This window comes from Brugia malayi, assembly GCF_000002995.4.
Source record: "Brugia malayi strain FR3 genome assembly, contig: Bm_v4_Chr4_scaffold_001, whole genome shotgun sequence".
NCBI classification, from domain to species: domain Eukaryota; kingdom Metazoa; phylum Nematoda; class Chromadorea; order Rhabditida; family Onchocercidae; genus Brugia; species Brugia malayi.
Genome location: NW_025062478.1, coordinates 5,345,275 through 5,399,349, shown reverse-complemented (window position 1 = coordinate 5,399,349; position 54,075 = coordinate 5,345,275). Strand labels below are relative to the sequence as shown.

The 54,075-nt window shown below is 31.5% G+C and overlaps 8 protein-coding genes across 11 annotated transcripts; 5 read left to right on the top strand and 3 right to left on the bottom strand.

Moving 5' to 3' along the window:
• Positions 1-1,260: 1,260 nt before the first annotated feature.
• Bm10001 (Uncharacterized protein) lies at positions 1,261-2,787 on the top strand (the record flags this gene model as incomplete). Its single annotated transcript, XM_043081724.1, has 3 exons — positions 1,261-1,318; positions 1,507-1,614; positions 2,606-2,787. The coding sequence occupies 3 exons, from the start codon at positions 1,261-1,263 to the stop codon at positions 2,785-2,787; spliced, it is 348 nt and encodes a 115-aa protein (XP_042937658.1).
• Positions 2,788-4,497: 1,710 nt separating this feature from the next.
• Bma-lpin-1 (Uncharacterized protein) lies at positions 4,498-9,629 on the bottom strand (the record flags this gene model as incomplete). The annotated part of the gene is made up of 16 exons (XM_001901958.2): positions 4,498-4,612; positions 4,716-4,960; positions 5,370-5,481; positions 5,726-5,872; positions 5,989-6,167; positions 6,249-6,423; positions 6,509-6,645; positions 6,799-6,937; positions 7,194-7,447; positions 7,562-7,702; positions 7,803-7,920; positions 8,305-8,460; positions 8,557-8,663; positions 8,740-8,901; positions 9,066-9,169; positions 9,557-9,629. 16 exons carry the CDS (start codon positions 9,627-9,629, stop codon positions 4,498-4,500), a joined length of 2,364 nt encoding a protein of 787 aa, XP_001901993.2.
• Positions 9,630-13,508: 3,879 nt separating this feature from the next.
• Bm7437 (Uncharacterized protein) lies at positions 13,509-15,906 on the top strand (the record flags this gene model as incomplete). Of its 2 annotated transcripts, XM_001901959.1 has the most annotated exons (6): positions 13,509-13,669; positions 14,132-14,342; positions 14,617-14,728; positions 15,034-15,178; positions 15,486-15,632; positions 15,702-15,906. In XM_001901959.1, the coding sequence occupies 6 exons, from the start codon at positions 13,509-13,511 to the stop codon at positions 15,904-15,906; spliced, it is 981 nt and encodes a 326-aa protein (XP_001901994.1). The 2 variants fall into 2 exon arrangements, with proteins under 2 accessions (XP_001901994.1, XP_042937657.1); XM_043081723.1 differs by lacking the exon at positions 13,509-13,669 and having other exon boundaries at positions 14,178-14,342.
• A 2,662-nt stretch (positions 15,907-18,568) lies between these two features.
• On the top strand, positions 18,569-20,783 carry Bm2655 (Uncharacterized protein; the record flags this gene model as incomplete). The annotated part of the gene is made up of 7 exons (XM_001901960.1): positions 18,569-18,730; positions 18,864-19,049; positions 19,277-19,417; positions 19,686-19,816; positions 19,984-20,087; positions 20,199-20,311; positions 20,619-20,783. 7 exons carry the CDS (start codon positions 18,569-18,571, stop codon positions 20,781-20,783), a joined length of 1,002 nt encoding a protein of 333 aa, XP_001901995.1.
• A 1,111-nt stretch (positions 20,784-21,894) lies between these two features.
• Positions 21,895-23,082, top strand: Bm6899 (Uncharacterized protein; the record flags this gene model as incomplete). 2 transcript variants are annotated; one of them, XM_043081722.1, is made up of 4 exons in its annotated part: positions 21,895-21,935; positions 22,241-22,398; positions 22,493-22,619; positions 22,944-23,082. In XM_043081722.1, 4 exons carry the CDS (start codon positions 21,895-21,897, stop codon positions 23,080-23,082), a joined length of 465 nt encoding a protein of 154 aa, XP_042937656.1. The 2 variants fall into 2 exon arrangements, with proteins under 2 accessions (XP_042937656.1, XP_001901996.1); XM_001901961.1 differs by lacking the exon at positions 21,895-21,935 and having other exon boundaries at positions 22,251-22,398.
• A 537-nt stretch (positions 23,083-23,619) lies between these two features.
• Bma-mdt-6 (Uncharacterized protein) lies at positions 23,620-26,185 on the top strand (the record flags this gene model as incomplete). 2 transcript variants are annotated; one of them, XM_001901962.2, is made up of 7 exons in its annotated part: positions 23,620-23,671; positions 24,339-24,570; positions 25,027-25,115; positions 25,234-25,372; positions 25,467-25,530; positions 25,605-25,718; positions 25,883-26,185. In XM_001901962.2, the coding sequence occupies 7 exons, from the start codon at positions 23,620-23,622 to the stop codon at positions 26,183-26,185; spliced, it is 993 nt and encodes a 330-aa protein (XP_001901997.2). The 2 variants fall into 2 exon arrangements, with proteins under 2 accessions (XP_001901997.2, XP_042937655.1); XM_043081721.1 differs by lacking the exon at positions 23,620-23,671 and having other exon boundaries at positions 24,347-24,570.
• Positions 26,186-26,847: 662 nt separating this feature from the next.
• On the bottom strand, positions 26,848-28,016 carry Bm10002 (Uncharacterized protein; the record flags this gene model as incomplete). The annotated part of the gene is made up of 4 exons (XM_043081720.1): positions 26,848-26,857; positions 27,196-27,339; positions 27,524-27,674; positions 27,800-28,016. The coding sequence occupies 4 exons, from the start codon at positions 28,014-28,016 to the stop codon at positions 26,848-26,850; spliced, it is 522 nt and encodes a 173-aa protein (XP_042937654.1).
• A 2,569-nt stretch (positions 28,017-30,585) lies between these two features.
• On the bottom strand, positions 30,586-38,157 carry Bm4326 (Uncharacterized protein; the record flags this gene model as incomplete). Its single annotated transcript, XM_043081719.1, has 11 exons — positions 30,586-30,742; positions 30,889-31,047; positions 31,133-31,281; positions 31,449-31,619; positions 31,903-31,992; positions 32,062-32,350; positions 32,433-32,533; positions 32,646-32,745; positions 32,822-32,915; positions 33,268-33,549; positions 37,929-38,157. 11 exons carry the CDS (start codon positions 38,155-38,157, stop codon positions 30,586-30,588), a joined length of 1,821 nt encoding a protein of 606 aa, XP_042937653.1.
• Positions 38,158-54,075: the final 15,918 nt, after the last annotated feature.

The window sequence follows — 54,075 nt, the reverse complement described above, 5'->3', positions numbered from 1 at the left end:
TATCCATAGGGATTTGTTGAAATTTTACTTGTTTAAGCAAAATGCACAATAATTATTATGCGATGTTGTCTGATATCCAGGAATTCGGGAATCCTTAAATGTTGTGGTGTCATTAGCTCGACATAAATTATGCAGGAAGTACATGTGTTTTGCTGCTGTTCACGTGCGTTGCAGCAGAGAATGTTTGTGTATGCATGAAAGGGTGGCAAGAATGTCGTCGACGACGACAGGAACAAATGCAAAAGGCTTTACAGAACTTGATTCCTGGTCTCCATATTTAAATAGGTTAAAGGTGTAGTTCACTTTCAAGCCATCAGCAAAGTGTTCGACTATGTTTTACCAATTCAGTTTGCATCAACTTATTTCTTTGTGAACTTCCTTTACAGTTTCTGTTTATCAAGTATTGGGAGAACTGTAAGATTAAAGGTTATGGCTATAGGAAAAGCTAATATCATGTATGATATATATATATATATATATATATATATATATATATATATATATATATAATACACCATAATAACCTTCTATGATTATTAATTCATTTCGCTCATTTTAATTTAATTAAAATAGTTCTTGATATATTTCAACTTCTCTCATACTAAATCATTTCCTTGTTAACTCTTTGTTTAACTAAAAACCTCTCTGACCAAAAAGATGGTATTTTAGAAACTTCAATGAGGTATCATATTCCTTAATTATAAACCTTCAAGTACCAGTATTAATTAGGAGCTTTTTAAACTTTCATAAATGCGAAGTTGCAAATTGCTTTCATTATTTTTTTGCGTATTTGAAAATTTAAACTAAATTATGGTTTACTACAACTTCTTTTAATTTTCAGTATTAAGTAATCCTCTTTCTAATCTGTTAATGCAAATAATTCTTAAATTGGAAATAAAAATAGCACTTTTGTCTGAAAATTTAACTTCCAGCACCAAATTTAAACGGATTAATTATATTGAACTGCTCATTTTTTTTTTTTTGTTCATGCAATTTCGCTCGCTATATATTATATTAATAATTACTATAATTATCCAAATATTATTCCATTCTATTTTTTTTCACTTTTTCTGACTAGGATAAAATAACAACCTTTTTTGGGAAAGTGATAATAGGTAACAATTTAAAGCTGTTTATTTTACAGAGCACAAAGTGGAACAAAAAGTGTTCGACTGCTTGGTGGTTATTCCTGTAAGCATATATCAGTTACTATTATTATTTTATTATTATTGTTATTGTTCTATTATTGTTATTGCTACCATGTATCTTCCGGATAATTCCACTTTTATCACCGGAATTCCAAGCATCGAAAGTGACCGTAAGTCTTTTTCGTTTCTTCATTTCCTGCAAGCGAAAAGCAATAATTTTTGTTGCGGTTTGTTTATTCACTTAATTCTAGAAGAATTCTTGGATGAAAATTTCAGTGGTCCTTCAGACCTTAATTTCTGAACTTTTCTGGTCCAAAAATGAAGTTCCATCTTTGATTGATTAAAAACAGTTATTCAGGTGTATCCAGGATGTATTCTAATCTCTACATATTGTTTGCATTCATGGGTTTCATTATTGGCTCTTTTGTACTATTTTTCACAATCAATGTCTCTAAAGCTCGACTTGGTAACGTTTTGTTTTTTTCGCATCATTCCATTTCCTACAAATGTTGAACATTGCCAGTGTATCAATTTATATAATTAGTTTGTGAAATTGATACAACTAATTAGCATTAAATTAAAAATGAGGGTAGAAAAATGAATCGGAATTAGCACTGAATGACAAGTGATATTAATAAATGATGGAAAAGACTTAAAAAGAGGATAAATGGCTTGTTCTAAATTAGCTTATCAAAATTTAAGCCAACGAATTATTTTTAATTGAAAAAGATCTCTGATGCTTATCTAACATTGAAATATGTTGCTCATAGAGTTAATAGAATATCCTTAAGAATGTTTCTATCGTCGGCCTTTAATAATTTTAGTGTGATCATCAAATATGATGGCTGGAAAAACAAATGAGCAACAGAATTTTTGTAATTTCTATGTATGGAATTTAAACCTAGCTGCATTGCGCTTGAGTTCCTAGCTATTTAAAAGTCTTATCACATTGCATTGTAAAACTATCACTCAAAAACTAGACACTAATAAGGCCAGAGCAGACAATATAGGAGAATGTGACCATCATTGATCGTGATATTCTTAACGGTTAACTGGTACGGAATGACATCAGGAATAACATCGACATCCTTTATAAATATGCATAACTTAGCGCGCTCCTTCTTTAATACTAGAGAATTGCACATTTTCACTTATCATCTGATTAAATTTCTTCAGGGAAAGTACAGATAAATAATATTAATATCGATAATTTGGGAAATGCTTTTTCGTGTTTTCTGAAATTTCTAAATTTTAATTTGAACGCCAACACTGCTTATAATAATCAAATACTTCATGTACGATAGTACGACCTAAGCTATTGCTTTTTTTTTTCAGCTGTTTTTTTAGCAGTTATATACATGCAATTTAACTTTTAAACCTTTTCAAGTCTCTAAGTTGTTTCAAGCCTATTTAAGAATTAAATTCTATGAATATGATTTCAATATCAATCTTTGCAGGAACACGAAACAATACGAAAGTATATGTAATCGATTTGCCACCAAGATATTCAGAAGTGGAACCACCACCATATGACTGGGTTTTGAAGCATCGTTATCTTGAAGATTATTCATCTAAAATGCATATGACATTAAATTTGTCAACGGTGATGGTTATCTGCAGCTGTTTAGTACTTTCATAGTACCAACTTGTTATTTGTTGTTGTTGCTGCTAATCAGATGTATTGATTGAGACTTGGTCACGTCACGGCAACTATTTTGTTTTTTGTAAAAGTGGAAGGAAATATTTCGCATGAATTAGTGACTTTCATTTGTTTTATTTGATCCAAACAGTTACGCTCTATAGAGCACTGTATTGCTCTATTATATCAGGATCTGATAACGCAAGTTCATGCTTATCCAATTAATATGAACGAACACCAGCATGTCCGGCACCTTAGGCATTAATGTTTTCATGTTTCAAGTCACTTTAAGAAACAGCTGCCTTCTTTATAAGCTTAGCCTCAAATCATTTTACCAGTTCAATATTGACAACACTAGATCTCTTCCTAGCAATAATCTAATACTTTGGAAAATTTTCATTCCAAACATCGACCAAAGCTCATCGCCTTCTTCCTTTGTTTTTACTCTATGTTATTGCTTACAGTCTTTTGTTTTCACATTGATCAGTGTTATGTATCTACAAAACGGGTATTCCTACATCTCGTCAATAAACAAGTTATCAGCTCGAACACTTTTACTTGTTTTTCCTTCAATTAACAACGCACTTTTCTTCACAGTTATTTCACTACTACAAACCAAAATTCTCCCGAAATACGTCCTCGTCGACTACTTGCTTCGTAGACTTAAAAAGCATGCTTAAAAAAAAAACAACTGATCTTGGACTTAGACTTAAAAACAATTGCCTGATCCTAGACTTATCTGACCCTAGCAATAGTTTACCCGTCCTTAATGCTGGAATCTGAAGTTACTGTTTACGTTACCCCATATTTTCTAGTGGTCCACACAACAATGGATATAACAATCCTCGAATCAGATTTCACATATTTCAACATGCACTGATCTATCACACCATTATAATTCTTTACCACGGAAATAACCGAATAGAGTATTGTCACCAGTGTTACTCATTACTTACAGTTAATTTTAAATGTAAATACTAAGTGAATAGAGCAATACGTAAAATAATTGTAAATGGAATATATACAAAAGAACTTAACCTCGAAATTGTGGTCACTGGCAAAATGATTGAAAGGAACAATGAAAGCCAGGCTAATTTGAGTAAATTAATAAGATTAACATGAATGACGAGAAGCGCAAAACGGAACACTGATACTAGTATTCCTAATTTCATGACGATTAACAAACAAAATCTTTTTAAAAAAAACTTCAGAAATAAAGACCGAAAGAGACAGCAATTTATTGACTGAGGAGCATTACTCGGATATTAGATAACTGAAAGGTAATTTGCGAGAACCAGTTAGAGATCATCAACAAAATTAGCAGTAGAAAGTGACATTACTCAAACATGTTGATATACATCCTTCTTCATATGAAGTGTTGGTCATGATGCTGTGCAAAAATTTTATGGAGAGCTTAACGAAAAAAATTAGTATACAAATTATTCAAACTAATTAAACTCTCAAATCATTCGTATTAAGTCACGCTTGAAACTCAGAAGCTCATTATGAAAGATTTATTATAAAACGAATTTTCAGTGAAAAATAACAAATATTCAGACCAGAAGAATGAAAGTCTTCTTGAAAAGATTGAGATGACAAGTACCGCTGCGATTCTACTTAAAGCAGTAAAAGTATACAATTTGTAAAAACTGTTGCTTTTAAACATTTCCATTTCGAACAAGCTTAAAAGTAACTAAGTACATTTATAGCTCATTTCTTCTTGTGCTTTCCACGAAAACTTTTCCTCTTCGCTTCGTAACTTTCTAATGTACTGTCATTTAAGCGAACAGCACAACCCGGTTTTGACTGCCAGTGAGTAAAATCACTTAAAAAATGAAATGATATCTGATAAATGTACAGCAACTGAAAATATTTGGAGTTTTGGAAAAAAAAAAAAGAAATCGTGAAGTGTATCGAGATAAATAAACCTGTAACTCTGCGCTTTATAAAATGATGGCGCCAAAAGAAATGAATTTTCCATTGGCTCGTTCAGTTTTTGGCGATCGTTTCGACGACGGGTGAGTGGAGGAAACATGTAATCAACCGTGTCCATTGCCAATGACATAAATGATGTTTCAAAACCAATGGAATCAGCACGTCTAACACGACCCTGTTTATCAATAATCAGTATTCTATCTGCAGGTATATCCACTGCTCGATAACTTACCACGTCCTGAGAAAGACTTCATAAAGTAAAAACTACTTCAGCTTTTTATTAATCATAAAACAAGACCTCGAAAAACTAAGTTGTGCCGGAAGTGAAACCGAATCTGCAAGCATATAAAGTGTACCCATATCCTATCATCTATGCTCTTTCCATTATTTGTATTATCTTATACAATGTTGTTGGGACGTAACAGAATACGAAGCAAAAACAAAAGTAAGCTCAGACAAAAGATTAGAACCATATTTCTAAAAACAATGGATACCGAACTGACACATTAAAACAAGAACTAATGAGTCTACAATTTCAATTAAAAAAATCTACAATTACTATGAAGTTAGACTTCACAGATTTTATATTGTATCCAGTAATATAGTTTTTGTATCTTGAACAAACTAAACAACACTTGGAACCTTACTGTTTCACGATTTCCAAAACCAGCGTAAAATGGGCGTTTTACCGGGAAGCATTCCTTCAAATCTGTCAAAGCAGCTATTTTAAATTCTTCTGGTTTGCGATCTATAACTTCTCTGAAAAAACAAACCATCATTATAAAGTGACACCAATAAAGAGAACATCTGACCATTAAAGAACATCTGACCATATTTATGAAAACCTACACTGGATCAGCAACATTATATATACAACACAAACAGCAGAAACTCATTTGCAAAAATAAGGACAGAAGCCCGGAAAAAACCCAATGAAGAGTGCTTATTGATTTGTACGTCAAAGTTAAATACTGGAATTTACCAATAAATAAATACGTGATACCTTCTAAAAGCCATAAGTACAGATGTAGGCGATAATAATAATGGTCCATCAGGTAAAAATTTTGCGTTCTGAGCAATACTTTGCAAGTATTTTTTTGTAGAATAACTTTGTCCTATAGCTCGAGAAGACAAATAGACCAACTGATAACTAAAAACCTGCATTGCAAATTTGATGACATGTTCTTCAAGATGATTATACGCTTTCAATTTTTTCTTGGCTGATGAGTTTCAGCATTCCTCATTTAACAATGAAAAAAATTTCACCCATTTTCTTTGATCCTAGTATACAGTTCTGCGACACCAGCATGAGCCCATTGACCACCAATTGCTGGTATAACATGTCCCAATACATCACTTTTCGTTATGGTTCCATCTATATCGGAGATAACTAAACGTTCAGTCCATTTATATAGATAGATATGACAACTGCACCATGTGGTACCCTAAAATGTGCAACACAATACACAATAAACTAGATTATGCATGTGACTATAAAGGACGTCAAGATGAGAAATTTTGCAAACCTGAAATTTTGTAGTAATCGAAAATCTTGCTTCGTTCGCTCCCTTGCGTAAGCCCAACTTTTTTAATTTATCACTAGAAAGTCGCAAAGAACGAATGTATTTTGGGAATTCCACAGTAGTTTCTGGATTCGAGGACACAGGTGCTGCACTTTCCATTTCGTCATCACTCATAGGACTATAAAAACACACGTGCATGAATTCATAATTTCTGAAAAATATCACGAAAGGTATGGCAATAAAATTAATTTGATAATACGAACAAGATATCGCTGGAGGGAGTTACGCTGCGAGCATGATTTCTTGTTTCATAACCGTGTGCTTCGGTTGTCGACTCATGTGTTTCGGAAAACCGAAAAGAATGCTGACTGTCCGATAAATTTACATTAACTGTATGTTTCTGCAATTCTCTTGAATATTCTCTAGCTAGTAGTGACATGGAAAGAACAACAGTTGGTTACTGCAAAATTAGCAGAAAGCATTAAATTCCAAATGCTTTCTACGAATGAATTAAATTCCAAATGCTTTCTACGAATGACACTAAAAAATAAACCTTGCCCTCGGATGTTGGTGTCGAAGTTCGTTCTTGTTTCCGTACTTCGCTATTCGCTTCATTTTCATTGTCACTTACCTTAGTAGGAGAATTCAGTCCTGTTATAGAACCATTCCCACTGTCACTGGGTGGTGAAGGACTGCAACAAAATCAAAATAAGTGATTGTGAAATTCCAGTTTCTCACAATTCGTTGTTTATCAATAAAGCACTGGATAAGAAAATCCCATTTCACTGTTACAAATTTAGCTTGCAGTAATGTCTGATTTTTAGCATCCAGCCATATCTAATTATAAACTTGATTGTATGACCAAAAATGAAAAGCAGCCCAAATTAATAAAGAGACCTGCTTTGATTGTTGAAACAGTGAAAACGGCAATTCGCTAACATCACTCACCACACAGTAGGAGGCGACATTCCTAGATATTTTTCGATTTTACTGGGATCATTGGCATTCTGTACAAGATCATCCAAATAGACACCCTGATCTTCTGTCGGTTTGGTACGTGACCACCGAAACCATCCACCCCATGTAGATCCCTTCTTTTCTTGTTCAGTTTTTGTATCATCTTGTTTCTTGTTTGCTTTTTCCGTTTCTTCAAGTGTTCTTGGCAGCTCACCCCACTTCCATACCACTACTTCATTTTCGGGCTGAAATTCGTAATAACGCTTAAGTTCAAGAAGTGAAGCAATGTTACAAATTTCATAAAAAAGATTATGGAAGATCAGCATTTAGATAACAGAGATGCAGGAAGCAAAGTTAACTGGTTCGGGAATGTCTCGATGTCGTTCAAGTTCAGAATCCGAAAATGCACCATCAGCAATCATTCTCAAGCCAGGAACTTGCAAATGATCCGTTCCACTATCAATGGAAACTGTTGATGCTGCATCGTCTACATCACTTTCCTAAAATCTGTATTTTTGTTCACTTATTATGTATATGAATAATCAAGAGGCCAGGGGAAAATATTAAATATTACATGGCTGAGGTATTGAAATAAAGCACCTCATTTGTTGAGTTTGATGATTTACGCATTGGCTTGGTACAAGCGTTTGTATATTTCTTGCGAAAGTTGCAAGCTGGAGTGTGTCCTGCAGCGAATGCGTGAGAGTACATTAACTGCCTACAAATCATAACTATCAAATCTAGTTTACAAAATCTAAAAATACAAAACAGATTACCCACTATCTGATTATTAGCCGAAAAAAAAATCACTAGAGAATTACCGATTTTTGTAAATCATAGTGAAAATGAATTTCAAGTAATTTACTTGAGTGCAACAAGATTTTTCGAATTTAAAACAAGAGAAAGACGACCAAAAAACATCCAGAAGTATAATCAATCGTTATTGTGCAAAGAAATTGAACCAGAAAAACGATAAAGTTGATCTGACACAACTGTGATGACTTTTGTATCCTCAGCCCATTTCGTAAATACATCACTACGATTGTAATGTGGAATTATTGTGTTCTTAAACAAAAATAACTTTTTCAAATTTTAATACTACCTCTTATTTCCCGTAATTCTGTTAGTTTGTTCTTGCTGTCGGTCGTCAACAAATTCAGTAAGATTCGGTAAAGATCGATTTCTACGTTGATTAAACAGTGATGCATTGAATGGAAGTGTTTTTCTACGTTGAATGTCTAATTCACAGGAATGTTCGCTATAAATAAAAACGTCTGAAAAAGAAATATATGTCTACTTACTTTAGCTTAAGGAGACTCGACATATGAATATACAGAAAATTTAAAAATAAAACCGTGAATGCGAAGAATGTGAACGGGAACTGGAACATTCTGAAAGTGCTCTTTTATATCTTGAACGCGACAGCTCTCGTCGGATTTTTTCTATCCTATCAGCAAGATCCTTAAAATAAAATCTCAATCTCAAATATATAAATATATTTTGCACAAATATAACAATAACAGCGTTGCTGTGATACCTTCCCGTCAACTGGAGCATAGCTACTTCCTGGGACTGGGCTCGTCACCAGATATTCAGGAATATCAGCATCCGTAGTCAGTTCGGCAAAAAATGCGACACCATTTTCACCCAATTTCATTTTTAAATCTATTTCTTTCCCATTTATTGTTATATCCACATACTGAAACAAATTCCATTGAACAAATTGCCAAACTTTTCTTACTCTTTGACCTCTCGAGAAACAAATACAGCAGCATATAAAATAAAAAACGAAGATTGTGCTTAAATAAATATTTAAAATAGGAATATAAATAAAGATTCATAAAGATTAAAGAACGAACTAACTTTTTCGTCGCTATTTAAAACGCCATATTTTCCGAACCTTACATGAAATGGTGTTGATAAATATGATCCATCCGGCTGCTCCACAACAATCAAATCAATTGCCCCTTGAAATATTTGAAAAATTCAAAGCAAAAATTCATCCAAAGTGAAAATCATAAATCCTCTTAAAAAACAAAAAAGCTAAAAGCTAACGAAAATTATTATTATTTTTTTTTTTTTTATAAAAACTAAGTAAACCCAACAAGCATGTATTTTTAGAGACAAATTTTTAAAAATAAGAACAGTAAATAAGTTTCTGGTTGCAAAGATCAAACGCTTTAAAAATTTTAAGAGTTCCTTTCGCAAAAAATAATAAACGTATAATTATTCTATTATAGAAGCGCCTGTTTTGCATCTGCTCGTACTTCTAAAGAAACTACTGAAGAACAGCTATCTTATTCTACATTTGAGTTATCTCCAAAAAAAAATACAAAGACAACAGTGAAACATACCAGAAAGTGAAGCTGGATTGAGTGTTTTATAAAAGTATTTAACATTGTCCAAAAGACGATAAGCGTAATTCATCGTTCCTTGCTCCAAAAATGTTCTATTCTTTCTCCAGCCCGCAACACCAGCGCCTCACTAATATCCAGTAGTTGTGTTCCGTATAAACTATTATTTCCAACACTAAAAGTACTGTAAAAGTAATAAACTGGACAAAATTTTAGACATATGTTAGATAATACAAGTTTTAAAAAAGAAATATTACAAATTTAATTCAAAAATTAAATAAAGAAGGAAAGAAGTGCATTCTGGTATAAATAATGCATAAACACAAGTTTCGCCCGAAAAAATGCACAAATAACGTGCAGTTATTAGCAAATGTCACAGTGGTAAATATTTTATCCTTTGAAATAAGTTTCTATAGAAATTTTTTGCTTGTATAAGTGTCCGAATAATGAGGTCAAAGTGATAACTTTAAAAAAAGAAAAAAAAGCTCAAATGAGATAGATTCAACAGTGGGATGGATCGCGAATATTAAACTGTCCTGAAGCTAAGGATGGAAAATAAATCCATCTTAATTCCTAAGCTTCGATATAAAACGAAAAGGTTAGAAGCTTTATATTCTTCACATTCCTTACGCATATTCCTAGTATAAATAAAGCATAAACAGAAACTGTTCTTTAAAAGCACAAGAATAATCCTAACTGAATCACTAACAAATTTTTATAAATCGTCCAATCTTACTGGATTACCTTAAATTATTCCGTTACTGCAAATACCAACAACTCTTATGGTATTTGTAACAGATTATAGTATTTGTAACACTTATGGTATTTGTAACAGATTAGTATTTGAAGTTTAAAAAATCATAAGATTATTTATGTTTTGACAGCCAGATCGATGGTCTTCTAATCAGTGGTGCTTGTATTTAACCAACGTTCCAAACATAAAATCATTAGTAGAATTTTAACGAAACAAGTAAACGAAAGATAATTTATCAATAACTTCACTACAAAAATAGACAAGTTTAAAATGAAGATAATAATGTCTTTAGGTTCTCTTTGTTTTTACAAACATTTGAAGATTAATATGCGAAATTCAGTTCAAAGAGAAATTCTACGGCAGTAAATTTCCAATTCCATTTTACCCCTTCAAATAACATTATGAATACAAAAACTGACCGGACAAACGTAACATGATAAAGGCATCCCTAACTCGCAATCGATACTTCTAAAATTCAGGAACACAATCCATAAGAACAATCTTTCTGTAAAAAAAATGAAAATTCTTTTTATGCGGCATCTTAATGAAATATCCATGTCCAAGTGACACAATATCTTTAATTATTTCTTGTGTTTCTTTTTAAGATCTGTTATTTAGTGGATCATTAGAAAAAATGAGTTATACAGAGGAAGTAGAAGTAGACATAGAGAATGTAAAAGTAATCCCAGTGAAGAATTAATGATGATATGATGAATATATTGATAGGAAGAGCGTGCAAGTATAGTGGAGAGTGATAAAGCTTAAAGGCAGGTAGATGATAGGATCAAACATATCTCTGAGCAAACCGAGTCATTAAACAGTAAGATTGAAAACAAATAATGAATGTTTTAGACGGAAAGATTAGTTGATGAGTAGAACAGAAGGAAGAGCAAGAGATTATTTCCACTTCAGTATTATTAAAATACGGTTATTAAAAATTATTAAAAAAAATTATTCAAAGTTTTTTCTCCTCCATTCCTTCTATATTATACCATTCTTTTTATTTAAAAACTCATCTTGAATTGAAATTTGAAATGAAAATTTGGACGATGATTTAAAATGTGTGATGAACTGCATTTCAAAATCATCATTGAAAAAAAAGCAAATGCCAAATTTTGAGCTACTGTAAGTTGCAAAGAAAAATCTTTTGCTATCGAATTTCATTTGAAAACCTAGTTGATGGTGTCCCATGACAAATGAAAGGGTGAAGTAAGCTGTGAAGTGACGTTCATTTGTAATACGAATAAGTGATAGATGATTCATATTAAGTATAACAGGCAATTACCTATTTCACTTAATTTTTTTCTTAAATTTTTAAATAATATGAGGTTTTTTTTCAAATTTAAAGTGAATAATATGAAGTAGACTTAAATTTTTTTAAAAACTTCTTTTAGCAATTTAAGAAGCAAATTTTTGCATACAGAAAGAATGGACTACTTCGTGATGTGACACTAATTTTTTTTTTGTATGAATTGACAGATACCTGACATAATAATGCTGACAAATTCTAAATTATATACAATATAGTTGGTTTAGAATTGTAGTGTTTATCAGGAAGAATCTCATAGCAGTTATCTTTGAACGTAATCATGAATTAATTATTGCTTTTCAGATTATATTTGCAATTGATGATTATGGTGCTACTATATAGTTGATAATTTGAGCAAGGTTCTTACTTTTGCAAATAATATCAAAAGTGTGATGACTGTGCTTTTTTTCTAACTAAATGTCAATTTCAAAATTCTTCCTCAAATGCGAATAAATCAACAGAAATTTGAAGCAGAAGAAAGCAATTACTGTTTTATATAATGGCCAAGTCAACCAGAATGCTCCAATTATTTACTGCGTTAGAAGATGAAGCTAAAAGTCAGAAGTTTTTGCGTGTGGCATTTTACGATTAACGTGTTACTTTATTTTACATTTTATTGTCCTTTTCTCAATCTTCCTGAAAGTAGAAAATAGATTCAAGTACATTCAAATGGAAAATATTTGTAATTTTAAATTTTACAAGTGAAATATGAACTAGTAAGGTGAATTTAAAAAATTTTCATTTTAGTAGAAAACAACTTTGTACTTACCAATTTCATTGCCAACTTACATTTCCATCTGTTCTTTTTGTGAAGTAAAATATTTTAGCTTTTATATTTCCTTCTACTTTTGCTTTGCGATCTTTCATTGGAATTTTGTTAAGAAAAACTGAAAATTTTGTGATTCATATTAAAAAAAAGCTGATTATTTAAATTTCCTAAAATAAAAAAGTACAAACAATGGAAGGAAAAAACTAACTTCCGTATGCTTTTCATGTAATATTCATCTTTTTAATTTATTCCTATCAAACAGAAGTGAATTCATGTGACTGACCAAATATTCTTTTGCTTCTATTCCTTTCATTTTCAATTGTTATTCGGAAATTGTCGAGCGATAATCTATATTGTTAAAAATTGAATACTTGTCACATTGTCACATGCCATTGCATTTAGAATGACAATTCCCAACATGTTAGCATAGTGCTTCAAATTGCAAAATTTTATAGCCCACTATTAAGCATTGTTCATTACTTTTCCTACATGTGATTTGCAAAATATGGTAATTGTATTTTGAGTTGAGCAAAGTACTGTTTTTTATTTTTTTTTTTTTTTTTGAATCATAACCAAGTTTTTTACTGAGAAATTGACCCATGCACATTTAGTAAGTCTTGGAATGATTACCAGACAGATAATAATCTGTATTCTATTGGCATCCTCGAAAAGAGAACCTGTTCTCCCTAAAATAAAAAAAATAAATTTTAATGGTATTTCCTTTTCCACAGCAACTCATTCATTATTTTCTCTTTTCGAATCCATAATTGCTACGTTTGTATGAAGCAAGTTAATTTGTTCCCACCTCACTAATGCGCCATTCTAATTAAATTTGTATCACTAAAAGTGTGAGAGTTAAAGAAGAATGTAATTTTTACATTTTGCAGTGGCACACATTTATCATATTAGTATTAGAATTCCTTTATTTGAATGAAATTTAAGTAATGATGAATAAGATGACAGAAGCTGATCTTCACTTAATACAATTACAATTATATTGTCGGTCATCTGAGAATGTAGTGGTTAACGAGAAATTACTGATTGTGGTAATAAGCAGCAAACCAGTCCTTTTCTGATACTTCCAGGCATTCATGTGCATGAATTACTGGCTTGGAATAGTATGATTACTAGACTTATAGTGACATATTTTTTGATAGTATACAGCCGAGCAGTTTATGCTCTAGTACCACTTGTTTCTCGATATAATGAAACAGAGGCTAAGATTCTGCTCAATCTTACTGCTGGTGCTTATTCCACTGATCCGGAGAAATGTGTCAACAAGTAAGTTTCGTTAACTTAAAGCATTGTGTGGAAAAGGAATTATTTTTCTTAGTGATTTCATAAATTTATTCGGAAAATCATTCCTGAGATTTCTTTCGTTTGGAGGAAATGTGGTTGTGATATGATATGACAAGAGATGAAATAAATCTCATGAGTCAACTGGGCTGTGAAAATTAACTGTTTTCTTAAAACGTTAAACATTTTTTGAATGATATCGTAATTTTACTAGTGATAATAGTAAGAAGACGTTTGGCTTATTTATTAAGCATCATTTTGTTTTTGTTTACATATGTATAAACCAGTAGTATTAAAAATACTACTGGTTTATTTTTAATTAAAATTGATGTTTAAAAATATAAGTTTTACAAGAAATGGAAACGTTATCGTTATCGAATAGCTCATTTATAATCAATTTCAAATCTTTGGTGGCTTATAAAGGTGTGATTTAAAAATTTGCTACAGCACATTACCCAAATGGCAGAAATGGTTGATATCCAATACAGAGAGCATGATATGCGATGCATTCCAGAATTTCTGTTCACTGTATATAATAAGATCGGATGTTATGAAAGAAATAATAATTGTGTTTCGAGGTACGACGACAACTAAGCAATTAATTGTCGAAGGATGGCAGTCGATGAGATCCAAAAAAAATTTCTTTAATATTGGGATGGTAGTTTCCTCCTAGAATTTAGTTTTTTAAAACTTAAATGACTTTTTTAACATTTTTTACTCACAACTGGTTAAAGAAAATTGCAATTCTAGCGAACTTTCGCAATTTTAAATCCAAAATATAATAATTTTGAACTTTGATTGCAGTGTCATTATATTAGTTTCTTTTTAAAAATCTTAATTTTATAACTTTTAATGAGATATCGAGATGAGTTTCAGCTAATTTTAATAAGTCCAATTTCTACTAAATTTTTCGTAATAAACAATTACCTAAGGTCAATCGATATTTCTTACAAGCACTTGACAAAACCTGGCCAAATATAGAGCCAGTTCTCATGAATCCTCTGTTCAAGTCATATGAAGTTAAATTCACTGGTCATTCTCTAGGTAAGTTTACATTTTGTAAAATGCGCGGCAATAGCAAATGCTCAATTCATCCATTAAATGAATTTATACTATACTGATCGAGTTGAAATAATCTGAAGGTTATCAACAGATGATCTTGATATAAGTAAAAACCTCAAATTATTATTCATCAAGATAGACGAATGACAGTTTATCAAGGTCCCTTACTATTACGATAGAAATTTGTAAAATTGTCGATGCACACAAAATAACTAGTGAGAAGTAACTCAGTAAATTTAGCATTCAAATTTTTAATAAAAAGAGCAAAATAAGATAGTTTAATGCAGGAGGAGCAATAGCATCATTGGCAGCAACTCGTACTGTAATCCAAAGATTACGAACTGGCAATAAAATTAAACTTATTACATTTGGTGAACCACGAACTGGCGACTATCAATTTGCAGTGTATCACAACGCTCATATCTCGTTCAGGTGAAAATTTTTTGAGCTTAGAATAGATTTATAAATAAACGATAGTTAGGATGAAATTGGTAAATGATGTGATTCAAAGTTCCAAATTTAGAATGAAGGTTATTTCTAGTCTAGTTTTGAATTAATAAGAAATCTGTGAAGATTGAAATGATTTCGCTTGAGAAAACTAAGAGAAGTAGTTAATGATATACATATACAATAATGCTTGCAGTGATACTTACTAGTTTTCATCCCTTTACATCGTTTTGTAAAAATAGCTATTTCAAAATGTGCAAATGATGTTACTTTAATAAAAGCAATGTTTTAGCTTTCGGATCGTCCATCACTTAGATTTAGTACCACATTTACCACCGTGTGAGAAAGATGCAAACTATCGGGATAAAAAAAACGGCAAAAGTAAACCTTGTTTAACTGGAAAGATTGGCTCGCCATACCATCATGGAATTGAAATCTGGTACTTTTTTTCAAAATTATTGAAAAATTGAGTTTTTTTAAAGGTTTTTAAATTCTACAATACCTGTAGGTACCCATACGGAATGGCTAAAGATGCGATGTTCTACGAATGCTTAGGTTATCCGAAAAGTGAAGACTTCCGTTGTAGCAATAGTTTAACATATGACTTCAAGAATTACAATGCCTATGTCAATGATCATCGGCATTACTTCGATGTTGATGTTAGTTCTCCATTTCATGGATCATTCTTCGAAGAAAACTTACTTTTCATTTAGATCTTTTAACTCTAGCTTTTGAAACATTTAGACTTTTCGAAAAAAAAAAAAAAAACATTTTCTCGTACAATTCCTAAATAAACTCATAGTTTGGATTAAATCATCATATTACACTTCTTGATGCTCTCGAAATGGAATCATCAAAAGTATAGTCATCGTTGACACGAACATTTAAAAAATATAAAACTAAAAATGTTATCAAAATTTGTTTCTTCTATCTAACAATTAGTCAAATGTTTCAAATCTGTATAATTATAATTCAATAAGACTTATTTAGTTATCCAATTATGGTAATCGTGGATGTAAACAGATTCAGACAAATTCCTTGTTATCAAAACCATCAAGATTTGCTCCTTACATCAATGCAGCGTCCCAGAAATTCCAAAAGATTAAGCAGAGTTTCCTAAATTTCTTCAAAAAAGACAAAATTTCTTAATTCTATCAATCGAAATAGTTTTTAAATATGCTTTGTTGCAAATTTGTTTCAGCATTTAATTTTGTCTCAATTTTAATAAAATTGTTTGAGATGGTATGCAATTATTAAATGAAGTTATGAGATTTTGTTTATGGTGTAGGAAGAGTTGTTGATTTGCTCCTTACATCAATGCAGCGTCCCAGAAATTCCAAAAGATTAAGCAGAGTTTCCTAAATTTCTTCAAAAAAGACAAAATTTCTTAATCCTATCAATCGAAGAATTGTTGTTGATTTTGCCATCTCCAAAGTGAGAACTCTCATTCTTTCCATTTCTTTACAACAAAAAAAAAGAAAAAAAAAACGAAATTTGGTGAAATTTCATCTTTTATTAGTTGATAGTTGACAAAGAGATTTGTATATATTTCAAGACTGAAAATTATGGTTCATTAAAATCGAAAACACAGAAGATATTACCTAACAGTAATCCTGGGAAGTAATCAGCAGCGAATAATCCTCAAAGTGTCATATGATAACTGTCAATATATAATTCACACAAATTTAATAAATCCAACAATAATACTTCCAAAAAGCCTATCTCAGTATGAGGATGAGATAGAGTAAATTATTAGAGAAAATAAGCAAGAGAGGGATAAATTGTTCTCTCGATCCACTTTAGCAATTTCACCTTGGTAAAGTCGGGAAGTGGTATCAAGGAAGAGAAGTTAGTGGCATGAGGAATGGAGAAAGGCAGCAAGTTGTGCGAATTCTTTGATATAGCTGTTAAGCTGTCTCATAGTTGTTTTATTTATTGCTTGAGTTCAAGCGATCTCTTTCTCACACGTACTTCTTGCCTATTCATTTCAATCCGGTTATTTTTGTTTTTCCACTTTCTTTGCCAGAAAACGGAACGAAATATTTGGTCGAAAATATTGCTGTCATCGAATTAAAATAGAAAAAATTGTTGTGTTAACTCATTTGTCAGTGAAATTTTCTAAAGCAATCATGTGCGAACAAATTATGGTTGATATTAGCATCAATCTATCGAGAATTTTTGTAGTTGTCCCAAATCGTAGCTACAATGCTATTCATTTAATTTTTATTTTGCCAATTGTAGTGGTATAATTTGTGCTTTTTAACTTTGCCATTCTATCACTTATATTTTGATCGAAATTTCATCTCTACGATGATCGAGAATCAGCAGTTTTTGACAGTTTCATTAGCAGTATCAATGATGAGTAGTAAGAAGTAAACTAGTTTTTAATTTAAATAGCTTATACGAAATATCGCACAATCGATTGGGCAAATAAATATCAAAAAGTTGATGGATGGGTGAGAGAAATGAGTTGATGATCGATCGATTGGATTATTCCCCTTATCATATACTTTTTCTTTGTGCGGAAGTGATTTCTTTTGTTATCTTATGATCAAATCATTAAATCTAACTGGAAAAGAAAGTGGAGTAAATGACTCAGAAATCGCAGAAGTATATAGAATGAGTCATTACAAATAGAGAGATAATACCAATATGCTTCTTTCTTTTTTAATTTAGCAGGAAAAAAGGAATTATATTTGAACTTTCAGAATGATAATTATTTGAAAATGTATATTTTAAATGTATACAAGTATAAATGATACAAGTTTAAATGTATACAAATTTAAATGTGTACAAGTTTAAATGTGTACAAGTTTAAATGTGTACAAGTTTAAATGTGTACAAGTAAAAAATGTATACAAGTATAAAGAGAATTTTTAAAGAAAAAAGATGAATTACACATTAACTTTTACAGATATGTATAGGTCATGGAAATCGAAGCATAATTTATTTGCATGGTATCCAGTCATTTCGAGCCATTTTAACTTTTAATTTGGCTATTTGTCTCTGCATGACAAATTTTAGGAAATATTTTCCAAAATTTTGTGTCTTATTTTTTTTTTGAAGTTCTGTTAGTTTCACAAGCAGGCGCTGAAGGCAGTTTATAAGAAGAATAAGTTTCCAAAAGAATAATTTCGTTTTCAAGAAAATATGATTTGTTTTGTTAGTAATTTTTTTAGCAATATCAGGCATTAAAAAAACATTTTAGACTGACATCTATGTTAAACTTTTAATCTAAATTCTGAAATCGTTGTCATTCTGAAGTTATTTACTAGGCCTTTACGGTATTTTCTGATGTTTTTTTTTTTGTACAGGTTTTTAAGGCCATTCTCGCAATACCTGCTTTCACTAATTTGCTATAACAGTTATTGTAGGATGGATTCGATGAATGATAATTCACGTGAAGGAAGTTGTGATAAGGACCAGAATTTTATTACAAATCGATTACCTAACAAAAATGTTCTAATTAAAGGGAGAAATTTTGAATTCGCCATTGGCCGATTAATTTCCCATGGACGATTTGGTGCTGTATACGAGGTGAATAATGACAGAGTTTTATAATTTATAATGTTTATTTCAATCACTGAGTTTTCAAAGTCTCAAAATCATGAATTAGTTACTAATTTTATGAAAATTCCATGAAAATATATCAAATAAACACATGTTATAGGTACTAAGGCGTACAGATGGAAGACGTTTTGCAGTAAAGTTAGAAATATGTGACACACATTCTCATGGCTTAAATATGGATTACATTGTATTGTCACAAGCTACAAAAGTCTCATGTGAACATATTGCAAGTCTAATCGATCAGGGTAAAATCGAGGGGCATTTCAAATTCATCGTTATGAAAATGGTCACTTGCTAATGACGTTATGTTTATTCAATATCTATTGTTTGGGTGAGATGAAACCCACAAACACTCGATTTGTATGAAATAATTAAGTAAATTTAGTCGATTTTAAACTAGTATTCTCTAATTTTCGTCTTTTTTTTTGAAGAAATAACCGCAAAGGTGAATTGTGAGCCATATTAACACATTCATTGCTGCATAGCAATACTCTTTTTAAATCTACCTTTTAGCTTGGTGACAATCTGCATAAACTGAGACATGCATTTGTTGAATGTCACTTTTCGTTATCAACTTCACTTCGACTTGGAATTCAGACACTAGCTGCTTTGGAAGAATTGCATTCAATGGGATTTGTCCACAGGGATGTTAAAGTTCATCTTTATCTTTTATTTGTTTATCATCTTCAATTACAAAAGTTACTGCTGCATAGCATGACTCCTTAGAATTTAAAATTTCAATAAATATATTGCATTTTCATTGAGGGAAGTTGAAGGTATTTTTACGTTTCTCAAACAAAAGCTTCATCACTTAATTTCTAGAAGAAATTATGAGGTGGATTTAAGATAACATACTGGACAATTTTAAACAAAAAAACTGAAATCATTTGGAGCAAAGGCAAGTTAATTTCAAAAATTGTAGGCATCAAATTTTGCAATAAGCGATCCTGCTGAATCAAAAATGAATGTGTATTTAATTGATTTCGGACTCTGTCGAATGTATCGAAATCTCAAGGATGGAATTAAACCACCTAGGAATAAAACTTCATTTAGGTCTCTTTGTAGCAATATGATTTTTTGAATTTTGAAAGTTATTTTATAATTCACTAAAATACCGGCAGAAAAGTACTTAACTTAAGAGAAACTCTTTTACTGATTAAAGTTACCCTTATTTTGCTTAACTGAAAACAGTAATTTTTAAAAACTTGGAAAGATTACAGAGGGACTGCACGTTACGCATCACTGGCAGCACATCGAGAGGAGGAAATATCGCCGAAAGACGATCTCGAGTCGTGGTTCTATATGCTTATCGAAATGCTTTCTGGTATAACCATTAGTACAATAAGTACAGAACTCGCAATGACTCTTTCCTGGACATAAGTTTTGTTCCAAACTAGAGATTGAAGATTTGCTCCGTTAAACTACAGTATTTCAGGAGAACTTCCATGGGGTAATATTCATCGAACAGATCGTAAACAAATTGAGCGTAAAAAGGAGCAGTGTCGATCATCCGATGCACTTAAAACACTCCTCAAAGACTGCCCAAAGGTTACTTTTCTTGAAATTTTCGTTGCTGAAAATTTAACTAAAAATTTAACGAAAATTAATCATTTTTTTTATTTTCACAACACCTTCGTTTATCTTTTTTTTCAAGCTCATTCACTTCTTTTCCTTTTCTTGTTTGCTAGTCATTTATCTACGCTTCCAATAACTGTGACTAGTTCAGCGATGAAAAGTAGATGTTTAATATATTTATATTTTTTCTTAGACTTCAAAATTAAAGAAAAAACACTTAAAATCCTCGGGAATTATGTTATTAAAAATGGAGAAAAGTAACAGCAAGATACAGTTATAGGTTGAATTTCGACGTATTCTGAATTACATTGATTCCTTGACATATCATAGTCAGCCGGATCACAAGTTTTTAACACAAATGCTACAACTAACAATGAAAAATTACGGTGTGAAAATGGATGAACCGTACGACTGGGACGATGAATTACAGACACATCTCAATTGAAAACAAATTTGAAACATACTACTATATATGTTATATATTGTTTTCCAAGGGTGCTGGGCTGCTGTGATCCATAGTTCGATATCTTACGTTTATGATGAAAGATCATTTCTCCGCTACATGGATTACGATGCAGTAATTTAAATTTGATCTACAAGTAGGAAACATACATGGCATCATATCAGCTTGAATTTATTTTGAAGTTCACACTGTTGCTTTCACTTAATAATTGTAATATAGTTTGGTTCCATTTCAGATTAAAATACTTCTTGCTTTTTGATTTGAGGAATTATAAAAAATGAAGATGATTGGGTTGAATCAAACAACATCCAGTCGAGTCTCTTTTCGGCTAGCCAAGCACTACACATTTCCAAGCACTGATTTTCCAATGTATTATGCAAAAATGAGAAATACACTGAATAGATTTCAAAATGCATTGATCAAAAAGTACTACTTGTGATTACTGAAACAGTTTCGTTCAACTATGAGAAGTAAGCTCTGTTGCTGAATAACGAAATCGAGATTTCCAACTTTGATTCGTAATGATCTTTGCTCGAGAAATTTTATAGTCGCTAGCAATACTACAGAACCAGACAACAACAAGGCCAGTTCCTTCTACTGAAACGAAACATACGAGAACAAACAAACGTCCTATATTTTAACGACTTCATGGATTGGACCATCATTTTCATAATCAACCAATCGCCCCTTGGCATCATTATTAGCTATGAAAATCTAGATCTCGCCGCCTGGTTGCAGTGAAAACGGGCGTCTCTGTTTTGTTTGTTTCAGCTTTTAACATGGCCAATCTTTTGAGTACATGTTGGAATAAATATCCGTAGTTGAACGATAGGATTTAATCCATTTAGCTTCAAAAAATCTCATTATCGTGTTCATCATGAAAACGTTTAATTGGACAGCGTGTTTTCTTCATTATTTCAGTTTTTCTCTCACATGGTTTCATATTTACGTTTCCTTACTAACTTGTTTGACTTCTCTGCCTTCTGCAGAAGATCAGTGCAATATTGTTTTACTTATTTATGGCTGATTTACAAATAACTTTGTTTCTATAAAGAATTTTTTCTTGCTCTCATAAGATTTCTTGCTGTACGTAATGTTTAGCGATTATTCATTGCTTTGTTGTGGCATGTATAGGTTAGTTTTTACCTGGTCAGCTGGTTGTTTGATTATTGTAATAGTATTTAAGGAGTTCATAGTGAATATATCATTCAGATTACTTCTGCTGTAAAAATGCATTTTAGTATTCACTGTTTACTTTTCTAATTTTTTGTATACTTTACAATTTTTTAATTCTCACTAGTGGCTTGTTCGCGTTTTCTTTTTTTTGAAGGTGTGTCTTTCCATATACTAATCATTTCATAGTGTAAAAAAATTTTTGCTGAGCAATAAGTAAAATATTTATTACTCAAAAAACATATAAGTGAAGTCAACTTTTTCAGGTTAAGGGAGATGTCAGCAGATTCTTTATCAAAAGTTCAACCAGATCTACTTTTGCTTGATAGTTCAAAACAAATGTCACATTTGATTCCACTTGACGATACGAAATCACTGAATCGATCTGCAGCCGTGTATAAAAAGGATCTGGAAGCACCCAAACGTTAGTTCTGGAAAATCTCAATTTTTTAAGTGTCAAAAGGTGTTTGTTTGTTTGATGTTTTCGTGAAAAATAAATTATATATATTATTTTACAGATTTGGTGACAAATCAGAACGATCATGAATTGTTAAGCAAGCATTCTCGAATGCGTAGAACTGTTGCAAATGTTATCGATGAATGTCGTACAATTGGTGGAAATGCATATGCTGAACATTTTTTGAAGTAAGTGATACGCATATCTTCATTCATATGATACCGTTATCGACATCTGTAGAATATAGCTGGAGAGTAATTTGATAAGCATCGCGGTAGTTAAGTTGACGTATATCATCTAGTGACCTACAAAACACGAAGGATAATTGTCTCAAACAATTTTTGATTTTATTGAGGAGTGTACCCATATTTTTGAAAGAGAAATTAAAATTATTGTTTCACCCCTAATTTTTCTACTTGGAGATGAAAATTAGTTCAGAATTTATTCCTAAAGTTTCAATGTGCGTTACTGTTTGTTGAAAATTCCTTCAAAAGTGCATCATTCTTTTTTAGAGAATTGAAAACAGCGTCTCAGATAAACCGTGGACCTCCGGGAATATCGCATAGTTCACATTTACACTGGGATTTGTTGCTTGGGAAAGATGAGACAATCGAGCCATGTGATTACTTGAATTTTGATTATACTGTTTAACTGGATGATACTGGATTGTTGTCACTACAAAATCAGTTGTACCAGAATTAAAGAAAACTGAGATTTACTTCAATTTAGTGCGGAATTTTGACTACATGCTACTAAAAAATTTCAATCATCAGAAATCAATCGTCTGCAATGTAACAAGTGATTTTTGATTTCATTTGCCTCATCATTTCCTTGTATCTGATTTTCCGAAACACTAAAATTGTTGGAATATTGAGCAAAAGAACAATTTAATAATGTGAAAGATATCAAATTTAGGATTATTTGTAATTAATTAACGTTGGAAAATGCTACAGTAATGAAGCCAAGGAGTGACGTATCTAACAGATAAACGAAGTTTGAAGCTTCATTTGTTTTACGTAATTGTGATGATAATTATTTAAATAAACTTTTTGTTGTCGGGTTCGCTATTTATTTATGCCATATTATTGGGTACTGTACTTATATAAGCTCATGCATTCAGTGGAAGGACAAAATGAGGTATATTTTGTTTCTGTAATTTGCGGTGGTAATGTTGCAGGAGAGAGAAGAATGATGCAGGCTGGTGGACCGAGTCGGTCAGTCATGATGGGACAGACACAAGGTATATCATACTTGTTACTGCTTCATTTTTGTTTTACTGACTAATTCTCGGTCGTTTTCTTTTTTTTTTTTAATATTGATCCAAAGATTTTTCCCCCAGCTGCAATAATTCATAATAAAAGGATTTTTTAATTGAGATCAAATAGGCATAGATTTCATTATCTCATTGCACTTTTTACAAAATCGAGTATTCCTCAGAGTGGAACATTGTGGTGAGTGCTGTGTAATCTGAATTTAACTGTTTGTGAATGTACTGCTGAAATTTTGTTCGGACCGTCTAGCATTATAAACTTTAAAAGACTATGAATTCAATTTTAATGCTTTCTGCAAATATTAATGGAGTTACTTATGAATTAGATCAGTATTTATTTTTATCTGATTTGGTACACATTGCTAGGAAATCATCTGAAAAATAGAACTTCCAATAACCATTTTAAGGAGTAAAAGCTGAGTTTCCTACTGTCTGATGATTTTTAACAGGTATAGCCTTTTTGTTATTCATAAATTATAAGAGATTAAATCTCAACGAACATAATTTCCCGATTATGATAGTTATTTTTAGTAACCAAGAAATGGGAGTTTACATCTTGCTTTTCACATGACTCAATTTCATTAAAGTTCTGTTTAATATCAGCGTCATATCACAACAAGAATAATTTTATTAACAGGTTCCTACATGGGTGTACCAAATGTCGTTTCCCAGTCTGGTTCTTCATATCAACAGATTGTTTCCTTGCTTCATCAGTCATTCAAAAATCCGAACTGGCCTCCAAATTTCATAACTCCCGATAACGTTTTGGATTATTTTTGCGATCCAGGAAATGTTTTTTACGATGTTTCTTCGTGCAATCAGCATATCAGAATGCAAAATCTTAATCGACCTTTGCACGAATGCCTACAGTACGTTTTATTTTTAGCTCAGCTTGCTTTCTAACCCCATTTCATTTTTCTGGCTTGGTAAGGAAGAATCATGTACCAAATCCTTATTTCTTTAAGTGTGCGCCAGAGTATTCATGGCATATATTGGCGCAAAAGAAGCTGCACCAACAAAAAAACTCGCTAGGGAGCTATTTTAAAAATAGAACTTTTATGAACTCGGTGTTTTAAAACGACCAATAATTCAGGAAAGCGTTGTTGAATATTATTTGTTGATAATCCTAAATGTCAAAGCCTGAAAAACTACCAAAAAGCCTGGACAAACTTGAACGATGAGACTCGATTGCTGGTTTTACAAACTTTTGTTTAAAACGGCGTAAACTGTGATGATCCTGGCTACTGATTTTCTTTAAATGACCAATTATTAGATTTGAACACAAATTGGTCAGTAAAGAAATTGAATTTTAGTGTATTCTTCAGGTCTATGCAAGGTATCCAATATACGGTTGTTGGCACTTTCCCTCCATTGTATGTTATAATGAAACAGCGTCGGAATAGTCCTACAAATGGTAATCACGCATTGATTTACCCTGTATTCCATAAAATTATGCATGTACAGCTTCCTCAAATGTACAATAAATTGTTAACAAAAAATATATTGTAATAAGTACACAGTAATTCTTTAAGTTACACCTCTGGCCTATTACTACATAGTAAATGGAACAGTGTATCAATGTCCGGATATTTATACATATATTCAATCAAAATTGATTAGTATTGTTGATCCACTTCGACAAGCTCTTGAACAAGCTCGGAATTTTAATAGGTATTCTTATCTATTTCGTAGCAGCAATTTTCCCGATTTCTGATTTTCAGGTATTTTCGCTATTTTTATAGATTATATTTCGGGATGTTTTCAGATTCAATATTGCTAAAGGATATTATTGGGAATTCAAAGATTCGGATGGTGAAACTGTTAAAAAAGTAAGTTAAAATGCCAAAGATTTATTCTTTTTGCTTAACTCTTTAAAATTTCTTATTTCAAATGATTATTTCAGGCAACAGAAGAGGAAGAAAAGCCACAGCTTGCCCGAAGTACTTTTTATCAACGAACTCGGACGGATCAGATATTGCGGGAACTTTTTGCTAAATTTCCACCTCCTGACGACGTTGTATGTATCTTTGTGAAGTCTTTACATTATTGATTTTCCGAAATATTTCCAGCTTCAGAATAGACTGAAGTTTCTGGGAATTTGGGAAACATAAATTAAGATCAAAATTTAGTATTTTTAAAATATCGAATATAACTTCACGCCATTACGCTAAATATTTTTAGCAGTTTAATTTTGGTGGAAATGAAATATCTGTAGAAAACGACACTAGTGGTGTAGTTGAGAAATCTGTACAGAGTTCGTCTGTAAACAATCAGAATTTGACGGCAACGGAAGATCCAACATCGGGAATTAGCCAACAGACTGCTTTTACATCACCATCAAGTGTCCCTCTAATTCCTGCTCATCGGAGTACTGCAGAGTCTTCTAGTGGCCCTCTAAGTTTTCCTGGAACTATACCAGTTTTGGGAGTATCATCGACGGATTCGCAACACGAAACTGACACTAAACGTTTCAAAACAAATTGATATATATTTCTTGTGCATTTAAATGTTCTGTTGGAAACATTTCATTATGGCATGACTGTGTAGGAATATAGGGAGCTGACTTTACTTTCAATTTCATTGTTTTTGGAATGAGGAATTTTAGGACTGCATGAGTAGGAGACATGTAAAGGCACCAGTTTTTCACGGAAGATATAGCTGGAAAAGTTAAATATTGCATTCATTAGCTTCATTGGATTTTAGACCAGTAATACTCGAAAATCTCCTCGGTTTCAGACTGTTTGATATCACCAGTATGGAATATTCAATTACTTTTGAATGAATCATTAAAATTTTTGCCAAGATTGTTCCATGCCAATCATTGCCATCTGTTAAATTTTTCACATTTCTCCCAATTGGTGCAGAAAAAAATTTCTTGGATGTTTTTTTCTAGCTTAACTCAGGTAGATAGGAAATCTTGGAACTCTTCTAAATTAATATTTTATCTTGTCAGGTTTTCCGAAGAAAATAGAAAATTTTTATCTAGATAGGTTACAAAACACTAACGACAGATATATGCAAATTTAAAACTTAGTGAAAGTGAACTATTGCAACATTTCTAACTCACATGAATGAACCTTTTGATGTAAATACAGAAAGAAATTTGATAGTTTCCTGATGTTGGGTAATTGTTTTCCTCGAGCAGTTCAAAATGCCCTGCAAGTGGTTTTTGTATTGCACAATTCCAGAATTTATCAACGGCAACAACCACGTTGCCTTCTGCACAAAGGAAATTTGGAGGGAATGAAAAATTTACGAAACTGCGGCGTAACCTGATTGATGTTTAATACTGTCATGACTGTGTCTCAAAGAATTGAAATCTAGGTCAAATGGATTTAGGAAAAAAAAGGAATGGTGACTAAACTGAATTGTCAAAAGCAAAACTCAACTTCGAAAATAAGTGGAACAATCAGTAGGATTGATGGTCTACTTAAGTGTTTTTTTTTTTTTGAAATTTAGACTTTTTTACAGATGAAAATATTGAAAGTACTTACCTATGTTCTTTTTTTGAAATACGATGACAAGCGGAACATTCGCCAAAGTAAATCACACGAGTGCATAGGAAAAAACAACATAAAAATGAAAGCGGTGGGAAGAGTATACTCACAAGTAAAATTGCTGTAACCCTCAGCCAGTCCCTGTAAAATAAAAATAATCACAAGCAGAACACTGACAAAAGAATGAAGAATTTACATATATAATAAATGTACAAAAAAAATTTTCGCAAAACTTGCTCAGGGACAAAAATTCCAGACATACAAAGGTACCAATAAGTATAGCCAAATAAAACATCAAATTAAATAAAGCGAAAGTGAGACGTACTTCTTCTTTTTCATAATTCCACGTTTGCAGAAATTACATATCCTGTAATCTCTTCCTAAACTGTTTTCTTCAGTTCTACTATTAGCATTAACAACAACGTTTACTGGCTTATCCGACATTTGTTGTTGGTAGGGATATGGTGCTACATTTGCTAAAAAATTAATGAAACTAATTAGAAGAGGGAAAAGACTAAACTAATACATGCTTCTTGCATGTTATTTTAAGGAAGTAATTCTTGAAAGAGAGACTTTTTAATTTAGCAGAGAAAAATATCACGTTGTGTCACCACAACTGGCATGATGATTGGTTCTGCTGGCGCTTGTGTCAACGAGGATGAAAAGGTGCATTTTTGCAAACACGGTGGTAACGAATGTTGTGGTTGATACAGCAATTGCACTGAATCCGGTTGCGATGTCGGGAACATTGCTGATTTCGTTTCATTACCTGACGTAGGAGTGTATGGTGGTGGAGCCGATGAAATGTCGCCTGTCATTCTCTATAATTATTTTATTGATTCCGTATCATCATCTTATCATACAATCCAGTATATTTCTACAATCATTTTTATGAATATTAGTACAGCGGTGTCAGCTATCCATAGCACCAGCTCAGCAATTTCAGGTAACATAAGGTTGGCATCAACTGCGGTCTGAGAAATAAATCAGACAGCATTACACTCTTCTCTATTTTACAAAATTTGAATAATTAATTTCTCATTAAGGACAAACTTGAATAAATGTTTGTAATTTATATAGAATCGAAATCACAGAACAATTCCCTTGGAATAGTGTTCTTTTTTTTTGAAGAACTAACTTAGAGAGAAAACCTGGGATCACCGTAAAGAAAGCGAAGGAACTTATAAATGATGGTCAATGATTATTATGCGATGGCACAATGTAGTGGGGTCAGAGGTAGCAACCTTCGATCATTTTCTGCGGAATATAAATTTCTTCGGTACCAAAACCAAAATGCAGTCTATCAGTTATCAGTAAATGTAATGAAATGTATCATGTGTCGTAATGCAACAATGAATTACGTCCTGGAACATAATATGAAGTTCCTGATTTCAACAACATGTTACTAACTGTATAAACATTACACTTCCCTTTCATCGACTCCTTTTCAGGCCTCCATAGATTTTTAATTTTCTAAATAAGAAAACCCCGACCTTGAAATATCTACTTACTGACCATCGAGCACTTCACAATAATTTCAGTTCAGATCAAAAGTAAATTCGACTCAGACATATACGCAGTATTATTCAAAACGTCTTTTTATAAATTTCGAAACCATTTGAGAGTGGCTTCAACTGACCATTGAAATCTTATGTAAAAGAACAGATAATAAATGATCTTTTATGCCTTTTTCATATCCTAGTGCGCAAGCTTTTTTGATAGACAGAAGAGAATCTTTCAAACAATTTGAATAATGAAGGAGGAAAAAATTTTGAAACAGTTATGATTTTGTTGCTAGAAGTGAAAATACTACAATGGATAAATCGAACACATTCTGAAAAACACGTGGATTTTGAAACGTTGGAAATTTTGCAAGAACCTCGAATTTAATAGTTTTTTGTTATTAGATTTCGAATTATATCTCAGATTACTTATTTTTGATAATTCCTTTAAAGAGATAATACTCAGAACAAAGCGAACAGTAAACATTCTGAGAAGACAAATTTGCCTTTAACAGCAACTATTTTGATGAAATTGATAAAATGATCAATGCAGAAAGTAATGGGATCACTAAGCGAAGACAAAGAGATTAATTAAAAACAAACTTTAGGAATATCAAAAATAATTCAAGAATAAAATTCCAGTAAAGTAAGATTCCAGAATCACACTGTGAAGAGATCCATTTAAAGACGTAAACTCTTGCATTAAAATTCTTTTCATTTTTCAAAAAAAAAAAAAAAAAAAATGTAGAAATTAGATCTACTCTTAAAGGAATCCACAATTATTTGCCAAGGTGCTAGATCAGAAAGGGTGGAATGTTTTATATTTAATGCCAGAATGGAAATAAAATGATGCTGAAGAAGAATAGAGATTATAACTGATTTCGAAAAAAGTTTTACAAAATCAGAAACGTATGAAAAGGAAATGGAAAGAAGTGAAAATAAATATACATGAACTGCAGTACTCGAAATATTCTATTAAGTGCCTTCAAAAGACAAATGACTTAATTATTATTCCTAAAAGAAGAACCCTTCTTTGAAGGTTACTTCTGTTCTAATTGCGCACAATCTCTTCATAATATCAATATTTCGTAACATATTAAAGAGAAAGAGAGAGAAATGGATCTACATTGAGACATAAAATCAACAGAAAAGCCTAATGACGCCAATACTGACGAACTAAGAAGATATACAGCATAACAGAAAAGTGAAGAATTTGATTATAAGTGGTATGACAGGTAGAAGTGGATTAAGGAACAGAGATAATCAGAATTGTGGAAAGATGTTGTACACTTGAAAGTGAGAAAAAAGCATAACCTAATTAAACCTAGCGAAGATAAACATAAAATTCTTTCCGGAAAAACCTAAACTCAACATTCTCACTGCAGATAACAGTTCAAAAATGAAACATAAAGCCTTAGAAAAAAATTACACTTAAACTTAATAACGTATGTAAAAATACAGCCAAAGAAATTCAGCTGAAAATACAAGAACAGAACTCTGAACGAGAGAAAAAGCAGAGAACAAAGCGAAAATGAAAAAATGTGTCGCCTAATTTCCCTAAAAATATTCACATAAAGTGAACAAATATAACGATGACAACTTGTAATTATTTCAAAAGGACCTAAACAGAATATTTGTGCAGAAAACAAAAAAAAAAAAAAAAAAAAAAAAAAGAACAGACGGAATACTCAATTAATTAAACAATGAAATTTCACACCTATAAAAAAAAAAAAAAAAAGAAAAAAATGCTTTTGAAAAAATTCGAACTTAATTTTAAGCGAATAAAACTAGAAGTTATTAAACTTTTATGAACTTATAAAAACTATTGGCAATTGAACTCTGAAACATGAAAGCTGATGCGATTGACTTAAATTCTTTTAGTTCCTCACACATTGTCACAGGAAACACCAGCGACTCCAGCAACCAGACCAGAATTACGCCAAAAATTTAATTTCGATGTCCCTGCTGAGGCTCTCTCTGGTACCCATTCCTTCTCGTCAGCACAACTTAAAATCTGACTCAACACTAATTCCATATCGCAGCTAAAATGAAATGCAAGTTTTAGTACAAACAAATCAAATAAAACTACGTCTAAAATTCAAAAAATTGAAGTACACAGGGAACTGGAAGACGAATAAATATAAACAGCAATATTGAATAATTTAATTAAAAAATGAAAAAAGCTAACAAAGCATTGTAAGCATCGATGTCCTGGTTTGGAATTCCTAACGGTGAATACAACCCTTTCATGACAGATGATGGTGTGTGAGGAGAATCCATACTGTAAACTGGTGCTGAACATGGTGTTTTCAGTGCTGCTAAATCTCTCAATATTCGATCAGTGCTACTGAAATTATTTATATGGTTTTGCCTTTTGATATATATATTTTAAAACGATTGTCTATTCCTTAAGTCTAAATAACAAAATTTACTTGAACGGAAGGTCAGCGATGAATTTATCTGCATTAAAATTAGTCAGCCCAGTTCGTTTTATGTCCTTTTCATTTGTTAATGAAGCAACATCGTTCTCTCCCGCAAAACTATGTAATTCCAATGTTTCCGGTCGTTTATAGGGACTGTCCTATAAAATTATCTATATTAATTTTAATATAGAATTTAAAAATATCGAGTTCATTGAGCTGAATTCACCCATAAAAAGTTCATTGAGATGATAGTACAAACTTAAGTCCATGTGCAATTGCTAAAAATGATAAGTGCTAAACTAAAGATCAAGAAGAAAAAACTAACCACGATCTGTTGAGGAGGAGGGCTGTTCTCAATATCATCAACATTAGCTGTTATAGTTGTATCACATGATGAAGCCACGATGTCTGCATATGAGAAAGGCTTTTGTGTATTACACTTTCCTTGGCTGTTTCCTTTTTTATCCCATTCTGTTGAGGTTTTGTCAAATAACATCTACAATAATAATGTAAAAAAGACAAAAAGCGCTAGAATCAATTTTTTGTAAAGAAATACTTTCGCTATATTTCTTTTATATTTTGTTAAATTTTCAATTCATGTCAACCAATACTAGTATGGTCGCCCAAATCATTTCTTTAACTTAGTTGGGCGAGATTCCTTAATTAAATACGAATATTATTAAATTTCGTAATCCATTGAAAATAACATAATTTGGCTAAAAATATGAATAAAAATGACACTGAATCTTCAGAACGGATATAAAAAAAAAAAAACATACTGAAGATGCAGCGCTAAAATCATCGTTCGATGAGAGTGTTGAAAACGGTAACTCAGCATTCGAAAAAGTGTCTTTCATTACTCCATTCATCTGCAAAGAAGCCTTATTTTAATACATATAGTAGGAATTAGGAAATTTGAAATGAACTTGAAAACTAACATTTTTGGAAGTACTCGTAATAGCATTATTAGTTCTCACAATGCATGGTGGTAACTGTCCTCGAGCTAAAGCAGCGCCGTAAGACGTTCGTGGTACATCTACGGCATCGGCAACTGTTGACTGTGCAGATATTGCAGGAAGGGCATTTGAATCCGTCACCATTCGACCGCTGTTGTAACTTATTAGCGATGACGTACCGGTGCTGCTAATTGAATGTGGTTGCCGCTTCTTCCAGCCATCAACGGAAGGCATTTCAAAATAGTATCCGTCAGTTTCTGGATCATAATATCTGGAAAGACCTTATGTGCGTTACCTTTACATTACAGTTTTATTTTGCTATTAATAATGGAAAATTCAAAAAAAGAGCCTACTGAATATGAGGAGAAAAGTGATTGTTATATTGATATCCATATGGATCGCCTCCACCATATGATGCAAGATTTGGATCAGCCCACAAACAGGATACTGCATCCTAGAAAACAGTATTTACAATATTTCTAAAATTAATTACATCAAACACTGTTTCTATGATGTCAAGCTTAAACCATTCGAAAAAAGATAACGATTTTAACAACAAAAGCTACTCTATGAAGTTGCTTCTTTTCATGAGCAGGATTTCGTCGACGCCAACCACGGGAACCTTTCGAGTCATAATAGAAGCCATCAGTTTTTGGATCATAGTACCTGGAATATAAAAATAAGTAAGTGAAATATTAATACATCACAAAAAAACAAAAATTAAACATGCAAATTAACCAACCAATAAGCATCCTTGAAATCACTCGGCGTTTTCATCATCTTTCCATCTGTAATAGTTGTTTCCTGTTGCACCTGTTCTTGCTGTATTACTTCGTCTGCAAAATCCATGCTCACTTTATGGATTATCAGTGTAAACCATAAGAAGAAAATTTGATCTAATTTGTAACAGAATTCAAGCTAAATTTGATAGTTTCTATTTATTAGCTCTAGTTAAAAATGTATTAAAGAATTAAAAATACAATTCCATGAAGCAGATATGGATTCAGAGTAAATGCAAACTGATAGTTATCTGAGCTGAACCTTGATTTTATTATTGCTTTCACAGCAGAAAATTTTGGCTTTCAATAAATATTTTTAGAGAAATTATCTGATCATTAACAAACAGATGATATAGAGCAATGCATACAATAATAAAAGCATGCAAAAAATAAAGAAGTAAACATGTACTATTTATATCCAACTTTCCAACCGTTCGACAAACGCTATTGACTGTAGTACTACTATTTAATCCCTTCTTGTTGACACGATGGCGGAAACGTTTTCGTCTTCGGTCATCATCCGTTGCCCCACGTATTAGCATTGCCGTACCGTCATTATTGTTGCTGCTTTGTTGTGACTGTAGATTCCGACTTGTGTTACTTCGGCTCCTAGATACCTCTTGAGCATGCATCATTTCTGCTATTTCTGTACTTCCAACTGTAGTTCGTGATGGTGACGATGGCGATGAACCTAGAACTATATGTATAACGATCAATTATTAAGTTTAATTTTCTTATATGCAATATAGAATCAGATTTCGTCATATACGACATTAACAATACGCGGCAATAAAAATACTTTCTATGCCAATTGGTAGCACAAATAAATCCGAATAACGAAAAAACATAAATAATGTGAGAAATTGAAATATCTGTTTTATTTTGCTAAATCTACATTCCGGATAGAAAATCATGAAAGATTATCATTTCTAGCAAATTTATCTGGTGATATAGCACACATTCGAGACTCAAAATGAGACTCATCATATCAACTTTAGAATTAACCTTTGCTAATCATTCATCAAGTTTTTGACAGTTAAAGTTATCGGTAAATTTTTATCGATCTGTATGAAATCGCCTAGTCGTTAATATTTCTCTTTTTCCTGAAGTATCCACATCGAATTTTCAAACACTAAAGAGAACTACCACCAGTGAACAAGTGCAGTTGGAGCAATACGAGGGACTGAGAAAAATTTACTTAAAATAGAAAAGAAAGTCTTTACACCGATCCTTTAAGGAAAAACAGAAATGTTCGAAAAGAAATAATAAGCGAAACTTAGAGAATGAATTTAATTAAATAGGAATGAAAAAAAGGATGAAAAAGTATTCTTTAAAGAAATTTACCTCGAAAACAGATCATTTATTTCTCACCAACAGAACAAAAAAAAAGAAAGAGAAAGACAATAATTTCTTATGTTTACAGTTTCAGAGGAAAGAAGCTTAGCTTCCTTACCGTTTCCTGTTTTCATCATAAAAATTCTACTTCAATTTTTAAATTTTCTATTCGCATTTGTGTTGAAGTAGGAAAAACTATTTCCCAGAAATGAATACATTCCATGAAAATGAAATTTCAACATGAATACAAATTCATCTTGATTTAAGAGATTGTTACTAAAATTTAAAGTTATTTACAAAAAAAAAAAAAAAAAACGAATTATAGAAATACAGCATTTTCTGTCTTCGGAGAAAAATATGATCAAATTTTTCTCTTGCATTTATGACACCAGTATTTGGGAAGGAATTCAAATGGAAATAATTTCACTATAGAAAATAATGTAAATGAAAATTTTCATTTTCATAATTTTTTTCTCAACAATAAAAGTGTAAAATAGATACTTTAATACATATTTGTTACATTGTTCAGGTATATTTTGGACAAGAAAATCATAGATCCAGCCGGAATGGCTTATTTCTCAAAATCTATTTTTTCAGTTGCAGGATTACTTCTAGAAAGATATGGATAAACTGCATTCAGTTGATGAACGGGGGAGAGAGAAATTGTCCACTTTAATTAAATTATATAAGCATAAGCAATCTTATAAGTATATAAGCAATCTTTTTCTTATACACCACTCGAAATTCCAATAAAGTTGGTATTTGATAAAAGATCAAAAAAAGAGACTAATTCCCTGCTATGCAAGTCATAAATACAACAAATGTCAACTTAAAAATGTTACATTTCGGGAAATTGGTGACACTGGATTAAGAGATAGGAACATCAACAGATGCTTACTGGAGAAGTGATACTAGATTTAACAGAAATCAAATGGGCTCTTTTCATATTACTTTTAGAATTATAAAGTTTAGAGTTGCATCAAAGAATTGCGATCAGCTTATAGATGGTATCGATTTTTAATGACAATTATCGGATGAATGAGAAACGAAACTTGCACAAAACTTTAATGCAATGTTTCAAACTAAGTGGAAAAAAAGAAAACAAATGTGGAATGGTGCTTATTGTGAATTAGACACATTTTCTTATAAGTGAAACATTCAATCCTTTTTAAGTTAGAAATATTTTTGAGAGAGATGGAGAGATACAGGAAAAGTGCATGAATCACCCGGTTTGAGAAGACCGTTCTCAAATGCTTATGCTTTAAGGAACACTGATGCTAATGCTATTTGTAATTCATCTGTCATCATCATCAACACGTTGACGCACAGCAAACACAAATATATAAGTTTATAAATATTATAAAATCGTCAACATCAACTACGATGATTTTAAATTAAAGGAAGGAAGAAAACAGAAATAACTTAGTAAAAAGGGAGGGATAACGACAAACTCATAGCAAGATTCATGATGGATTTTAACTCAGAAGAAGATGGATTTCAACTATTTGATTATGTTGTTTGTAAAAAATTGAAATTTATGTATATTTCATCAATTTAAATGAAAGTTTCTGCAAGACAAATTATGGTATGAATCTGTTAAAAATTGAAGTTTTGATATGAATATCTCTAAAACTGCTAATATTTTTTTTTTAAAAAAAAAGAAAAAAAGACACGTTGATAAAATAAAAAATACTGATGAATGAAATCGATTCAATCTCATCAATTAACTAACGCTTAGATCATTAAAAGAAGCACTGAACATTGTATGTGACAAAGTTTGCTCTCTGCAAGAATAAATTATGAAACATATGATAAAATTGAAAGTTTGTAATGAAATTTAAATGAAACGTTTAAATGAGATCTTTTGAAGAAATCAACTCCTCAAAATCAGGAATGGAAGGAAGGAATGAGACAAGAGACAGAGAAAAAGACCAATGAAAATGTAAATGCCTTTTCTCTTCAACAAACTGAGAACTTTCATCCATTGAAAACAAACGGACCAAGTAGAATTAAAGTGTAAAAAGAGCACCGAAATGAAAAGAAAGTGAACATCCGAGTTCATTCATTTATTTCGATAACAGAACTCCTTGTTCTATCCGTAAGTCTTCGTCCCTCTCGTCTCTTCCCGTGTGGAAGGTAATGGAACTAAGAAACAGCAAGTTTAATAGCTTCAAATAGTAGCAAAAACATTTCGAAGAAAACAGTTGAACAGGTTGGAGAGAAAGAAGAGAAAGGAGAAGATGAAAATAATGTCCAGAATGGAATGAATCATTCTTTCAAAGAAAAAGATTTAACAAAAGCAAACACAGTTAAACAAAAAAAAAAAAAAAAGAACTATGAAAGGTATGAAAATATCCAAAACATGGTAATATCTATCTTAAACTTTTTCAAGTCACAAAGTTTTCTAATTTGATTTAACCATATGAGAACTGGAAAATAGTTCTTTCCAGTCATTCCAGAACTTTTATTTTTGCAGCGAAATGAATGATGGTCTAATTTTGACAGAGATTTCTTTCCTTCAGCTTAACAAAGAAATACTCAATAATTTGATGGAAATATCGGGGATAACTAAGCTTCTTCAAAATAGAAGCAATGAACATGTCCAGAAAAACACATCAAAAGAAAAATCCCTAAAATTTAAGCGAAACCCAATGAACCTGAAAGACGCAATGATATTCATTAATTAACTAATAAACGAAAGGATAGGTAGGAATAAAAACAAAACAAGAAAAAAAATCGAAAAAAAAACCAGTTCATAAATTCCAAAAATATGTAAACAGATTTCAATACGTAAACGTACTTATTGGAGGCTTTTCGATGACAATACGCAGATTAGGTAAAAGAACAGAAAGAGGGAGAGAAAAAAAAAGTTTTTGGTCAAAAACTTTCAATAAATTACAGCTGGCAATCAAATGAATGAACTTATGGCGATGTTGCATACCACTTATCTTTAATGACTTGACCATCGCTGACCATTGACAAGGATAGTTAGAGTAATACTAAGGTGCATGCAAATAGCACGCAAATGACGGATATGTGCACAAATATGTTAAAAACAGCACATCAGTCTAATTAATGACAGTTGTCAATGTAATTAAGTTGTTCATCAAAAATGGACATGAAAATATATAACTAAATAAATGTTTTGCTTCGATGATATGTCTTTTTAAAAAACAGTAAAAAATTTCGGAACATATGGATGAAATATGAAGAGTAAAATCAAGTAAAATCAATCGCTAAAAGTCTCTGTTCATTAGTAGAGCAGTTAATTATCCCTTCATGTGACAGAAATTTTTGTGCGATTAGCTTCATTTTCTCGATAGATATCAAGTTTTCCTAGAATAATTCTAGTATGTATACATAAAAAACGACATAAAACAAATAGGATGACAGGATGATGATTAATGTTGACGTTTCAAAGCTATGATGAATTAAGAGGTTCTCCAAATCATTATGATTAAACAGATGATTTCTACATTAAGTTGAGCGTAACAGATGATCAACGGAACGGTCTTAGAATCAACAAAGTTTTTTTCATGAAAGTTCTGCTAACAGTAATGTAATCTCAAAATGTATTCTATCATTATTAAAGATAAACTTAAGGCAAAATATAAAATGAAGTTCTCAGTACTATTTGAAGGTAAGGCAAAATATAAAATGAAGTTCTCAGTACTATTTGAAGGAATGTCCAGAAAACCTCCGTCGCTTGTATATTTTAAAATTTAAATAACTTACTTCTCGATCCAGTTTCCTTCTTTTCTTTATTTTGCTGCGTATCGTTGTTTCTTAGAAACAATTCATCAGTTAAGTACCAGCCTAATGTTTTCGTGCTTCTAACCGAGAAGCCACTTTTACCAGTGGTATAATTTGGTGATGTCCTTGCACCTGCTGTCAAGCCTTTACGATTATTGATTCCAAGATGAGGAGACTCGAAACTTTGACTGTCGAGACTTCCACCTGTCATGTTAACTCCTTGTTTCGACAGTGTTTTCTGAAAGAAATAATAAATGAAATCAAATTCATTTAGTTAGAAAAAGTTTCTCTCCAGGTTTTCTTTTTTTTAATATTTTTAATTCAAAATCTAAAATGCTCTTCTGCGAATCTTTAATAATTACATATTCATATTCAATAACATAAACAAATAAAGTAAGTAAGTCTCTTTCCGACTACAGAATAGTTAGTATTTTTATGTCAGTCATCATACCACTCATCCATTTGTCTACCAAAAGAAGGATTCATCCCTCCCCTCAAGCGGAAGTGAAAAGTAATTGGGAGAGTAGCTTACTGCTTTAAGCAATACCGATATATCTCTGAATTTAAATACTCCTTGTTAACAAGGAAGGAAGAAATTCGAGACTCAAAGTACAAGGAAAGAGGAAGCAAAGCTGACATATACGTCGCAGCATGTGCATGTTTGTTTGTGTCTGTATGTGCATGTGTGTGTGTGTGTGTGTGTGTGTGTGTGTGTGTGTGTGCGCACAAGTACATTCCTAGCTCTTAAAAAGTCCAGAAAGCTGTCCTTATCAAGCTCTATGCTTTCTGTGAATGCTTTTAGCGATGTAAAGATAAAAGCTTTTGAAAATGAATCGCATGTTGAACAATTACATTTCATAGTGAGGTTAAAGTTCAACGAGGTTAAAGTTCGATATACGAGTTAAGCGTTTATAAATCATTCATTCAAATAACACTTTTATTATTTATAATGGAACATATAATCATATCTTATATGCAACACGAACAGGAAGTATCAATGATCTTTTCTCTTAGCAGAAGGATAAATGTTGAACTTTTCAATTTTAAGGAACTTACAAATCCGACAATAAAAGGATTACATTAGTACAAGAAAGTTGATATTTGTTAAAAATAAAGAATCGAAAATCGCTTGATTATGACATCTTAATATACGTTCCCAGCTCAAAGATCCATGCTGACAGTAGGACTATCAAATTTAATTTTAAAAGGATCTAAAGATTCTTGAAGGAAATTAATCGTTCACTATAGAATGCACATATTTCGCACAAAAAGCCTTTTAGAAATCAGACCGTCTCTTAGAATCTTCCACTGAACAGAGAAAAAAAAAGGCAGAAGAATAGAAAATTAAGATTTTTGAAGTAAGGAATCAAATAGGATAAGAAACTGTTTATAGATAAATAAACGTTTCTGCTAATTACGCAGATATATATGGAAATAATTATGAATTGTCCCCTCATACTGTCATCTATTCGACTAGACAATACTCCACCCTGCGTCATAAAACTGCAAGTAAAAAAAAAAAAACTGAAGAAAATGCTACTAACTCAAAAACTTCGTAAGTACTTAAAGCAATGAAAAATAATTAGATAGCTGATGATTTTTGTATCATAGTGGCAACTGATATATGATTTAACTTTGAATTTAATTCAAACTGCTTACTAAATTTGGAATATATATCACCTTTTAAAAAGGAAATTTGGGGAATAAAAAACTTATTCTTCAAATTTATTACAAAAGGACTGTTTTCAAACAGAAATGTTCAAGTACAAAAAAAGTTAAACTCATTCCTAAGTATATACTAAAACATGCATTTCAGCAGCTCATAACAAATAATCAGCAAAGAGTTGATAATAATGTTTACGAGTGTGAAACTTAAGAAGCATTACGATAATTTCAATCATCATTAATGATATTTTTATCACTACCGATAATCTATTTTAACTGACTTGCAGAAAATAATACAGATGAAAGATATATAAAGGTTGTAATAACAGTATTAGTAACTTAGCTATTAGCAAACATATTTCCTTATCAAGTAGAAATGAGAAGTAAGCAATAAACGTCCTTTACTACTGATACATTTCTGAAGTACATTATCGTCAAGCCAACTACGACAGTGTTATTGTTTGTTGTACAGATGCCAGATTGCAAATAAATCGTTCAGTTAGTAGTGAATTCATCATACAGCAGTCACTTTGCTTTTTGAACAGCAAAATTTGTTAGTAAATATTACTTTGCACAGCAATGCAAATTTTGTTTCACCTTATTCTTTCAGTGCGATAAATCTCCCCGACTCAATCGATGACACCAAAATCAATTCCCTTTCTCCCATCCTACTCGAAAAGTCCTTAAATATCGAAATTGATGATCTTTACATTACATGTAGGAACCAAATTTCTGCATATAAAATTTCGCAGAAATTTAAGGAAGTTCTGATTGATTAAATTAGGAAAAATATCGGATAAATAAACTACCATTATAACAATGAATTTCACACTTTGATATAAGATGTTTGAAATTGACTGTTTTCAAAACATTTTAAAAGGTTTCAATTTTTATATGGCAACACGATAAACCGAAACTGTCAAAATGGTAGTTCCGAAAAATTTTCATCCTTCATTTCTCTTCCATAACTGTACAGAGACCACTATTTGGCTTAATAGTCATGTAAAAAGCAAAACAATCCTATAGATAGGTTAGCAGATTCAATAATGGTAATCGGCCATCAAATAAATCCATTTAGTTCATTAGAATGGTCACGAAATTATAAAAGAGCATTTATTAAGTAATGGAAAGTTTCTTGTAGGCACATGAAAGGTATTGTTAATTAAAACATTCTCAATTGTTGTCCAACAATTAGCGGCAAACTCAAAACAGTAAATATAGAAGCTAAATCATCTATTTCTATATCTCAACTTTTTTTCAAGTCAAAAATTTATTGAAAATAATCAAAGAGAAACAATCTTTGACAAACTTAATAATCGGCTGTCAACGATTTAGAAATATCTTATGAAATGATTAAATGTACTTCTTTGATGTTTGGTTTTATTTTCCCATCATGTTAAGGTTTCAGAGGTCATCAGAAAAAAGAAAATTTCTCGTCGAAGAATAACCCTTCACGGAAATACAACTACCACCATAAATGTAAAGCTTACAGGTAGAAAACTCATAAAGATCTCATATTAATCTTGCTTAATTAGCACAACTATCATAAAATCCAAAAGAAATTTTCGATGAAAAATATAATTTCTTGATAGAAGAATCATCAAAATGATTAATACGAAACACAGCAAATGATGAAAGATTAATGGTTTATTTTGCGAATAATGAGAGAAATAAAGAAAAGTATTTGCTTAGAACAGTCCTTTTAACAATTAATTATTATCGACAAATTAACATACAGATACATTACAGCAACAGTGTATGCGAAAAAAATGCAAACAGAAACTAATCATTCTTATCTGGCAGCATTTTCTATTTTTATATTGTAATTTAAAATAATGGCATTAAGTCGGTCCACTTACTTCATCTCTTCTTTCATTAAACCTTCACAAAAACTCGGAAATCATTCGTCTTACTTTACTTTTTGGACTAAATCTAAGAAATAAGACCATAAAAACAATGAAAAATAATCATCTTACTTACTGAGAGATAATAATTATAAAAGTGGTTCCTATAATAATAAATATAGAAAAAAAGGAAGAGAGGGAGAAAGATTGATCCAATCACTTGTTTCATCGCAAAAGGACAATATTAATACCAATGTCCACTTGTCTGATTTAATAGATCAGAAATGATCACACACATACAAATACAAACACAATATATGAAATCTTAAGAAACTTTTAATCTTTCAATGATGAAAGATAGCGCAGAAAAGTGAAAAACAGTAAAACAAGTTTCGAATCTTCTGCTTTCATTTCAGTGAAGAAAAAAGCGTAGAAAGTTTGTGGATGCTTTCACCTATCTCCCATGATTAAAAGACACCACCGCCACGGGTCGCTCGATTCTTCCCTCAACATAAATTCTGGTAGAGTGGAGAGTAACGAAAAGTACTGAACTAGTTCCGTATAAATTCTCAAAACTTTCCACAAAGTACTGTTATTTAAATAATGACTGTATGCGAATCTGGTTTTCATTAACCCAACATGTCTAAAGATAAAAGAAACAAACGTTTAAAAAACTAAACCTCGTAGGTATTTACAATTTCTATCGGTGGATTTAAATGAAATCAATTTTGCTTCAACAAACAAAAGAATCCTTTTAGTACTCTCTGTGCCAAAAAAATGCTGATATATGCACCTTGTAATATAATAATCAAACAATTAATGAAGTATAAAACAACTATTCTAAAACAGACACCATGGTCTCAACTTTTATACAACTCATTCGTTGTTCAGTCTGATATCAATGAAAAATCACAATCTTATTAGATGACAATAATAAACTCACAGAGCATCTATTGGTGACAGTTATCATTCGGCATTGTAATATGTATCAACTTTGTGTCAAGCACATTCCGCTTATGGTCTAAATAGGACAAATGCGATCAATAAAAAGGTCATAGATAAATAATAGAAGAGAAAAACTTATCTCATTTGAAAAATGACAAACAATGCACTCTTAATGACAAAACGATAAAGCAAAAGATGAAAGAGTGCAGCGTCAAACAGTGCCAAACATTCCTTTGACACGGACAATTCTTCTACCTTTATCTTTCACCCATAATCATCAAATGCTTTGCTTGAAATGGTCTTTTAGATTAAAAACAGGTGTGAAAATCAAAAAAATATATTGACTCATAATGTGTCATTCAAAATTGCTCACTCATACACTAAATGATCCTTCATAACATTTTTGAAATACACAGTTCTAACTGAAATGCAGTCCAATAATCCAAATTATTAAAGCAATATATTTTACTGTTTTATTGTTAAGCTTAAGAACGATCGCTGTACACAAAACATATCTTCTCTTCAGGTAATTAAAATGATACTTATCAACATAATGACGACGATAATACTGAAATAACAATGAAGATGAAGATGATGATGAAGACCGATGACGTGGAAGCTCAAAAAGCAAATCATGCAGCTAATATGAAAACAAATAACCCTAAAGTTATATACAAATGATTAGGAAAAATTCACGATCAAACGTTTTCCTCAAAAGTTCACTGTAGCAATAATGCTGTAGCAGTGCAGAATGAAAAACAGAAACTATTCAACAAAACTAGTTTATATTTTAAGAAATGTCTCCTTGCTCCTGCGACATGGATGTTGTGCTGCTCAGTTCAGACGTGAAATGTAAATGCATCGTTTTTAATGTTCTCGAGTAATTAATAATGCAATAACAATGTTTAGCTCTAATGACAAGAGCAAATTAAGCTTGAAACTAATATGTGATACTTGCACAACTAATGATCCTGAACACTCAATTTAGATTTCATTGTGAAATAAACCACAGGGAACTCTAAATTTTTAACACCAAGATTTAAAAAACAGCAAACAAGTTGGGAGGAAATCTTAAAAAAATATATGCACATTCAGCCATATGATGCTTGCAATTTATTAGGACTTAGATTTCATAAAAAACAATGAGCTTGTATGACTGCATCAGCAAATATGTTCAGAAAGTTAGTAAATTAAATTAAATTGTGAATCGTAATTATGCGTAAATGATAAGCAAAAGGACTACTTAGTGCTTTTCACTGTAGTAAAATATATTGATGAAATGAACAGAGACCATTTTTCCCATTTTAGTAAGGAACACAAATTTGTGACAACAAAATGAAGAATGCAAAAGACTTTTTGAACTGTTATAAAAACAATCTAACTAACTGTTATTACTGTTGGCGTTGTTGTTTACATTTTCGCCTGCTAACAAAGATTTAAAAAAAAAGTGACACAATAATATATTGGAAACATTACTTGCTTCCCTCTTCTACAGACAATATTTTTATCACACTAATAATAACTAAACTTTCGTGCTTTCTGGACACAAATAATCAATACGTAATTTTCAGTCAAGAGGGAAAGGAATTTAAGAAACTGGGGAAAAAATCTTTCTAGCAAATTAATCACTGAATCAAAAATAATCTTTTTGAAACAAGTTTTTTTTTTTTAAATATGTTATAAAAAGGGAAAGAAATGCTAATATTAAACCTTTATCTCATATTTCTGGTAGTATGTCAAAAGACAGTGAAAAGTAAAAACAATGATAATGATAAGAAGGGAAAAAGCACTATCACACAGTTTTGTCCCACAGCTGCGCGCATCGGAGAGATACATGCAAAAGCAAAAATGAAAAGCTTGTCAAGGTGAGAACCACTGAACAAGACAGCTGCTAAAATTTCGCAATTGCTGAAAGTACTGCCATTTCGAAACGAATATCGATCATATAGTAAAACGTCTCCAATGTTTCGAAATGAACTAACAAACGACACAAACAGGATGCAATAGTATTAGCAGTATGTGGATAGAGCGTTTAAGGTAGAGGGAGTGAGTATATCAATCATCATGTGTGTGTCACCATGATATGGTAGTACATTTGTTATCAGTGATGGATAACTTATGCCATGCCGGTTTTGCTAACCATTGTAGAAGGAACTGACAAAAGAACCAGCTATGTTTTTATTCATGAATACTTTCGTAATCATAATCAAGTCTATTCTGTTGCTATCTGATCAATTTTAAGATTGAAATCATAAAGTCAAAAAGATTAAACAGCCGGAAGAAGATAAACGACCATTTCTCAGAGTATACTTTCAATGAACTTGAATAAATTGACAAATGAATGAAAAAAATACGGAAACCATCCCTTCCTTCCCAACACTCCCATGGCAAACTGATCCACTTAAACAGCAAACCAACATCCTCACTGACTGAGTAGGAGCTATAAAATATATGTACCGGTGAGTGCGTCTATTTCTATTTCGTCATATAATCGATATCAGAAAGAAAAGAAGCAATTCATTCAACACATACATTTCTGAAAATGATAGAACATGAGAAAGGTCGGTACAGTGATGATTCCCTGATACAAAGTGAGTAGTCTTCAACCAGTACAGCTACAGCCTCCAATACTTCAGTACATCCACTTATCCTGGACAAAAATACTAGAAACGAAAAAAGGAATTGGATATTGAATGGTTCAAAATAAGAAATGGTGGAAAAAAAGTGGAAAAGTTGAGTGCTTTTTCTGTATGGTTTTGATTAAAGTGAACCAATGGTTCATGAAGAATCATTGCAATTTTTTTGGCAAAGAATTCAATAATAGATCAATGAAAAGGGACGCCAAAGGATGCAACTTTTGGCAGTTGCTACAAACAAACGACCAATGATCAACAAATTTCGAAAAATCGAATCATCTCTTCAGACAGCTGTTTACAAAAAAATCGTTCATCCTCTAAATGTGTACAACAAGAAGTGCGATGAAAAATTACGACACAATGAAGCAGGAAGAATTTATTGAAGTTGAAAAGTCAGTCTTGCATATATCTCATCAGTTGTTAACTTATCACTACTTATTATTCTTTCTGAAAATAACCCCTAATAATTCACAGTAAAACAGTTGGTAGATTAAAAATTAAACGTATTCATTCCATGAATGATTCTTTAATGATACTGTAATGACCTAACTTTAATCGTGTTCCAAAGTCAGCAGTTGGAATGACTGAGTTAAAAGCTTTGGATATGTTTCTTAGAATCTCTTATACTCCTCAATTTAATACAATAATAAATCCAGCAACGAACGTAATTATAGAATAGTAGTACTATGATCAAAATTAATCAATCATCATAAAATCCCTTCTGGGGACAAAAGGAACACTGATCTGTCAACTGTTTCCGAAACTTTTTAAACATCTTGCCATTAGCGATAAAAAACACTAAGCAGTATTAACAGAGTTAACTGATCACTAAAGACTGATTGACAGTATAAACAATTCACTGACTCAACTGCTGCAAAACTGCTTATCATTTATTGATAAGGATAAGAGAGTTTTCCCTAGTCCTGTCTATTTGTAAGTCAATAACTCACTTGTCCTGCCTACTTCTACTTGTCTGATCTTCTGAACTACTGAAAGATGAACGAACATCTTCGTTTGTCCTTCTGCTGTTCCTGCACTTAGAGACAAAGAAAGGTGAGAAATACATTCGAGAAAGAAATCATATTTAAAGCACTTCCGGTCGTATGAAGTAGAGGAGTTTTCTAAGAAAAAATTGCAACACGAATATATTTAAAAACAGAACAATTCCCTTTGCAAATGGATCACTGTCACAAATGAAAAAAGGTGCGAGAATAGGGTAATGATATTCAGTTGAGTATTCCGCGAATAAAACTCTCAAATAGGATGGAAGGACTCCTAATATTGCAGGGAGAGAGAGAGAGAGGTTCAAAGTTACGTTAAGATGCGCCTTTCTGATTTGATACATCCGTTTTCTCCCTACCTATTCCTTCCTCTCTGATGAAAAAAATATTTCGTCTTTCCAGGTTGCCTTCCTTGAATCAAGGAAAAAGCTCTACAAATCTTTCCAAATCCTTCTTTTCCTTTCCGCTCTCTCAGTCTTTCGTTCAGTCTTATCAATGATTGGATGATTGGTGATAACAATTACTTGACAACTGTCCAACCAATGAATTCAGACTGTTAAACTTCTCTTCGAAAAGCTAAATTTTTGAACTTTACTTTTAAAAAATTTGCACAAATCAGCATAACACTGCACTTTTCCTCTTTTTAATGATAAGAGTTCAATGTGTGATTATCTCTGTCTGAAGTTGAAGTAAACTATTGTCACGAGAGTCTTATTCAATGGAGGTTTTTTTTTTTTTTTTTTTTCAATTTCACTTTTAGAGTGAATGATAGCCATAAATTTTTACCAGATAGTTAACATGCTACTGCCTGAATTTAATATTGCAATACTAGCCTTAATTTAAATCAAACTAATTTTAAATCTTAAAATATTGAAAAAAAATGTTTTTTTTTAATTTTTCCATAGTCACAAATTTGTTTACAAGGAATGAAATTAGAAGTAAAATAAAGTGGAAATGTCACATAACTGTTGAAGTTTAATGTCATACAACAACTGAACTTCACTTTCTCTCTTATCTTCGTTCCTAAACCTCCTCATTTTAAAACGGTTTTAGAGAAATTAATTCTTACCTTCCACTTTCTTTTAAACACGTTATTCAGTTGTTGTCCTTTCCTTAATATGGACACTGTATCAATTCAAAAATGTTTTAAATTTCGATAAAAGCAGAGAGTCTTGTCATACGCACAAGCATTATCCCCGGCACTCAACAGGAAATAATTCCGTTTGGCATTGTTCGCTATCTTTCTGCCCTCTTATTGCATACTGCGCTTGTTTAATCTCCTTATCAGCGAATTATGTTTGATAACAAAATTACATATCCGAAATAATCACATCCCCTCTATTCTTCCTGTCTAAGAGAATGTCTGAAGGAAATCATTCTCTAATGGTAGTGAACAATAAAAGGACAGATGCTCTCTGTAGTCTCCATTAAAGGGACCGTCATAGCAATCGTCCCGCAATCTCTCTAAATTAAAAAAACACCCGCCAAGAACTGGCACAGCTCCAGCTGATCAAATCATTGGTGACTGCGAATGCGACAAAATGCAGACGACAATAATCTAAAATCAAAATAGTAGGCGGTATTCACTGATTATTACTGAAAATAAAATTCAGACTTTTGCTTTAAGCTTCTATTTCACTTATTATTCGCTTATAAATGATTGGTGATTAGGCGGAAGATAAAAACTGGAGATAAAAGACACATCCCTTTCTCATTACTAAGCAACTTACCTGATGACATCATTGTGCACTCTTCCCTGCACTTGTTGTCTTGTGCATTCTTATGAAAAAAAGAATTCAACAGCAGTTAATAGGAAGAATAGCATTACTATTATTAACATAATTTGAGATGCTAATATTATTCGTTATGTTTTAAAATACTGAAATGATGAAATTTTGACTGTATCTATGACGAAAGAGGCAGTAGTTGACGACAAAAAAGTGGAAATTTTACAAGTTAGAAAATCAAAAGTATGATTTTAAGGAAAAGAGCACTAAAAAACTTCATATCTGGGGTTAGAATAAAGTTAGGAATATTTTCAATTATTTAAGAAAGGCATCAAAAATTCTTTCAATAAACTTTTCTAACTTTTGCACCTAAGAAGCGCAACTGAAAGAACTAAAATGAACGAGAACTTTTGCCCGAGCTGTGTCACATTTCAATTTAAGTCCGTTAAATAGCATATATATTTCGCTTTTTTTTTTTTTTTCAAATATATATAAATGAATTATTAAACTGGAGCTGAAAATAAGGAAAGATTAACTAAGAATGATAGGATAGGTGCAATGACCAAGTATCTACTTTTAATTTAATGAGATGAACTAAAGATGATATTTGCTTTTCGTTCGATTCTTTACCTTAGGCATACAATTGTTCTTACTCTTACTCGTAAGTTAAGCTGCAGATACTTCCAAGAAAGAGTTTAAGTCTCATTTTCATCAAAATATCACTGATTCTAAATTTATGACTGATTCATTTTCCAGCATTCTTCATTATTTCCAGCGTTTTCAAATTCTTAATCCATATATTCTTCATATAAGTAAGAAAAAAATTGTTCACAAAAACTAATTATTGCTTTACTTAATAATATTCTCTGAATTTGTGTTGTTTATCTACCACAACTCTTTTGTTTTGTTCAGTGAAGTAGAACTTATTCTACAATTATTCTACAATTACAATATCAATCAGAAAAAATGTCACAATCAGACAAAAATATTCCTCAACTTGGCAGTGTCAAATGATGGAAAAGCTACTCAACTCTTCAAATTCGTACAGTCTGAGTTTTACTACAAAAATCTATCGTACATATGAAGGATCTGTGCAATTGTAATTTTTTAGAAACAATTTAGACAAGCCTTTAATACACAAAAAGACATAATTTTCCAGCAACTCTGATTATTTTCCTTAATTTTACTTTCCTTGTTTTTAAAAGATTTTAAGGATCCAATCGCAACCGATTTAACAAAAAGTTGGGAAAAATGACAATTGCGAGAACTGTCGTAACGAAACCAAATAATGTTAAACTTTCTTGGAATATTCTCTCGAGAGTAATTTTTTTCTTTTGTGAGACAAAAACGTCTTCCCGGCTACGACAAGACATGCGAATACTACTGCTTCATTTGTCATAATAGCTTTGATAATTATTGCTTAATTTAACAATAGTTGAGAGAATATTTATCAAAAGTAAGTCACATCAAAAAATGAAGAAATTAAACAACTCCTGCACTTTTACCTACTGACTGTGATGATTTAATTTTTGCTAGTATGAAAAATATATTTAATTTTATTTCCTTATTCTTTAAAAATTTAGTTGTACTGAAATTTGATTTGATCGTTAATTCTTCGTTTCCGCTTAATTTTATTTCTCTCTCCCCGATATGATCGAATCATTGCACTATTTAAAAGGTGACCGTAATGACCTAAAGGAATGAATAATTAATCCTGTCCAAATCACTGATAGGCTAACTTTAATCATCGATAACTTCTAAAATAATCTGATATGCTCCATTTTGCCCAGAATAAACATATGAGTATATGGCAGTATTTCATAAAAAAAATTTGAGGAGTATTTAACATTTATTCTTAGTCCAGCTGGTCAATATGACATTTTAGAATTAAGTTGCATTTTAACGTAAAGGTAGAGCACGTGAGAAATGATTCAAAAGTAAGAAATGTTAAACATTTAGACCTCCAATTAGTACTACTTTCATTTATACGACTTTTGTTTCTTATCTCGATTACATTTCAAACAAATCAATCGTTACTAATAGAAAACGAAAATTAAATGGAATAAAAAAATGAGAACATTTTTAAAAATAAATTAAATGAAAGTTTGCAAGAATTTTCTTTGTTCGTTATATTTTTAAATTCTAGTTTAACAAAATCTGTTGGAGATTAATTCAATTTTGAAACTGGAAGAAAATAATTGCTAGCCTCACTTAAACTTTAGGGAAAAAAAAATTTTAATCAAAATATGCAAAAAAGTACCTCAGATTCTTTTTTGCAGAAAGAAGAAAGAATTTTACATATTTCATAAACGTAAGCATTTTCTTCCTGCTTTTTTATAAAAGAAAAATTGTAGTACTCTTTTTTTTTTTTTTTTTTTTTTGTTTCTTCTCTAAAATAAGTTGGCAGCATTCTTTCCAATACTGCTAACTAAATTACTTCCAAAGTAATTAATGAGAGAATGCTGTGGAAAGGTTGAATAAGGATGGGAAAAGAACTGGATGGAAAGCTTCTCGAGGAAAGCAATTCTGATTATGTCACTGCAAAGTCTAGATGATAGAGAAAGGTAGAAGTGGAAGAACGAGGAAGAAGATATTTCGGTGCTGTTAGCTCAAAGGACGAAAAAAAGAAAAGGCCTATGTTTAGAAGGGAAATGCTCAGTTCCAGACGCAATCAATCAAATACGAAATGCCTGCCAGTTTTTTAGTCCATCTGCTTGGAATATGCTCTATTTGAAATATTAAGTACATAGTTAGGTGCAGTCGTTATTCCTCTTTTGAACACTTCCTTCCAGAACGGTCATTACCGCTTTACTGGACAATATCCCTGCGTAACAAAACACTAACAGACTTTCTTTTGAGGACAGTGAAGTGACAGCTGGAATTAAAGTAAATTTCTTAGAAATAGTTGCAGCTATCAACGATATGACCCACTCTTTTGATATCAAATTCCGTCGTGACTGGTAGCGGTGGACACATAAAAGATCAACTAAAAATGACAAATTCAACTGGGCATATGCCAGTTCGTATTTATGTCTATGCACTTGCTGTTCAATTTTTTATGAAAGAGACGACGATGAGGTAATGAGGACAAATTTTTGTTCTCTCGATCACAGGAGTAAAACTGGCTCTGAATAACTTAGCTAGCATTTGATCCCTTTATTAATCTCTTATCAAAAAGATTATTTTAATAATTATCCATATACCATTAATAAAAAAATGCAGATAATAATGATCAATAGATGGTATCTGTGATCATTTCAGGTGAGACACTTAGAAAGTGAAATGGAAGAAATTTCACCTGCATTTTCTCTCATTATCAACAAAACCATTCACAACAAACCAAGGTAAGCCCGCAGGAATTGGACAAAGGAAGTGATAAGCCTTTGGCTTCTTGAGAGAGAGAGAGAGAAACTCTTGAGATATTTCATTTTAATTGAAAAATTTTGGGAAAATCTTCATTAATATCTCTGTAGAGAAGAAGAAAAGGTGAGAGTGAGAAAGAAAGAAGGTAAGTCAAAAATCTCTGCAAGGATTTTCTCATGATATGTTCGCATTAAGATATGAAGCTTTCGTTCCACAGCATTGTCCACTCAAATTTTCTTCTCTTTCAAAATTTTATTTCAACGTCATTTGACATAATAGCGACATTTATTCTTTTTTCTCTCAATTTTGATGAAATCTGTCAGTGAAGATAACATGAATATTTGCTGATCAAACGTCAATAAAAACTATGTCATCTCATCTTTGTTCAAGATGAATCAGTCCACATGGGTTCATTTTAACGCCAATATCTTTTCCCTTGACATTACTTTTAGTCAATGGTGTTCGTCAAACATCACACCAAATGAATGGAATAGCAAAGTGTCCAGTTTAATAACGGCTGATCATTTCTAGAATACTCACAAAGAAGTTAATAAAAGAGCTCACAAAAATACTAATTGTACTTTGCTACAACAATAAAAACACATTTTGAGAAGGGAATTATTCGGGCAGGAAAGGAGGAAGAATGATTTTATGGAGAACGAACAGTTGATCACAATCACTTAAAATATTTCCTAGATTCTAAAAATTTCTGAAAATTAGAAAAATAAAACAATTTTCGATGAAGCATTTTAGTTTAGATATTCGAACATGAAATTTAATGCAATGTATTTTTTTTAAACAGAAACTGATTTACTTTCAATCCGTCACTTTTCATTCGACAATACTGTATTGAAAATTTGAAATTTTGATATACATAAATTTCTAAAAACTTATATGGTTGTAAGTTCGTTAAAGAATTCGTTGAAAATAAGAGACTGAAAAAACTCTTCTTGATAAATAAAATACTGGTCATTTAAAAACACTTTTCAAGGAAACAGTGTATTAAGCCAGGACTGCTCTCGAAAGATATTTCTAAAATAATGAAGAAGAAATCTGAAAGTAATTTGAAGAAACGATTCTTTGGAACAAAAAAATTTTTAAGAAATTATTAAAGAGGACGATAAAACTGTTAAGCTTTCGAATTTTCCGACGCTACATAAGCAGAAAGCAAAGTGGGAGAAATATAGAAAATTTTTTATAAAGAAATGGGAGAAATATAGAAAATTTTTTTTATAAAAAAAATATAGAAAATTTCGGAGAATTTTTTATAAAAATAACACTGGAAAATTGTCAGGAGTTTCCTGATAAGTAAGCAGCCTCTGTAATAAAATTAAGTAACTTCTCCATTTTCAAATTTATGAAAAAAAAATTTAATTTATAAAATTTAATCCTTATTCAAATCAAAATAGTGGAATCTAATAGAATAGATGTAGTAAGAGTAATAAAACCAGAAATAATGAGCATTTTATAAGCCTTACTAGCTGAAACGATGGTCATCAAAATAAATTTAATAAAGTAATATAATTGCTGAAAACCATGTAACTTCACTAACTGAAATAATTAAAGTCGCAATTAACAGTACATTGGCTTTCTTACTGAAAGTTTTCTTGAAAATCTTTCTGATTCTTTTTTTTCCTTTCAAGTGCCATTAGATCTAATATTTGTTTTACAATCACTCATATTTACTGGCTCTAAATAAAATACTTCTCGCTAAGTAATAATAACTTAAATGCGAAGTTTTCCTTAAAACAAACATCTGAAATGAATAATGTGACTAAAGCTGTAATCGCTTGATGAATCAATTTTTTTCGAGTTGATAGTGCCAGGCAAAAATTGTATTTTGTAAACATCAAAAGAACAATGTCTTTTCCATTTAAGAAGTATTATTGCTGGTGAAGGGAAGTTGTCAGTGAATCAAATAAGGAGTGGTGATAATCATGACAGCAATAAAGTGCTAGTCATATATTGACAATTGCTAATTATGGTGATTTCTTAAACTACCCTAAAAAATTATCATCAAAAGGACATCGACAATGTTCATGTGATATAGGTGAGATTGCCTTCTATTTCATCTTGTAAATATTCATGAAAAATACAAAATGCAAAGTTGACAAATATCAACAAAGTGCAAAAGTGAAAGGTCAACAAAAGAACTGAATTCTTTGCTTATGTGCAATAAAAGACGCTTGTTTGAGTCTTTCTAGGAACGCTAAAATGTCACTAATTCCAAAACAGATCTCTTTTTAAAAGTAATTCATTTCGTCTACAAAATCATTATTAGCTTGATGATAAGAGTAGAACTAAGGGAGATTATCCCGGGAATTAACTGTGCCATAATAGCCTGATTGCAACATCTATCTGATAAACTGATATATTGGCGCAATGAAGAGAGTTTCTCGAGTCATCTAATGACCTCTTCCCAATTCCCCCTACTTATATTTGTTTTTATAGCCAACACTTATAAAGAAATTTAAGAAATTCGTACTTGATCTTATCTGGAAAGGATATCTCTTCATAGTGATAAAAGGAAGCATTGTCAGAATCCAAAATCGAAAACAGCAAAAGTTTCTATGGAACGAATTCCAAAATGAGTCATCATCACTTGATAAATTTGATCAAATCCGAATTTGCAAAAAGTTCATCCATATCATATCTCTTTCTGAGTGTTCCTCCGCGAGATTTACTCTTCTCAAAAACTATAGTTGATTAATGAAGTGCAATAGGTAGTCTTACTTTATCATAGACATACATTTTTTTTTTGTCGCTCTACGCAAATAGGAGCAAATAGCACAAGCCTAATCAAAAAAGGAAAGAATTCTCAACTTTGAGCATTAAAGATGATAAAATGATATTTAACTCTTAAGAAAAGACTGAAACTGATAGGAAAGAAAGGATTTTAGTCGAGATGTGTTCATCTTTTTCACAAGTTCTCACATAAAAATATTTTT